This window comes from Pelmatolapia mariae, linkage group LG15, assembly GCF_036321145.2.
Source record: "Pelmatolapia mariae isolate MD_Pm_ZW linkage group LG15, Pm_UMD_F_2, whole genome shotgun sequence".
Taxonomy (NCBI): domain Eukaryota; kingdom Metazoa; phylum Chordata; class Actinopteri; order Cichliformes; family Cichlidae; genus Pelmatolapia; species Pelmatolapia mariae.
The window spans coordinates 41,579,507-41,651,595 of record NC_086240.1 but is presented as its reverse complement, the minus strand read 5'-3'; the positions used below and the strand labels follow the sequence as shown (position 1 = coordinate 41,651,595).

General features: G+C 41.7%; 1 protein-coding gene and 1 long non-coding RNA gene across 2 annotated transcripts; both read left to right on the top strand.

The window, feature by feature from the left end:
- The first annotated feature begins 19,245 nt into the window (after positions 1–19,245).
- LOC134642794 (uncharacterized) lies at positions 19,246–32,157 on the top strand. Its single transcript, XM_065471979.1, has 10 exons — positions 19,246–19,258; positions 19,391–21,182; positions 21,260–21,433; positions 21,758–21,925; positions 25,599–26,628; positions 28,350–28,479; positions 29,683–29,846; positions 30,250–30,326; positions 30,845–30,891; positions 31,613–32,157. The coding sequence occupies exons 1-10, from the start codon at positions 19,246–19,248 to the stop codon at positions 32,155–32,157; spliced, it is 4,140 nt and encodes a 1,379-aa protein (XP_065328051.1).
- Positions 32,158–57,236: 25,079 nt separating this feature from the next.
- LOC134642812 (uncharacterized) lies at positions 57,237–57,731 on the top strand. Its single transcript, XR_010096325.2, has 3 exons — positions 57,237–57,407; positions 57,494–57,572; positions 57,689–57,731. It is a non-coding gene; the product is annotated as an uncharacterized LOC134642812 (long non-coding RNA).
- Positions 57,732–72,089: the final 14,358 nt, after the last annotated feature.

Sequence of the window (72,089 nt, the reverse complement as noted above, 5' to 3'; positions counted from 1 at the left end):
CTGAGATCTTCCTCCACCTCTCCTATATCTCCCCCTCCTGCAGAGTGAGTTCCTGATGTTAAGTCATTCGCTGTTCCACGAAATTGCTAATCTTAACCCATAGAACTGCTAAAAGCAACTTTGTGAGCTCACTGTTTCAGGTATTTTTTTGAGTTTTAAATGAGAAAAAATAATTTTTAAAAAAATCTACAGATTCAGATTCTTACTTACCTGTGGTACGATCGAGTACGGTGACGTCACTGCCGCTCATCTAATATGAAAAAACACTTTCTCAAAAAAAATAAATAAATAAAAGTGAGTCGCCGTGTATTCTTTAACAGCACCGAAAATGTTTTGGCTAATAATAAAAGCTGTTCTTTTTTATTTGTTTTATTTTATTTTATTTAATACGTAAGAGCGTGATTATCCAAAGCAGACGGTAAAATGACTGCATGTATTCAGCGGAGTTGGAGAAGATATGTTACAGCTGTAGCAGAATGAAGGACAGGTTAAAAATGTAAATGGATTTCCAAATATGAAAAGGAACAGTTTATAAAACCGGTGCAATAAAGTCACCCAATCGCTAGCTGTGCCATTACCCAGCATACATCACTCACTCCATCAATGCAATAACCGATACAAAAGTAATAGCCTGTAATTAGTTTTATCTGCTGTAATTTTCTCTGAAGTAGTTGTCTGCATTATATAATTTATTGTGTTCAGTATAGGTCGTTAAATTCAGACACGTAAGATTGAGCTGAAAAAAATGATACCAAACAAGGCAAAAAACATTTAAAGGTAAAATACAAATGTAAAATCAAAAGGAGTCAAAAATGGTCAATGTTATTTTAGACCCCAGAGTGTTAACCCAACAAATCCTAAAAAAATTAGGTTTAAATTTTTGTTCATGACAGTGCAGACATCTGACATTTTATGTAAATTTAAGCAACAATTAGATTTTTTTCGAACAAACAAAGTGTGCAACTTCAGTTAGGCTTGTGTTTGTAAATGAATTGCCCAATGTGTAGCTTTCTTGATTTTATACTTATTGGGCTACATATTTATTTATTATACTAATCCTTCAAGCTCGGGTCCTCTACCAGAGGCCTGGGAGCTTGAGGGTCCTGCGCAGTATCTTAGCTGTTCCCAGGACTGCGCTCTTCTGGACAGAGATCTCCGATGTTGTTCCCGGGATCTGCTGGAGCCACTCGCCTAGCTTGGGAGTCACCGCACCTAGTGCTCCGATTACCACGGGGACCACCGTTACCTTCACCCTCCACATCCTCTCGAGCTCTTCTCTGAGCCCTTGGTATTTCTCCAGCTTCTCGTGTTCCTTCTTCCTGGTGTTGCTGTCATTCGGAACCGCAACATCGATCACTACGGCCGTATTCTTCTGTTTGTCTACCACCACTATGTCCGGTTGGTTAGCCACCACCATTTTTTCCGTCTGTATCTGGAAGTCCCACAGGATCTTAGCTCGGTCATTCTCCACCACCCTTGGGGGCGTCTCCCATTTTGACCTCGGAACTTCCAGGCCATATTCGGCACAGATGTTTCTGTATACTATGCCGGCCACTTGGTTATGGCGTTCCATGTATGCCTTGCCTGCTAGCATCTTGCACCCTGCTGTTATGTGCTGGATTGTCTCAGGGGCATCTTTACACAGCCTGCACCTGGGGTCTTGCCTGGTGTGATAGACCCCAGCCTCTATGGATCTTGTACTCAGAGCTTGTTCTTGTGCTGCCATGATTAGTGCCTCTGTGCTGTCTTTCAGTCCAGCTTTGTCCAGCCACTGGTAGGATTTCTGGATATCAGCCACCTCCTCTATCTGCCGGTGGTACATACCGTGCAGGGGCCTGTCCTTCCATGATGGTTCCTCGTCTCCCTCCTCTTTCTTGGGTTTCTGCTGCCTGAGGTATTCACTGAGCACTCGGTCAGTTGGGGCCATCTTCCCAATGTATTCTTGGATGTTCGTTGTCTCATCCTGGACTGTGGTGCTGACACTCACCAGTCCCCGGCCCCCTTCCCTCCGCTTAGCGTACAGCCTCAGGGTGCTGGACTTGGGGTGAAACCCTCCATGCATGGTAAGGAGCTTTCTTGTCTTGATGTCAGTGGCTTCTATCTCCTCCTTTGGCCAACTTATTATACCAGCTGGGTACCTGATCACGGGCAGGGCGTAGGTGTTGATGGCCCGGATCTTGTTCTTACCGTTCAGCTGACTCCTCAGGACTTGCAGGTACTTGGTGGTTGCAGCTTTCCTAGCTGCCTCTTCATGGTTCCCATTCGCCTGCGGGATCCCCAGGTACTTGTAACTGTCCTCTATGTCTGCAATGTTGCCTTCTGGTAGCTCGATCCCCTCAGTTCTGACTACCTTCCCTCTCTTTGTTATCATCCGACTACACTTCTCCAGCCCGAATGACATCCCGATGTCATTGCTGTATATCCTGGTAGTGTGGATCAGTGAATCGATGTCTCGTTCACTCTTGGCATACAGCTTGATGTCATCCATGTACAGGAGGTGACTGACAACTGCTCCGTTCCGTAGTCGGTATCCGTAGCCAGTCTTGTTAATGATCTCACTGAGGGGGTTCAGGCCTATGCAGAACAGCAGTGGGGACAGAGCATCTGTTTGGTAGATCCCGCACTTGATGGTGACTTGTGCTATGGGCTTGGAGTTGGCCTCTAGTGTTGTATGCCACATCCCCATTGAGTTCCTGATGAAGGCTCTTAGGGTCCTGTTGATCTTGTACAATTCTAGGCATTCCAGTATCCAGCTGTGGGGCATTGAGTCATAGGCCTTCTTGTAATCAATCCAGGCAGTGCACAGGTTGGTCAGCCTGGTCCTGTCTACCAGTAGCTGGTGTTTTGCGCCTCTGGTATTCTTGCCAATCCCTTAAGACTAGAGGTGATAGATCTTTTAGAGCGGTGGCCCCCAGGTTGTGGAATGCTCTCCCTCCATCTTTACGTTGCCTTGATTGTATTTATTCTTTTAAAAAGCAGCTTAAGACTCATTTATTTAGATTGGCTTTTAATTAGATTTGTGCTGTATGTTTGATTATTAATGTATTTTATGTATTTCTGTTTTATATTACTGTGAAGCACTTTGTGGTTTTTATCCTGTGAAAAGTGCTATATAAATAAATTGATTTGATTTGATTTGATTTCTGTGCCCCGCTCATGTATTGACCCATGTGCCTGTTCATCTTAGCCGATATGATGCCTGACAGGAGCTTCCATGTAGTACTGAGGCAGGTTATTGGTCGGTAGTTGGATGGAACCGGTCCCTTCTTGGGGTCCTTGGGGATCAGGACCGTCCGACCTTCGGTTAGCCATTCCGGGTGTCTCTCGTCAACTAGCAGCTGGTTCATTTGTGCTGCCAGACGCTCGTGGAGTGCAGTCAGCTTCTTCAGCCAGTAGGCGTGAACCATGTCGGGCCCTGGTGCTGTCCAACTCTTCATACTGGAGACCCTTTCTTGGATGTCTGCCACTGTGATGGTTACTGGACCCTGTTCAGGGAGGTCGCTATGGTCTGCCCTCAGATCCACTAGCCACTGAGCATTGCCGTTATGGGTTGCGTCCTTCTCCCATATGCTCTTCCAGTATTGCTCCGTCTCCAGCCTTGGTGGTGCTGTTCTGTTATTGTTCCCTTGCCACTGAGAGTACACCTTTGCTGGTTCTGTGGAGAACAGCTGGTTTATTCTCCTGCCTTCTATCTCTCTGGTGTACCTCCTCAAGCGGCTGGCCTAGGCTGTGAGTCTTTGCTTAGCAGTTTCCAAGGCCTCAGGTATGGACAGCTTGCTGTATTTTCTATGCACCTTCTTTGTCGCACCTTTCTGCAACTCTGTTAGTTGGCTAACCTCCCTCCGTGCTACTTTGATCTTGCCCTCTAGCCTCCTTCTCCATGGAGGGTACTGCTCCTTGAGGCTCTTCAACTTATAGCCAAGCATCTCACTGATCACTGCTGCCGTATTGTAGATCAGCTTGTTAGTTTCGGTAAGCGTGGCTGTAGGTATCATCCGTAGTGCTGCATTAACATCATCTAGCAGACCTTCTGAGGGTACTTCACGTAATCTTGGTAACCGGCTACGGGGGACCCAGGTTTCAAGCTTGGCCATGATCCTATCTTTCAGGTCAGTTCCTCTCGCACTCAACGATCCTTCTTCTATCGCACTTGGGGCTATGTACCCAATCTCGGGTGGGGGTGATGATATCTCCCCCCTGACCTGGCGTCCTGACTCCTCCTTGCCGTAGCATTTATGTTGTACCTCGTCAATCTCTAGCTGTGAGAGCAGTCCCTTCTTTCGAATGTTGGAACACTGAGCTACTAGTTGTTTCACCGTCATTGTGGATGTTGGGTATCGAAGAATCCATAGGTCCCTCATCCTATTCATGTAACCCCTTTCGCCAGGGTTACTTGCGTAGTAGCATTCCAACAACGTCCTGTTTTCGTCTCTTGCCCACCGATGCCTTCTTGTATATATATATATATATATATGTATATATATATATATATATATATATATATATATATATATATATATATATATATATATACATATACACAAAGGGTTAAAATACTAAAGGAATCAATATCTGTGGTGCCTACTGATACAGAAAAATAAAACAAGAAACAAACAATCGACAGCCGCAGCAGTCAGTCTGTCGAATTACACCAAGTTAAAACAGATTAAAATACACTGATGTGTCGGGTCTTTTGCCCGCAGCCAGCAATCCACTTGGTAAAGCAGCAGCTCGGTACTCTGTAAATAAAAGGCAGGAGATGACTTACGCTGGACAGTAAAACACAGGAATATCCCTCAACTGTATTGTTTTCGTTACCTGTCCACAAGTTCGCGTCACACCCTAATAAATGTGGGTCAGTGGCGGTGAAGTCCACTACAATGTTCTCACAGGAACGCAATGTTTCCCACCTACAAGGGTGCAAATAACTGTAAATCTCTGCCAACAGCCAGAATTCAAGTGGTACATTTTTGTGTAACCTACCGTTCGAACAGAAGTTTAGGGGGACCCGCATCAGGCTTTCATAGAAAGAAATTAAAAGAAACACCAACTTGCCCAGCTTGGACCAAGCACTCGCAGCTTCAGGTTTGCTAGAGGAATACCTAATTGCCCACACCTGAGCTTATGAAAGGGGCAAAGACCAACTCCGCCTACCAGGGGCGGTTCCCAGACTCAGGTCTCACCTGTCACAAGCTGATAAGTAGTGTGTGAAAGTCATTGCCTTAACCTTTACATACTGTTCATATTCTATGCCTTCACAAAACTCATACAAAAGTCTCTAAATCTGTTCAAAATGTGTTGTAAAACGTATAAATAGACTGGGGTCCTCTACCAGAGGCCTGGGAGCTTGAGGGTCCTGCGCAGTATCTTAGCTGTTCCTAGGACTGCACTCTTCTGGACAGAGCTCTCTGATGTTGTTCCTGGATCTGCTGGAGCCACTCGCCTAGCTTGGGAGTCACTGCAGCTAGTGCTCTGATTACCACTGGGACCAATCTCCCCTCCATCCTCCACATCGTCTCCAGCTCTTCTCTGAGCCCTTGGTACTTCTCCAGTTTCTCGTGTTCCTTCTTCCTGATGTTGCTGTCATTCAGTATCACTACATCTATCAGTACCGTATCAGTGTCGTCCATAGTGCTGCATTCACATCATCCATGTGAAATTCCAAGGGTAGTTCATGTAGTCTTGGTAACCGGTTGTGGAGGATCCAGGTTTTATGCTCTGTTTTAACAACAGAGCCTTGATGACAACGTTCAGAATGATTTAATTATATTTTACTGAAAGTGAAGAGCAAGAACATTCTGGAGACACCTGGTGTTTAGTATACAATCATGAAACACTGTCCTTGCTTCTGTATCATAACAAATAAAAAATAAATAAATACTCATAACAGTCATCATTGCAGAAGTTGGGAAAATGAAAATCATGTTTTTAAATGAGATATGTATATTTTTCTAATATATATATTGGGCCATAGTACAGATAGTTGATACTGAATTATTTTTAAGAGAAGGTGAGGAAACATTTCTGTATTGTTGGTCTTCTCTTTATGACTGTCTGTATTTCTGTATCTCTGTGACATTTAGTATGCTGCCAAACTTTTCACTTATTTAAAATGTTTTTTATTTGAACTCATTTATTACTATCAGTGTTAACCATGAGACCAAACTGTCCAACAGAAAGCTGACAGACTGGACAAGATTACACCATGATTCTGTCAGGATTAATGTTCTAGAGACAGAAAGTCAGCTTTAGCTCTCCCCTTTGTCCTGTCGTGAGAAACGCAGGTGTGTTGTAAGGTGTGTGACAGGTATGTTGTTGATGTGACAGTGTTTCATATTTTCCAAGGAAGTTTTTAACACCAAACTAGAAAAACTAGTAGCCACGCAGAGCATACTTTCTGTTGGCAGCAGACTTGTAATATTTATCAGGACTATTTAAAAATAAACAGAAAACCCCAAATATTCCTCTTATCTAGTGATGGCCTGCTTGAAGCTGACACTCTGGCGTGTGCCAGAAAAACCCAACACCCTGCTTCAGAAACACTGTGTCGAGGAACGTAACTGCTTCGGTACCTGTTTCAATGGTTTATAAGGAAGTGAATCATTCGCAGGATTGATTGCGGCAGCACCCAAAAGGCAGAGGAAGATGTTAACCATCGCACAAAAAGTTGGACTTCTGGACATGCTAAAGGAAGGTAGAAGTTACTGTATTTTTTGGACCATAAGGCACACTGGATTATAAGACGCATTGAGTGGAGTCTATGATGCTGCTGCTCCTTGGATTACCATGACCTCGATGACTGAGAACTTTCACAGACACTGAGGAAAAAAAACACACTGAGACTGACATATCATTAAGTAACTGACAAGACACCAGGAGGTTCTTCCTAGTCCGCTCTGGGAACTACTTTATCTGATCTGAATCTTTGTGTTGAAGACATCACTGTTGGTAAAATGACATCATGCAGTTCATCTTCTCACCAGCAGAGGGCCACAAATCATCATCAATGAAGAGTTTAAGGATATGTTAGTGACATCAGAGCTGTTTGTATTGAATTGATCAATATGGAAGTTCATGTTTCTTTGATTGGATCAGTTTTTTAAAGCAGCTGTTTTTATAGAATGACAGAAACATGAGAGATGCTGAATGTCTTTAATATTTGATACACTGAGTACTATTGGATGTCCAGTTAATCAGCCGAGGAGCACCCACACACTGTTGTCAGGATTTTCACGTAAACCTCCTCTCTTTGTGAAGATCTGTTCTTGCTGAGAGCTTCCTTCCTGTCCTGCTTCCAAACTGGAAAAATGACATTAAGAAATAGAAATCAAACATCTGTAAAGTGCAACAAATGACAGAAGAGGCTAAAAAGGTTCTGGAGCTTCTTTCTTGTATTATGAGTTTCTTTTAAAAAAATATATGTTACAGTCACTGTCGGCTTTGGCTGCCATGTTTTTGATAATTTCATTGGTCTGCTATGCAGTACGACATAACCCTGTATATTAATTCTCACTCCTGCCCAGCAGAAGGAGCACTATGACAGTACAGACTCATCTCTGACAGTAACTCTGTACCATGTGAAGGAACTCAGATTAACTTGATGGCTTCTTTGTCAACCGTAACAGCAACAAGCTTCACTTTAAAGTATGAAGGTCATTTTACTTTGTGGCCACACAGCTGACTTTGATCTCAGCAGCAGGACCGCTTCATTACACTTCAGTATTATTTATAAATCACCAAATCACACCTAACACCTTGATGTGTGGCCACTGACACACCCGTCTCTGTCAGTATGATGTTTAACTACACATTTTATCGAAGAGACATTTTCATATGAAGTGCGATTTCAACCGTATGTCTCAGTTGTTCTACGTGATAGAGAAATGCTGCTGCAGTTGATGAAAGAAAAACCTAAGACAGCTCTAGGCTGTCTTGCAATTATATATCAAAGGTTTTTGTTAATCCAAAGCAAATTTTTAACTGTCCTACTGGAAAAAAACACCCTGAAAGGTAGATCATGAAAAAACCCACAAACCTTTCTGTCATTTTATTGTTTTTCTATTACTTTGACTCGTACCCTCCAGATTTTTGTCCCTCTGTCAGTGTTTTAAAGCCAGTGGGAGTTTCTCTTTACCTGGAAATGGCCAAAAGTAGCAGATCAAATTAAGAAGTGAACATTCAGGTTTTAGAGGCTGAGGTGGAGTCTGCTGTGCTAGACAGGAAGTCCTGACACTCAGTGTGTCAGTGTTTGCAGGTGAGGGGATCCAGCTTAGGTGAAGTCTTCAGCTCCACTCTGTGAACTCCTGGATTTGCGAGGAGAACCAGGACTCAGCGTCACTGCTGTAAGTCTCTCTGATCCATGATTCAGCTTTCATTTGTCTTGGAAAGTGTTTGTGTTCAGCAGGCAGCAAACATTTTCTCCTGGTTACTGCTCACCGAGATCTCAGACTGCTCACTCTTTATCAGAACCACTGCAGCTCTCAGACATCAAACAGCTTCAGTTTTCCTTTAAAAACAAACGGCACATTCTCCAAAGTTGTAGAAAGCCCCACCATTTACCTGCAGTCTGTGTGCAGTAATGTGGCATCATGTGATCACGTGCATGTGAAATATACAGGGATGTCATCACCGTAAGCTGGGCAGAATTTGGAACCTTACAACCTGAAAATGTTAGCGGACATAGTTTTGCATTTGGCCCCTAAAAGACATTCGTTTTCTTCTGAATGTGGCTGAAATGTTACCAGTGTGTTAACGTCATTGTTCAGGCTGTTACAAATACTTCATGAGAGGCATTTTTCATGTTCCCCTCTGAGAACAGACGTCTCATTGGTTCATGACTAAAATCTCTTCTGTTTGATTAAAGTGAAAGTTTTATATCTACATCATACCTCACTGTTCAGCTCAACAATAGGGTGTTTACATTTGTTTGGTTGTAATCAGGCAGCTACACAGCATGCACCCCAGGCACAGGAGCTGTTCAGCAGCTGTTCTGTGGTGATCTGCTTAGCCATGTGAGCTGTGTCTCAATTCAGGGGCTGCATCTTTTGGAGGACCTGGCCTTCGCGCTCTACGTGGGCCGGGTCCTTCGAAGACCAAGAAGGTCGGAAGTGCGAGGCTGTGAAATGGGACGGTTTAGCCTTCAGATTTGCATCACCAGCTGTCTCAGTGAAGTTTAATAAACTAAGCTGTCTCATCCTCTCTCCCTAATATATAACAGGACACTGGTGTAAATTCTCGACCATCTCAAATTTCTGTTTAATCAATTTTCTGTTTGACGTTTATTCAGCTGTGTGAAAACCAGAGGTGGAGCCAGACATCTTATACATCCGGGGCTTAGCCCTAAAGGGTAGTATGCATGTGGGATTGGGGGGGGGGGAATGCATATGTGATATATATATATCACATATGCAGGACACCTTAAACTAGTTTTTTAATTAAGCAGCAAGGCAGAACAAAATCAGGGCTGTATCAAGACACAGGGACTAAACCCCAGTTCAACCAGACCCAGAACTCCTCCGGAATTAAAACAGGACTACAACAGTTCAAAATCAGGACTACTTAGGACTTAACCAAGACAGAACCAGAATCAGAACTAGATGATAGTAGCACTAAAAATCATCACAGACCTGCACTACACTTATTTTTTGATTCTACCAAAGTCCACTATTTAGATTCAGAAAAGTTTATATAATTATTTAGCCTTGTTGTGCAAACAAGCCTGCAGAACTTAATAAATATAGAATTTGAAAAGTAACAAATGGTATCTAAAAAGATACACTAGGCACTAGATACATGTTTTGATGAGTTTTGGCAAACAACCATTTGACTAACGTGTGTCTCACCTGCTCTGTTCTGTCCTCATTCTCCTCTCCATCTCCCTCTCTCTCTCCCTCTCTGTTCCTCTCTCTCCCTCTCTGTTCCTCTCTCTCCCTCTCTCTGTCCCTCTCTCTCTCTCTCTCTCTCCCTCTCTGTTCCTCTCTCTCCCTCTCTCTGTCCCTCTCTCTCTCTCTCTCTCTCCCTCTCTGTTCCTCTCTCTCCCTCTCTCTGTCCCTCTCTCTCTCTCTCTCTCTCTCCCTCTCTGTTCCTCTCTCTCCCTCTCTCTGTCCCTCTCTCTCTCTCCCTCTCTGTTCCTCTCTCTCTCCCTCTCTGTTCCTCTCTCTCCCTCTCTCTGTCCCTCTCTGTTCCTCTCTCTCCCTCTCTCTCCCTCTCTGTTCCTCTCTCTCCCTCTCTTTGTTCCTCTCTCTCCCTCTCTGCTCCTCTCTGCTCCTCTCTCTCCCTCTCTGCTCCTCTCTCTCCCTCTCTGTCCCTCTCTCTCCCTCTCTGCTCCTCTCTCTCCCTCTCTGTCCCTCTCTTTCTCCCTCTCTGCTCCTCTCTCTCCCTCTCTGTTCCTCTCTCTCCCTCTTTGTGCTGACAATCAAGCCAAACACCAACATCATCAAATATACAGTTGAAACCAGATATTTATAAACTCTTCAGATAAAAACACCTTTTTAATTGTAACATCAAATCAGACTAAATGTTTATTTTTTTAGATTGATAAATATAAAAACATATTTGTTAACTTTAAGAGTAAAGAGAGAAATTGTCTGTATTTCTTAATTGTAAATGGCACCAAATTGTATTCAGAATTGAGCCACACTTATGGAGCTCCACAATTCTTTTCCTGGTGTTTTGGTTGATATCTCTTGACTTTTCCATGTCAAAGAAACAGGCTCTGTGTTTTGCCTTATAAGCATCCACAAGTGTGCCACCAATTTACTCACATGGACTCTACTAACCAATCAGAAGCTTCTTCAGCTCAGAATGGAATCGTCTGGAGTTTTCTTATTAATTAACAATAAACTTAGTGTATCTGTACTCCTAAATTTGATGAAAGTGATTGAAATAGACAGCTCCCTCTTTTTATTCTGTCATTTAACTAATTCAAAAGATATTTCAATATTTATTTATCTAAAACAAAACAAGTTTACTCTAAATTGATGTTTAACAGTAAAAAAAAAGTTTTTATGTTTTTTCCCTAAAGTGTATGTAAATATCTGGTTTCAACTGTGAATATACTGCTGTGTATTGAAATTCCTCTTGTTTTGCATAGAAATATACTGAACAACATACAAAGCATAATATATAAAATAACATCTACCTGAGTTTTTTCTTTGAAAGAAGCCCCTTATGTCCATTGTTGTGTACATCAGTACATAACTGAAAACGATTTAGAGATTTGTTTAGCCGTGGAGGGTAACAACTGAAAATATGAAATGAACACACATGTAAGCTAAGACTCTCGAAAAAACAGCATTGTTGTTCGGCTTTTCATTTCACCATTTGTTGATTTACTCGAAGATCAAGTAACGTAATATAGGTCAAGTGATCAGTTTGATATCAATCTTTTGTGATACACCGTCATATTTACATTATTTGTACAGTACGAATAATTTGCTTTGGTACCTGGTCAGACTTAAGCTCTCCTCTGTCTGCCTGTCTGCGCTTCTCCTACAGCAAACTCGCAGGCAGCAGCTTCTCCCCCCTCGCTCACATGCGTAAGTGCTGTGCTCAGTTGTCTGGTGCCTGAGCTCGGATCATACCAAAATTAGGGGGGATTTATGACTGTGCACTATCTGCTTCAAATATTGTGTGTAGTTTTTGTTTTATACAGTTGTCAGTCAGGCCTCTAACTATGAAACAAATTAGACTTCAAAAGACCCCGGGCTTCTGAAAAAATGACCCGGGCTTAAGCCCAGTAAGCCACCCCCCCGCTCCGCCGATGGTGAAAACTATAACTTTAATCTCAGCCAAGCCAATTTACTCAGGAACAAATAAAACACTGAAAAAAGCCAAACAATAACATTTTAAGTTATCTACGTGACTTACATATCACGTTTAACCTGAGTAGCGAAAGACTGCGGGAGGGGGGGTCTGAAAACGATGTGCTGGGAGTTCGCTGTTCTCGCTGGCTCTAGTGAGCCTTGAACCCCCAGCTAGCTATTTAGCTGGTGGGTATCAGACATCTCCGAAAACGTCAGAGTACTTTTGCAAATATGCAATGTCTTGATAAACAGAGCAGAAAGAGTAATATTTCAAACTCCGCCACTCTGCATTCCTCCGCCACTGCCTCGTTTGAGTTTTGAACGAAATGTATTCTGGGATATTGCTTTTCATCATTTTGAGCTGATTGGAGGCCAAAAAAGCCAATCATAATTTTTTGCATCCAAGTCTGTGATTGGTTCGTTTTGTGGCACAAATATAACAGTGTACAGAACCAAATTTCTCCTCAAAATGCAACACTTTTTTTTTATGTGCGCTCAAACTTTTTTTTACACGCGCTCAGAATAGTGGCACAAAAATAACGCCATACCGCTATTGTTGGAAACTGGAATTGGCTGGGCCGCACTATGAATTCTGGGATAGGTTGGGCCACGAAGGATACACCCAACCCATCCTTCAAATCTGGGTAAATGAAGGACGTATCTGTCGGCCGCATTTGGAGGAGTCCTTGAATTGGGACAGCCTTCGTTGGCTGGCTGTAACGTAATCGACCTTCAAATGCGGCCTCAGGAGGATGCAGCCTATGAATTGGGACATAGCAGTGGTCTCCCTGTAAGAAGTGTTGGGGAGGGAAATGGACAGATTAAACTCAGAGGGTTAACTGTTCATTTGACAGGAACTAAACTGAGAAGATGGATGTACAGAGTAAAGTTACGTCTGAAAAATGCCATCCCGCGGCCTTTACGACAAACTTTTATCAAAAGGTTCTTTTCTGAGGACTTCCTGTGTTAACTCCCTGTGGAGGACACTATTGGCAGCATCCAGGTCTCTGATTGCAAATATGCAAGCTACCAGGTGAAGGAGATCATCGATTTTCTTTCTTCGCTTTTCTAAGCATGTCTGTTTGTTTATTAATTTCTGTCAGTGGTATTTTTGTTATTATAGTAATATGACACTATCAAAGCTGACTGGAAGAGGGGACAATGACAGAAAGACAAAACGTGTGTGTGTGTGTGGTGGTGGTGGTGGTGGTGGGGGGTATAATAAGAGGATAGAGCAGAAAGAGAAAAACAACAGATTGCAAGTGCTGCACCTTTAAAGACAAACAACGAACAAAGAAATACGAGACTGCACCTTTAGGAGAAAGATATGAAAAACACACACAAAATCAGCTGCTTGTTGAGTGTGTGTTTGTCACAACACGTACTTGATAAAGTACTTGATAAAGCTGTAATAATGCCCCCCAGGAGCCAGAGGCAGAAAGGGAAAGATCCATGAGGTTCTGGAAATGAGATAATAATAATAATAATAATAATAATAAATTTTATTTAAGGGTGCCTTTCAAAAACCCAAGGTTACCTTACAAAAGAACAAAATTATTGAAAGGAGGAATAGTCATAAAATACATAAAACAAGTATGTATCTTTTCATTTGATCTTTTCATTTGATCGTGTGGCTTTATATAAATGGTAACGTTTTTATTCTTTGTTATTGGGCAGCAAATGTTAAGTGACTCTTGAACCATGTGGTCGTGGTCCTGGGGCTTTTGTGCTTGGTTTGTTATTAACTTTATGGATTTCTTGACTATTTGGAAGTTTCCTGTTAGTTGTAGTCATGCTTTAGGCTTTTTCTAGCCTTCCCCAGTGTTTCCTTCAGTGTAAAGCTGCTGTGAGTCACTGTGTGTCTAATCTTTGTGTTAGTTACAACCTGTTTTATTTTAGTACAGTGTAAGTTCACATACACTGTTAAAAAAGGTGCACCATATATCAGGGTTATTCAACTCCAATTAGAGAAAATTTATTGAAACAAAGTTCTGATGATAATGTCTCATTATTTAGTGTCACACAGTTAGAAAAAAGAAACTGACAAATAATTCAAAAACTATTTTTGGTCACATGACATAGAAATGAACATACATGAATTACCATTAAACTTAAAAATTGAGCAGGTTCAAGTGATGTGTATGAATGAATTTCCCCTTTTCTGTTTCACATCCTGACTGAACAGTCTCAACCAACTTTACAGATTGTAAGTCTCAACACAGCTGAAGATTTGTGAACACTTTTAGAGGCTTCCTTTCCACAAGCGCAAACTAAGCTTTACACATGTGTGCAGTGATTTGTGTGTAACTTTGAAGGACTCACAAGCACTTGCTTTAATCCACACATAAAGAAGAAATAAGAGTCAACCTGACCACATGTAAAACTATTTTACAAATGTGTATTCCCAACACTTGAATAAATGCTGATCATTTATTCACAAATTTATTAAGTTCAGCTTCACGAGTCGGATTATTTTCTCTTTCATCTTGCATCTGGAGAGGCCAAGCATTTTTATTTCCTTTCTCCATGCCACTGCTTTCTTTTCTCAGCTTTCTCCGGTGCAGTCATCTGTAATTCTCCTTTTCTTTTTTGGACATTGCCATCTTTCTTCTTTCTTCTTTTCATGCGTAGTTTACTCACTCTCAGCTGTCTGCACTGTGTTTACCGCCTGGAATGCACAGTAGTAGAAGTAATGTTATTAATTAAATTTATCTTTGTTTTGAGCTCATTTAAATAAAAATCATAATAACAATCCATTTAACATTAGGAATTCATTTACACCTAAAACATAAGCCTTTCATTTTTATTAAGAACTAATAAAATGTATTTAATGCTGCATGTCATTAACACATAGTTGAATAATGATCATTTACATTACTTAGTCCATTGCTTAGAATTTATTCACATCTGAAAATAAAGTCTAAATATTCCTCTTCTCCTTTGAATGACAAACTCCAGTATTAACTTAATTTTATTTTAAATACTGCCAAAATGATCTAAAAGGTTTAACAACAGGGAGCCAAAATACGGTAAAAGCAAACCTCTTCAGGTCTGCCAGCTAGCTTAAAATGACACCTTTCAGGACGAAGAGCAGCTTCTGTAGTAAAAGTAGTAACAGATTGTCTGCTAGCCTTCTTTGTGTGAGTGTTCCTGCCTGTTTGTTGCATTTTTTTTTTTTTTTTTTTGCATTACCTTGTTTTGGACTTTCTGTTAATAAAGGCATGTTTTTCTTTATTGGGGTCCTTGTCCTGTAATTCCCAGGCCCAAGTGGAAGATACTTTAAGATTTTCAGTTACACTTATTATGAATACTAATGGGAATTACTGATAATACTGGTATACGCCAACTGTACCCTTATAACTATAATAGACCTGTATTTTGTAATATATATGTACATTATTGATAATATATATTTTGTAATATATCTATATTATTGCTAAAGCACTTTCTGGATGGATGCAAACTGTATTTCGTTGCCTTGTACTTGTATCATGTGCAAAGATGATAAAGTTGAATTCTATTCTATATCGGTATAGTAATGAGGTTATAGGAATACAGTTTTTTTTTTAATCTATAGGAGAGACAGCAATGGACATGGTGGTGGAGAAGCTTTATATATTCAGTATTAAATACCTGCTAAAGTGAGATATGATTTGGCGTGCTTGGTATACAGATTAGTTTACCACATTTAAACCCTTTATCAGATGTGATTATTGCAGAACCTCATTACTATGATCAATGTTGTGAAAGGTAAGATCATGTGTATGATTATGATAGTGAGATTTATTTGTTAGGAACTGAGGTAACTTACTCTTGGCCACCAGTAACATTGTAAGCAATCATGGAATCACTTATGACCAGCACATCCTTCAGTGTCCATATTAAACAAACTTAAAGGACTGTTTTTTTGCATTTGGTAAGACCCCATCTTGTATTAAAGACCTCACCGTGCCGTATCAGCCCAGAGGATAAGGAATTACTTTAAATTTTTTAAAGTACCAGTAGAAGAAGAGACATTTTTGCCTAATAACTTTAAAGATGGACCACCGCTTGTAGACGATTTGCAAACAGTATTTTTGAATATGGTAGTTGTCAACTTAATTATTGTCAACTTAACAAAGAATAGGCTAATCTCCAACTGTTAGCCAGTCCACATTACCTGCTATCTCATTTCATTCTGTAAGAGCATTGCAATGGACATCATATAGTTTTATTTTTAGCAACAGCTTCTGTTAAAGGAGTGGACCAGACTACGTTACAAACAAGTGGTGACAGGATTTATACATTTATGACCTGTTTTTTAACCTGTACATGTATTCAGATTTCTAATATGACAGACAGGAATTGAAATCCTTAGAAACAACATTGTCAAATGTATCATACTGAATGCTGTTTTCACACTTTTCTCAACATTCTTATCAAACATGAATTAACGAGGTTCACAAATTTCTTCAGATTTGTACTCTTGTGTTGTTACAGAGCAAAGATGAAGAAATCTCTGCAGACACAGCTTCTGGAAACACTGGGGAATTTGGGAGAGAAGGAACTGAAATATTTTAAGTGGTATCTACAGAAACCCGAGTCACTGAACGGTTTACCAGCCATCCCAAAGAGTGATCTTCAGACAGCTGATAAACTGCAAACAGTGAATTTGATGACAAATATATACAGTGAAGATGCTTTGGAAGTCACACGAAAGATTTTGGACAAAGTCAAGACTCGTACAAGTCAGTCAGTCAAAGAAATAACATGAAATATTTGGTGTAATATCCAGATAATATGAGAAATATCATAAAGCATATTAATAAACTCAATCTGTATTAGTTAACTTTTTAAACCTGACTTTTCTGTCTCTACACACTTAACATATCTTGTATCACACACAGACAAACACAAATCATGCATAAATCATAAAAGATGAAAACATTTACAAAGACCTGTTCATGATGTCAGATTTCGTCCACTAGGTAAACCTTCTCAAGTTGTGGAGAGACAAAAACAGCCAGACCAGACATTTTTATCAGAAGGTAAGAGTTGAATAATCTGAGGTGATGTCACTAAGGTGTCAACACATGAAGGTGACCAATCAGAGCTCTTGTTTCAATTTGGTATTTCTCTGCCTGCTGTAGTCTTACTGTAGGCAGTTACATAGTCAACATAAATATGACGCAAACTCTTGGAATTTAAATCCAGCCTGTAACAGAAGCAGCTGGTGATTCATATGATGTGAACGTGTCACACATGTATCAGCTTACAGAAAATCTGGTAAAGATTCAAACATTTTCTGTCAATGGAGGACCAGAAGAGTCTCGTAAATTAAAATAAGCATTTTGTGTTTTAGTAATGAATTGTCCAAGAACACATGCATGAATAAATTCATCTAGTAATTCTTTTTTTAATGCTTATATTTATTTAGACATTAATAAAGCAATTCATTATTTGATCACTTAATCCAAAATAAATAATAATTATAAATCAGTATTTCTGAGTGAATTATAAATTCATCAATAATAGCTTTGGAAATTGATTTCACAATAAAAATCCAATTTCAAAAAACATTTTCAAATCCTTAATTTTAACAATGATTTTCTAAATCTTTGTTAAAATGCAATTTAAAAATCTAAATCTAATAATTTAAATCTAAATCTAAATAACATTTAAAAAAGAGAACTTAGTAAATGTTTCAAGTGTATATTTTTTCTGACATTTACATATGTTTTAAAGTACATTTGTGGCACTATAAGGCCTTATCATTTAGAGATGCTAAAATTCAGATATGAAAAAAAAAATCTTTGGCTAGGTGTCATTTGAGGCTGTGTCAGGCAGGAAGTGGACCCAAATGCAGGACTCAAACACGAAAAAGCAACTAAGGACTGCAGCTTTATTGCTGGGGAAAATTCTTCATACAAATAAACTCACACAAAAATAAACTGGAAAACTAGGAACAGAACACTGAGAAACTAGAACTAACACACTAGGAAACTAGAAACGTGGAACAAAAACTGAAACCAGAAACACAGGGAAATGTAGGCACATGACCGTGTGGGAGTTGGCAGTCACAGAGCAGTTCAGGAGGCCAGCTGCCTGGAAAGCGGCTGCGGAGTTTACAGCAACTCCAGGGACCTATGAGAGCTAAACGGGTCTCGTGAAAAATGTGCTTATAGTCTGGGGTGTGCCATGGCTTCCCCCGGACCTTCCTCCAGCTCGATGAAGGCTGCCTGCTGCTGCTCATAGAGGTAGAAGTCTACAGGGTCCATAGTGGGGTCAGATCACAAGGTGGAGGAAAAGATGTGCCATAGCGGGGGCGTAGGCATTCTTCTCAGCTGCTGCTGCTGTGGTGTCACAGAAGGCTCCGTCGGCTGCCACTGTTGCAGTGTTGTGCAGGGCTCAGTCTGTTGCTGCTGCTGTGGTGTGAAAGACAGCATCTTGAGGTGATCTACGAGCTCCGTGCTTGTAGTGCCTCTCTTGCCATGGCCAGATTGTCCGCAAACTCCAAAGCCATAGGAAGCTGGTGTAGATGAAGGCTGTCCCGAAGAATTGCCTCCATGGTGTTTAGTCCAGTGGACAATGCCAGAGTGTCCAGAGTGTGGGAAATGCTCCTCCACAGGCTCAGAAGGTGAGTGAGATCTCACGAGCAGAGTCTGCTGGGTCCATGTCATGGTCGCATCACGTGAGTCTGTGCAGTATACAGCCATGTTGGCCATGTTGGACGAAAACAGTGGTGCTGCCACAGCCTTCTGTCCCTGCTTAGAGCTCTGGCATGCTCACTCCGCCAGCCATGGATTTAATTTTGTTATCATCGCCTGAACAGGCTGTCTGCATTGCACAGCTCCAGCCACAGCATCCTGAGCTGGCCCTGCTTCGCCTCAGCCAGAGGTCTCTGGAGAGCCGTTCCAGATGTCTGTTTCCGCTGGGAGCTTGGGAGAACCGCTTCAGCCGTCTGCAGCTTCGACACCACTGTCTGTCGCTCTTGGGGGCTCAGGAGAGCCACTTCAGCCGTCCACAGCTTCCATACCACCATCTGTCTCTGCTAGGGGCTCAGGAGAGCCACTCCAGCAATCCGCACCTTCCACACTGCCGTCTGTTCCTGCAGCAGAACCTGTTGCTTCCAGGCCATTGATCAAGGAGCTTCGCCCTCGCAGGTCGACCTCCGGACCTGCTTCTCAAACGCTGCCCTTTCACATGCAGCTGTCCTCCTGACCTGCTTCGCCTGTGCCGCCACCACTTTCCACGTGGTCGGCCCCTGGAATTGTTTCTATGCTGCTGCTTTCCATGCGGCCGGCCCTCTGAAGAGTCTCTGTACTGTCGCTTTCCACGTGGCAGTACGTAAATCCCTCTATGTATGAAAACTAGAGGAAGAATTTTAAGGTTGACTGAGTCTGCTTTTGAGAAACTGTGGAGACTGATTATACCATATTTTTCACTCAGAAAGCACGCTAACATGCTAGACCATGGTAAGAATTTTACTAACTGAGCAATGACATTGCCATTACTGTAGTTGCTGACCTGACTTTACCATACTGAGTTGTTTCTTTTTTTTAAACCTCTCTTAAACACTTTTATTGCTTTTATATTGCCCCAATAAGAGTCTCTTCGACAGTGTCAGTGGTGTCTCAAGTCTAAGCTGAGGGAGAAGTTCCAAACTGTCTTCGAGGGAATTGCTAGAGCTGAAAAAGTCCCACTTAATCAGATCTACACAGAGCTCTACATCACAGAAGGAGGGCCTGCAGAGGTCAATGATGAACATGAGGTCAGACAGATTAAAACAGCATCCAGCAAACCAGACAGACCAGAAATGACAATCAGACAAGAAGACATCTTTAAAGGCTCACCCCAAAGAATCAAACAAATCAGAACAGTGTTAACAAAGGGAGTGGCTGGCATTGGGAAAACAGTCTTAACTCAGAAGTTCATTTTGGACTGGGCTGAAGACAAAGCCAACCAGGACATTAAGTTTATATTTCCATTCACTTTCAGAGAGCTGAATGTGGTGAAGGAGGAAAGGTTCAGCTTAGTGGAACTTGTTCATCACTTCTTTACTGAAACCAAAGAAGCCAGAATGTCAAAATTTGATGAGTTCCAGGTTGTGTTCATATTTGATGGTCTGGATGAGTCTCTACTTTCTCTGGACTTCCACAACACTGATACCCTAACTGATGTTCAACAGTCCACCTCAGTGGATGTGTTGCTGACAAACCTCATAAGGGCGAAACTGCTTCCCTCTGCTCGCCTCTGGATAACCACACGACCTGCAGCAGCCAATCAGATTCCTCCTGACTATGTTGACATGGTGACAGAGGTCAGAGGATTCACTGACCCGCAGAAAGAGGAGTATTTCATGAAGAGATTCAGAGATGAGGAGCAGGCCAGCAGGATCATCCCCCACATCAAGACATCACGAAGCCTCCACATCATGTGCCACATCCCAGTCTTCTGCTGGATCACTGCTACAGTTCTGGAGGATGTGCTGAAAACCAGAGAGGGAGGACAGCTGCCCAAGACCCTGACTGAGATGTACACCCACTTCCTGGTGGTTCAGACCAAAGTGAAGAAGGTCAAGTATGATGGAGGAGCTGAGACAAATCCACACTGGAGTCCAGAGAGCAGGAAGATGATTGAGTCTCTGGGAAAACTGGCTTTTGATCAGCTGCAAAAAGGAAACATGATCTTCTATGAATCAGACCTGACAGAGTGTGGCATCGATATCAGAGCAGCCTCAGTGTACTCAGGAGTGTTCACACAGATCCTTAAAAAAGAGAGGGGACTGTACCAGGACAAGGTGTTCTGCTTCATCCATTTGAGTGTTCAGGAGTTTCTGGCTGCTCTTCATGTTCATCTAAGGTTAATAAAATCTAAAGTCAACCTGCTGGAAGAACAACCAACCCCCCAACAGTCTGAAAGAATAGAAGAATCTGTACAGACACATGTCTATCAGAATGCTGTGGACAAGGCTTTACAGAGTCCAGATGGTCACCTGGACTTGTTCCTTCGTTTCCTCCTGGGTCTTTCACTGCAGACCAACCAGGCTCTCCTACAAGGTCTGCTCAAACAGACAGAAAGTAGTTCACAGATCAATCAGGAAACAGTCCAGTACATAAAGGAAAAGCTCACTGATAATCTGTCTGCAGAGAAAAGCATTAATCTGTTCCACTGTCTGAATGAACTGAACGACCATTCTCTAGTGGAGGAGATCCAGCAGCCCCTGAGATCAGGAAGTCTCTCCACAGATAAACTGTCTCCTGCTCAGTGGTCAGCTCTGGCCTTCATTTTACTGTCATCAGAAAAAGATCTGAATGCGTTTGACCTGAAGAAATACTCTGCTTCAGACGAGGCTCTTCTGAGGCTGCTGCCAGTGGTCAAAGCCTCCAACAAAGCTCTGTAAGTACAGTGATAGCTGGGCTTATGCATTGTTCGAATTGGTGCTAGATTTTATAAATGTATTATTGTCTCCTCAGACTGAGTGACTGTAACCTCTCAGAGAAAAGCTATGGAGCTCTGTCCTCAGTTCTCAGCTGCCACTCCTGTAGCTTGCGAGAGTTGGACCTGAACAACAATGACCTGCAGGACTCAGGACTGAATCTTCTATCTGTTGGACTGGAGAGTCCACATTGCAAACTGGAAACTCTCAGGTATGGGTAATATATATATTTTTTCACATTGAAGCTGAGTAACATTTCTGACTAAGGAGGAAAATATCAAACATGGTTTAACGCTTTATTACATTTTCAGTGCGTTAAGACATTAGAATTATTGAAATATGACAGCATTTCAGCTAATCTACCATCTAATGTACTATACAGGTTATATTTTGCTATTTTGGTAACTATTTGTATTTTATCAGATTCAAAAGGCAAGTCTATGTTCTTTCATTCAGACCTGTGTTTATTGTGTGTATTTTCATTGTGGATGTTTAACTCTTACATTTATTTCTCTTGTTCAATAACTTTACTAAGGCTGAATGGCTGTAACCTCTCGGAGAGAAGCTGTGGAGCTCTGATCAGAGTTATTCAATCCTCTAATCTCAGGGAGCTGGATCTGGGTAACAACAACTTGCAGGATTCAGGAGAAAAACTACTCTCAGCTGGATCGGAGAGTCCACATTGTAAACTGGAGTCTCTTAGGTCTGTGAAGGTTCCCAGTCATCCAGGTCATTGTAGTCTAAGGAGCTTGGAAATAAAAGCAAAAAGTCCAGAGGCTTTTCTTTCCAAGCTCCTTAGACTGGCATCTCTTAAGTTAAGATTTGTCAGACTATATCAAATTAACATGTTTATTTTAAACACAGAGAAAAAAAATCAAAGCTGTTTCTGTGTTTATACTTTGGGCAAAACATTTTTGGACAGACATTTCTTGTATTTTTGCCTCAGCACACTAACACAGTTGATTTTGAATCAAACATGCTTGAAGTGTCAAGGCTCAAGAGTTAAACAAAATTCTACCATTAATGTCTGAGAATGAGAATTTTTTATAACACAAAGCTCTCCATTTTCAGAGCCTCAAAATGAAGTAAATTGTCATTAGACTGAAAAAAATAGGTAACTTTGGTAACTTCTTTGGACAGAAGAAGTTGTTGCAGAATGATGGAAAGAAAAAAGTAGAGAGAGCAAAAAAGCTCATGGTCAGTGGAGGTAATAGAATGGCATGGACATGTAAGGCTGCCAGTGGAACCAGGTCGCCAGTGTTTATTGATTTTGTTTAGTGATGAAAGTTCGTAGAAGCAGGATGATTTTCAAGTCTACGGGGCTATAATGTGGTGCAAAACTGATCACACATAACTTCACAGTGGAAATGAATGACCCAAAGAAGAGTTTCTCAAAGCAAAGAAATATTCTTCAAAGTTCCCTAATCTCAACTGAACAGAACAGCTTTTCATAAAAACGAATGCAGAGAAAGCAGCAGATGAAGGTGACTTTAGTAATGGCCATGAAGAGCATCTCAGGGAGGATATATGGCATTTGATGATGACCTTGGGTTCTGGACATCAGGCACTTAGTGGCCGTTAGTGAGTACCTGAAGCCATTGCTTCCCTGCTTCCCTGTATTAAAATCTATCTTTATATTTCTGTTTATCTTAGTTTGTCTAAGAATGAGTTTACTTTTGGTTCAATGTGTGATAGGCTTTCCAGAACGGAAACCAGGGTCCTGGTTTGAATCCAGGTAAGTGTTACCGTTGAAGGGTGGCAGGCAGGTGGAGAAGTTGTGGAGAGTGATCCCGGTTGGTTTGATGAATGAACTGGCTTTCTTGAGGATTAAGGACAGAAGGCTTTAGGCTCTGAGGAAGAGTAGGAACAGGGAGAGACAAATAAGAGCAAAAACACAAAGTAATCACTGGAGTGTTTGGCCTCTTGGCCACTCATTGGAAGCAGATCTGGTGAAGAATGGCAAAGCTGGTCCATTTATACTAAAGCTCCAACCAAAAGGGAGGATAGTGCCTGCAAGATGATCAGCTTGAAGGAGAGAGAATTCAAATTCAACCACCGTACTATGACACACTGTATAAAAATGTGCGTAATTCCTAAGCGGACGATGCAAAACTTTTTTAAAACCCCTTAAATTAAAATTGAATGTCTGTACTTAAGTCTCAAATCCACCACATCTACAAAACACAGTGATGTTAGACAGAAATGTGCAGTTTTGTTCTTGTTTGGTACAATATTGCACTTGCTCAGATCAGAACTCATCAGAACTGATCACAGTTACAGAAAAAAAGAAGACTGTTAAATAAAAGGGAGTTGGAGGTTCTCAACAGGAGGTTATTTCTGCACTGCTGGAAGGGAGCCTGAAAAACAGCAAAGACTAGTCTGAGTTTAAATTCTGGCATTTATAATCAATGCTTCATCTAAGTCTACAGATAATGGTTTACTTTACAATGACTCAAGTTTTGGATTAGAAACCCCTACTGGCCACTTTAATGGCAATGTTAATGCCTATGACAAGCATGATGTGGGGGGGGGGGCTGGGTCTGTGACCCAGCATTTTTGTGTTATTTTTGTATTTTCTTTGCTGATTTTATATTGACATGATCATTTTGTCAAGCTTGTGTTGTCATGTCTATGGTCCATTATGTTTGTGTTTTATTGTGAAGTCTTGTGCTCTATTTTCAGTGTGTTTAGTTCTGCTTTCCCTGTAGCATTCAGGTTTTGTGTTACTTGTGTTTCCCCAAGTGTTTCCACTTTCCTCATTACCATTCTGTGTCTTTAAGCCCTCCATCTCCCTCTTTTCAGTGTCAGGTCGTCTGTTCTCCTCACCTCATGTTCCATGGATGTCATGGCTATCTAGTCTCGGTTTTAGCAACTTCTGGTCCTGTTTAGGTTTATGGTTGTCAATAGAGCTTTTCCATGTCCTGAGTTAGATTTTTCCCAGTTTAGTTGTGATTTTTTTAACCTTTGTTCGCTTGTGCTTTTGTTTTTGTGGTAGTTATCAGCCAAAATGAATAGCTCACTTTTTGTTAAAATCTAGGCCTGTCCTTCGTGTGTCTGCTTTTGGATCCATGATCCTCAAACACACTGTGTTATGAAACGGCTGTGTGCAGGCAGGAAAAGGACCCAAAGTGCAGACTCCGGAGACAGACGTGAACTCAAAAAACAGCTTTAATGCTGAACTCAAAAGGGTAACAAAACTGAGAATACAAAATAACCTTACACAAACAGAACACACAGCAAGATGAGGGTGGATAAGGGTAGATCGCGACACGGACACAGAGAAACACAGGGCTTAAATACATAGAGGGAGCAATCAGGGAATGGATAACAGGAGGAAAACACAGCTGGGGCAAATCAGGCCTAACGAAACAGGGGAAGCAAAACCAGATACATTAACATAAGACATGGACCTTCAAAGTAAAACAGGAAACATAACACAGACTGAACTACAGACACAGACTCTGACTGGACACGGGGAGACAGCGACTATGGAACAGAACAGAAACCAAAAGACACAACTCTGACAAAGAAACCAAAAAACTAGAAATGATAAATAATATAATAAACTCAAAACTCTGGGTCAACGACCCAGGCATCCTAACAGTACCCCCCCCCCCAAAGGGCTGGCTCCCAGACAGCCCAAACCTAAACACCAAAACAAACAAAAAAAACAACCCAACCAGGGCGGGCGGTGGGGGTCCAGGACGGAGGGACCGAAACAAATGAAACACAAGAAGCCAGAAACCAAAACACAGGGAACAAATGTCCAAAACAGAACAAAACAACAGCAAGGAGGCCCAGGAACAGTTCAAAAGGAAACAAACAAAAGGGTCCATGAAAGGCGCAGAGGCCCAGGTAACAGTCTCGGGCCGGCCCGGAGGTCGACAGCCCAAGAGGCCAGAAAACAGTTCAGGAGGTCGACCGTGAAGCCAGTGACTGCGACGGAGCAGGTCCGGAGGCTGGCCGCGTGGAAGGCAGCGGCGGTGACTGAGCAGGTCCGGAGGCCGGCCGCGACAGCGATGATGTTCAGCCAACGGTCTGGAAGGTGGCCGGACAGGACGAGGTGAGGCAGGGCCAGACGGTGCGGAGACATCCGGTGTAGACAAAGCGGAACCAGCCCGTGCGAAGGCCTCAGGCAGAGACGAAGCAGGACCAGATGGCAACCGCAGGCGACATAACAGGTGGTGGCACTGCAGGCGGCAGTGTGGAAACTGCAGGAGGTGGCGCTGCAGGCAACGGCATGGGAGCCGCATATGGTGGCGCTGCAGGCGCCAGCCTTGGAGCCGCAGATGGTGGCACTGCAGGCGACGGCGTGGGAGCCGCAGATGGTGGCGCTGCAGGTGACGGCATGGGAGCTGCAGATGGTGGTGCTGCAGGCGACGAAGACTGGACAGGCCCCTCGGACCCTCCAGCGGAGACAGAAGGCTGAGCGGGCCCCTCGGACCCTCCAGCGGAGACAGAAGGCTGAACGGGCCCCTCGGACCCTCCAGTGGAGACAGAAGGCTGAACGGGCCCCTCGGACCCTCCAGCGGAGACAGGTTGCTGAACGGGCCCCTCGGACCCTCCAGCGGAGGCAGAAGGGTGAAAGGGCCCCTCGGACCCTCCAGCGGAGACAGAAGACGGCTCGAGCGGTTCTCCAGAACCCCCAGCAGGAACAGACGACTGGACAGGCCCCTGGGTCCCTCCAGCAGAGACACAGAAAGGCTGGTGTGGTTCTCCAGAATCCCCAGCGGGAACAACAGAAGAAGGCCGGACGGGCCCCTCGGACCCTCCAGCAGGAACAGGTGGCTGGACAGGCTCCTCGGGCCCTCCAGCAGTGACAGGAGGCTGAACGGGCCCCTCAGACCCTTCAGCGGAGACGGAAGACGGCTGGAGCGGTTCTCCAGAACCCCCAGCAGGAACAGGTGCGGTATGATGGCGCCTGTGTTTGGCTTTGCCGCTGCCGGGTGCAGTTTGTCCCACTCTTTCATCGTGCTGTTTTTCTCTGCTCTGCTGTTTTCTATTTGTATCAATGATGTACTGGCTGCCTTGGTTTATGATCGTTTGACGCTGTTATCCATCCGATCTTCAATGATGGCTCAAGATGTCTCATCCTCCTCCTCCTTTGGCACTTTCCATCCTCCGCCAGTGGCTGGATCCTCAACCGGCGTCCTCAGCGGTCCCCACAGACCATGGAGAAGGAGAGGAAGAGCAGGTATCCAGGTGAAGCTTAGGCGTTTCTGGCAGCGGGGTCTGACTGGAAAGCGATGTCGAGCGTGCTTTGTTACCTATGCTCAGAAAAGCTCCATGGAGGGGAATTTGTTTTCCACGTCCCTGCTTGGATACGCTGGGTCCGGCTCTCCAAGACCGTGCTGCCTCAGGAGGGTTCATCCAGACTCTCCTGCTGACTGGCTTTTCATCCCATCGGTGAGTGGAATCTACGAGCGTGAAGGCTCAGACCCTGAGTATTTATGTCCTTTAACTCGAGCCTCTGCTAAAAATGATGCTTCCACCCCGCTGAACATGGCGCTTTTTAATGCCCGATCATTGACTAATAAATCGTTCGTTCTTAACAATTTTATATCTTCTAAAAAAACTGGACTTCTCATTTCTGACTGAGACCTGGCAGCGGGACATGGACTATTCATCTCTCACTGAACTGTGCCCGAACGGCTATTCCGTCATCAGCCAGCCTCGGGGATCTGGTCGTGGAGGAGGTCTCGCTGTGGCATTTCAGGGCCGTTTCTCCTGCCGCTCAGTGAAAGTTGGACACTTTCTTTCGTTTGAACTACAGCTGATTAAAATCGGAAGTAAAGATCCTTTTTATTGTGCTGTGGTGTATCGTCCACCTGGCCCAAATAGCTTGTTTTTATCGGAGTTTAGCGACTTCCTGTCCTCTACTACGAGGTTGTCCAGACTCCTTTTAGCATCATAAATTCCTCCACAACGGAGAATTTCTCGGATACTTTTAATTTAACTCTATCCCCGCAAAACGGCGTTGATTTCTTAACAGATCTATTTAATAACCATTGTTTTTCGATCTTAGATGAAATCTGTCCGGTTAAAATGAGACCAGTTTCTGTTTCCAAGTCCTTACCCTGGCTAAATGACAACATCCGCTCCATAAAATGTGATTGTCGTAAAGCTGAGCGCTTATGGAGGAAAACTCATTTAAATGTTCATCTCCTTTACCTAAAGGATCTTTTAGCCTCCTTTAACAATGCGATTAGAGATGCGAGGCCTGCTTATTTTTCTCATCTGGTTGCAAAGAGCAGAGGAAATCCTAAGGTGTTATTTGACACTATTACTGATATTATTACTCCTGCTCCACCTGCGGCCATTATTTCTTCTAATGAAGACTGTGAAACATTTCTTTCTAGAAAAAATTAGTAATGTAAGGAAAAAATTGTCCCGATCGGCATCTGCATTGTCAGTTCTTACACCAGCTCGGCCTTTCATTTTAGAAAGCTTTTTACCCGTCTCACTATCAGAGCTGGAGAAAAATAGTTAATGCAACAAAAGCATCCTCCTGTTCACTTGACATTTTACCCGCATCGTTATTCAAAAATGTCTTCCACTCTATTGGTCCCTGTGTGCTCACCATAGTTAACACCTCACTGGGATCTGGTAAAGTCCCTGCTCATTTTAAAACTGCTGTTATACACCCCCTGTTAAAAAAAAACCTACGCTGGACCCATCTCTCACTACCAATCTCAAAAATACTGTTAATTGCTAAGATATTAGAGAAGGTTGTGGCTAAGCAGCTTACAGCAGTTTTAGACAAACATAATCTCTTTGACAAATTTCAGTCTGGCTTTCGTAGAGCTCATTCTACTGAGACAGCCCTTCTTAGAGTTTCCAGTGACATTCTGATGCAAAACGATGCAGGAAAATGTTCTGTACTCCTAATGTTGGACCTCACGTCAGCCTTTGACACTGTTGACCATTACATTTTGCTTGAAAGGCTGAAATACTGGGTTGGTGTATCTGGGTCTGCCTTAGAGTGGTTCTCCTCATATCTCTATGAATGATACTTTTCTGTGGCGGTCTCTAAGTACAGGTCATCTTCCACGTCCCTGTCCTATGGTGTGCCACAAGGTTTTGTGCTGGGGCCCTTATTGTTTTTAATATATCTACTTCCTCTCCAGCATATTTTGAGCCCCTTTGAGGACATTCGCTACCACTGCTACGCAGACGACATCCAGATATTTATGTCTTTTAAACCTGAAGATGTTTCTAAGCTGCAGATTCTAAATGTGTGCTTAGAATCCATCAAAGGTTGGATGGCTGACAACTTCCTCCAACTTAATGAAGAAAAGACTGAAGTCCTTGTATGTGCTCCAGACAGACATGTACCTAACATAATGAATGCTCTTGGTCCTCTTTCAACATTTGTGAAATCGTCTATCAGGAACGTAGGGGTAACCTTTGATTCTGCTCTTACCCTGGATCTCCACGTTAAATCTCTGGTTCGGTCCTGCTTCTATCATTTAAGAAACATTTCTAAATTGAGCCCTATAGCATCTCATACTGAACCGGAGATTGTTATTCATGCATTCATTTCATCGCGATTGGACTACTGTAATTCACTGTTTACATGTCTAAACAAAAACTCCCTGGAGCGTCTGCAGATTGTCCAAAATGCTGCAGTAAGGCTTCTGACAAAAACATCTAAGTACTCTCATGTAACACCATTGCTTATACAGCTGCACTGGCTCCCCGTTGAATTCAGAGTCCATTTTAAGATACTGGTTCTGACATTTAAAGCTCTTCAAGGACAAGCACCAGCCTACATCGTTGAACTTTTACAGCCCTATGTCCCTAGTAGGTCCCTGAGGTCTTGTGATCAGGGCCTACTTGTTATTCAGCATACAAGGCTGAAAACCAAGGGAGATGGAGCTTTTGCCACTGTGGCCACCAGACTGTGGAACTCTCTTCCTCAGAACTTAAGATCTGCGGACTCAGTGATCACTTTTAAAAAACAACTAAAAACACATCTTTTTAGAATTGCATTTTGTTAACTTTTGACTGTTTTTGTTTTATACATTGTGAAGCACTTTGTGATCTTTTATCTAGAAATGTGCTATATAAATAAAACTTTACTTACTTACTTACGGGTGCAGAGGTAGGCTGTGTCCTGGCTAGCCTCAACCTGGGAACCGGAACAGGCACAGGCGACGGCTGGACGGCTGCTGTCCCCACCCGAGGAACAGGTATGGGTGCAGGGACTAGCAGAGCCTCAGCTGGCCTGGAAACTGGAGCAGGGATCAACCGGGCCCTAGCCCCCCTCACCCGAGGAACTGATACAGGTTCAGGGGATGGCTGGACCGCAGCTGCCCTGGGAGCAGGAGCACAGGAAGGCAGAGGAGCAGGCTCAGCAAAAAATGACTCATCTAAAATAGGTGTCGACCCTTTCCCACCACGTTTAACAGTCTTTACAGTCTTGGTTTTAGCAGTGTTCATATGATTGTCTTTTCCCAGCTCAGAGGGAGCAGAACAAAAGCAGTCATTACAACTCACCACTGGGAGTTGCTCCACAGAGACAGAGTGGTGACGGCATGAGCGCCGCTTTCTCCGGGAAGTGGGAGGTGGCAAACTGGGCTGCAAATCCTCCAACGGACCGGGCTGCGATGAGGAAGCAGAGAGTTTGTGAAGCTCAGAACGCTGCAGTCCCATAAAGAGAGCAAAAGACTGTAGCGGAGTAAGTCCAATGTATGCCGTTGCATAATCCTTCTTCCTCCGCTGCTTCAGCCTCTTGCTGGACTGGTAATCCGGGGGTGGAGGCGGAGGTGTAGTGACCAGAGAGAATGAACACGTGCTCAATCTGATCGCCCGAGGCATAGGCGCCGGCTCGGCCATAGCCATGGCAGTCTGGAGGCTGCGGGGCCATCCCCAAGCCAAACGTGACCCATAGAAGGGTGACTCGAGCTCCTGGGCATGCTTAGCCTCCTGTTTCACCCTCTGCTTGGGGAAGGCAGGAACGGCGAACCTCTGATACCAAGCGGAGTCTGCTGGGTCTATGTTCTGGTCGCGATCTTCTGTATGCAGGTAGGAGAAGTACCCAAAGTGCAGACCCCGGAGACAGACGTGAACTCAAAAGCAGCTTTAATGCTGAACTCAAAAGGGTAACAAAACTGAGAATACAAAATAACAAAAATACACAGACAGAACACACAGCAAGATGAGGGTGGATAAGGGTAGATCGCGACACGGACACAGAGAAACACAGGGCTTAAATACATACAGGGAGCAATCAGGGAATGGATAACAGGAGGAAAACACAGCTGGGGACGAGACAGGGGAAGCAAAACCAGATACATTAACATAAGACATGGACCTTCAAAGTAAAACAGGAAACATAACACAGACTGAACTACAGACACAGACTCTGACTGGACACGGGGAGACAGCAACTATGGAACAGAACAGAAACCAAAAGACACAACTCTGACAAAGAAACCAAAAAACTAGAAATGATAAATAATATAATAAACTCAAAACTCTGGGTCAACGACCCAGGCATCCTAACACACTGGCCATTCCAGCCACCATGCATCCATGGATGAAGAAGTTTAATAATAAAATGTATTAGATAATAACTCACCACTCTCTGACTGACATTTATTTAATTTTCATTTTTTAGATTTGATCCTGGTGGAGTCCGATGGCTGAGGCATGGTCTGAAAAAATGTAAGTATGTTTAAATGAAGAACACATTAGCTATAATGGTCAACCTACGCTAACTACTCAAAGCATATATAAAACAGAAACTTAATTCAAATATCCAAAAGATTTTATATCTTATAGTTAGTGAAATAGTTATCTCAGACTTCTTTAGTATCTTTCTAGTGCAAAACCTTTAAAGACTCTCTGGAGGCATTCTGACTCGATACATAAACCCCCCTAAACTGTCGCTCATCCACAAATCTCTGTGGCTGATTCCAGCCATGGTTCAACAAAAGCTTAATTTGATCATCTGTAATTAATTTTTTTCCTTAGTAAAAATGGATCTTTAACATGGATGGCTGCCACTTCTTTCAGTGTAATGTCAAACGCTTTGAAAGATACTTTATTGTGTCTTGGCAAAGAGTCAGAATGAATGGTCCTCTCATGAAGGACGGAATTATTTATTTCCCATTCATGACAGGAAGAACAAAAAAAAAATCATTTTTCAGAATAATAGCAACCTTTGAATAGTAGTGTATCAGTAGTTTCCTGAAATCCAGAAAAACTTCATGGTACACAAAAATTACGCAACATTAAGAACCACGTTTACTGAGGCACAGATTACTCCTGTTGATACACCCTGTATTTGGACTCACAATGTTGTATTAGAAGTATAGTGCATGATCTTATGAATAAGTATTTGTTCAATAAAGCAATTTCTTTTTGTCATTTTTGCTTCCATCAGATTCCTGCGAACTCACAATTGACCCAAACTCAGTACACAGTAGGATCAAGTTGTCTGACAACAACAAGGTGGCTGTGTATGTAATGGAGGCTCAGTCATATCCTGATCATCCAGACAGATTTGATCAATATCCTCAACTGCTGTGTGGAAATGGTCTGACTGGTCGCTGTTACTGGGAAGTCGAGTGGAGAGGAAGGATTCATATATCAATGAGTTACAGAAGAATCAGAAGGAAAGGAGACAGTAACAACTGTGTGTTTGGAGGAAATGAACAGTCCTGGAGTCTTTTCTACTATGATGGTGGTTACTCTGTCTGTCACAAAAACAAAGAAATATCCATCACCACCATCTCCTCCTCCTCCTCTGTCCCTAACAGAGTAGCGGTGTATGTGGACTGTCCTGCTGGCACTCTGTCCTTCAACAAAGTCTCCTCTGACACTCTTATCCACCTCCACACCTTCAACACCACATTCACTGAACCTCTTTATGCTGCATTTGGACTCTGGTCTCCTGGTTCCTCAGTGTCTCTGTGTTCCCTGGAATAAAGAGGTCTCCTCTGGTCACCCTTGACCAAAAACATCAGTCTTCAGTGAATCACAGTTATTTCCTGTCCAATGAATGTATACTCAGCATGGGTTTTTAATGACTGAAAAATTTCAACCCAGTCATTTCAATCAATCCTGTCTGCAAGACACATTTGGATAAGAAACTTTTCCTTTGACAATGGTCAGCTATTCAGAGAAGACAGAATAATGTACCATATCTCTTCATAGCCTCCATACTTCATTTCAAGGCAGGGCTGGACTGGGACAAAAAATCGGCCTGGGCATTTTGACTAGAGTCCGGCACACCAGGTATTATAGGAAAAGCCATAAAGCCTTTGAATGAAAACAAACGCTGTTGTGACAGTGATGTACAACTGTCTGGTTGGTATATATATATGATTTCTATACATTTTACATCAGATGAAAGCTTTGGTTGTAAGAAGTATTTACTAAAAGGAGAGAAATTTTAAATGAGACTAAGAAAGAAAAGTATTTCTTTGTGCCCCCCTTTCCCTGTTAATGCCCTACCTGGCCCCCTGGCAAAACTTTGCTAGAGCCGCCCCTGCACAGTTACCAGCTGTCAGCTACTTAGAAAAGGATCCTGGTGTTATTTGTCTCTCAGAAACAGTTCATAACTTCCCTTCAGCTCATTCATGACACCTAAAAGGTAAACCTGTTTCTCCATCACCTGTTCAGCTCTGATGATTCAGTAAGGACATCTCCTGGTTTCATCTTCATGTTTCCCTCTCACCACATATCCAAACCGATATCATGACCAGCAGCTTTTACAGCTGTGGCTCCAGCAAATATCAGCTGATACTAGAAATTAATATCAAATAAATTCTAACAACAGCTGATCAAGCTTAAACGTGCTGCTGTTGTTTAACGCGACATCCGCTGGTTTCCTCTTTCTGGCGCAAAGTGGGCAATAAACAAACAAGAGAGAAAAGCCGATCAGCTGATCATTGATCAGTTTCATGATTGAAGTAGAAACAGGAGAGGGAGGGGGAGAGAATGAGAGAACAAGAGGCAGCTGTGCAGCGTAAAGACACAGAATAACTCCAGCTTTGTGTCTTTTTATCATTCTAGCTGAAGTACGGGACAAATCGCGTTCCTTTTAACCTCAGTACCATTTTCTTCTGTTTCTCTGTGATAAGATTGCTTTCAGAGTCGTTGCCCAAGCAAGGGTGAGGGTGGATCCAACCTCCTTGACTGTCATTGGTCCAGCCCTGAGTCGATCTTGTCCAAATGGTCAATCCAACACCTTTCATTGTTTATACTGTTACAGAAAACCCCCCTATCGGCCTATAACAACGAAAACTCACCATCTGCTCACCGGGCAATGGTATGCCCGATGGCCAGTCCAGCTGTGTTTCAAGGTGAAGGCAAAAAATATTGCAACCGATTACAAAGAGTCAGAGATAAAAGACAATTACAACATGTATTCCTTGCTCACTGATGTTATGCTCCTCAGAATGTTATAAAACTAAAGAATACATTTGATTTACTGATTGATGACAGAGCTAAATGATTACACCAATCAGGCATAACATTCTGACCACTGACAGGTGTAGAGAATAACACTGATTATCTCTGCACCATAGCATCTATTAGTGAGTGATGTATATTACAGAGCTAGTGAACATTTTGTACTCAAAGTTGATTTCAAGGGATTTGAGGAAGTTTGACAAGGGGCCAAATTAAGATGGCTAGATGACTGAGTCAGAGTATTGTTAGGATTCAAAAATTGGAGAAAAGGAGTACGGAGGGCTCTCAAGCAAAAACAACTCTGGTACACGAGGTATGATCAAAGCAAAGATTTATTGATTACATGCACGGAGTTCAACACTGACCAAATTTCAGCATTGAACTGTCTGACAAAGAAAAAGACAAAGGCTTTATAGGAATGAAACAGTACATCTCCTCCCCTGTTGTTAGGCAGATACAACAGAATCATACGTCACCCCAAAACCACAAACGTTCAGTTAACTTTTGACACAATTTAGAAAAAACAGTATGTCTCGTCTCCATCCAGGTGTTGTCCCCACAAGCTCGCTTCTTATCTCTGAGACATCTGATGTCTTCCTGGAACAAACTGACATTCTCAGCACAATTTTGCAAATACAGCAACAACTCATCTCAACTTCTTACTTACAAAACTAAGTCTACTCATGTGTGTGTGTGTGAGGGTGTGTGTGAGTGTGTGTGTGTGTGTGTGCGAGTGTGGTATGCGTGTCATTGACCTCTTCTGCACCTCGGCTCACCTCGCACCTGCAGTCATCCCGAGACAGGAGGCCCTCGCCTACGCGGCTAAACTGTATGTGTAAGTTCTAGGCTAAATGTCACACTCGAAAGAAGCTACGGAGAGTATAAATGAGACTGCTTAACTCTTAGAACTTAAAACTTCACTCCAAAAGAATATAAGTAATAAAGAATAATAAAACTTAAAACTTAAAACTATGACATGTAAGCCGGTGTGTTGCAATTTCCTTTCACAGGCTCCGTCATCCTCACCATGTATTGGCCGATCATAACGCCGGCCAAGCGTTTCTGACCTTCACTTGACCCAGAGCCACAGCTCTTTTAATAAGCACAAATGCAATCATGTATAAAAGATTAAAATCATTTTCCTTATGGAGGGGTACTCCCCAAGCTGCCAATATGTTTGCTCATATCACTTACAGGCCTACTGCTGCGAATTACAATGATCAACCTGCTCTTCTGAAAATCGCCAATTACCTCACGCAGGGGCAGTTTACCTAATCCGACAGTATCTCCAAAATTACATCTCTTGCATGGTGTTCCTGGTTTATAGTGGTTCAAAAAGTGGGCCAAGGAAGGAACAGTCACGAACCAGCATAAGTGTCATGGATGGCCAAGGTTCACTGACGCATGTGAGAAGTTAAAGCTGACCCAAGTGGGCCAATCTAACAGACGAGGTGCTGTAGCTCACATGTTGTCACAAAGTTGGTTCTGATAGAAAGGTGTCAGAATACAGAGGTCATCACTACTTGCATGGGGCTGCATATCTGCAGACCAGTCAGGGTGCTCATCTTGACCCCTGTCCATCCCCAAAAGGAGCATGTGAGCATCCGAACTGAACCATGGGGGAATGGAAGGACACATGGATGGCCAGATCTGTGTGCCTACCTCAAACTTCCTCAACAAGAGTGACTTGGCCTCCAAATTCCCCAGATCTCAGTCCAATTGAGCATCTGCGGGATGTGTTGGACAAACAAGTCTCATCCATTGAGGGCCCACCTTGCAACTGACAGGGCTTAAAGGATCTGTTGCTAACATCTTGGTGCAGATACCATAGGACACCTTCAAGTGTCTACTGGATCCATGGCTCAACAGGTCAGGGATGTTTTTGCAGCAAAAGGGGCATCAACACAATATAAAGCACATAGTGATAATGTTATCTCTGATTAGTGTATATCTAATCTTGCTCTGAGGAGACATGGAGGGACTGATGAAGGAAATTATTGGTTGTCAGGAGATGTTATTTTCTTTTTATTCCAATTTAGATCAGCAGCCTTAAGTAAACATTTCATTCACCCTCACCTCTTAAACGTTTGGAGTTGTTTATATGATATGGGCTCTTCACTAAAAGGTAATGGCTGCTACACTACCATTGTGTGATCTAAAGTGTCAGATTTACCATCTTCTATGGCTTGTATTCTCTTTTTCCTCATTTTTCCCTATTTTTCATGCTAAATGGACTGTTTTTCTATATAGTACTTTTCTACTCTACCTAAGCACTCAAAGAGTTTTTTACAACTTGTCTCATTCACCCATTCACACAAGTATTTTCTTCAGTGATTTTTCTGTGCAAGTTCTTTCTATCTGACATTCACACACATTCATACTCTGATGGATTAATTGGAGAGAAACGTGGAGTTAGTTTCTTGCCCAAGGATATTTGTCATGCATACTGGAGCAGCCAGGGATTGACCCACCACCTGAGCTACAGCCACCCATATAGACAGAGTTCAGAGTGCAAACTAGAATTAAGCACAAATGTGTATGTTTGAGGGTAAAAGGGAAGGGGTCTCTGAAAATGTGAAATCAAGAAAGTTCATTGCTGAGAAACTCAAAGCAAACATAACAAGGCAGGGATATAAAAAAAAAAAAAATCCAATCAAAGAAACGTTACTGGAGCCACATGAAGAAACATCAGGTTTGAGGGAGAATGCAACAAAGAACAGGTTGAGAAAGACAATAAACACACACCAGGAAATTAGGGAGATGGGGAAACACCAGGGAACACAGCTGATTAACAAGACAATAGAAAGCAAAACTGAGGTGATCAAACCAAAACAGTAAATAATCCACACTGAGATCAAGACTGATTCCATAGGAGATGGTAATTCAATTCAATATCTTTCATATAATGCCAATTCAACAGGCTCTCCTGTGACGTAAGGTAAGGTAAGGTATATTGGTCCCACCAGGGGCGTATTTTCCAGTGGGGTTAGGGGAGTTATGACCCCCCCAATAATCAGACCCAGCGAATATACCCCCCCCACCCCCACCCCCGCAATAAAATTATGAATTATCTTGCATAAATAGGCTGTTGATTTTCTTTACTCATTTCAGTTATTACCAGCAAAATAGTTGCATGTTTAGTCAACTGGGAATTTACCGAGATTTACTTATTTATTTAGACAGAGATCTTGACCCCCCCAAATGTTCAACACAAAGTTACACCCATGGGTCCCTCACATGGGAAATTTTTTGGTCACGGCAGAAAGTACAACTTAACAGCAGTGAAAATTAAGAAAAACACTATAGAATAGGATAAGATAAAATAGAATAGAATAACATAGTATACAAAATAGAATAAAATACTGCATACAGCAGGATAATAGGGTAGGGACATAGGGTAGCATGTAAGAGTTGTCTAATGTCTTTTGTCTGTGTGTGTATAAAAAAGATCAGGGAACGGCCCATCTTTAGAGACCACTTTGCCGTTTGACTAGAGTGTTTCTCTTCATGTTGCAATGTGTTATTAAACTTCAAAAAGACGCTCACCAGCTGTTTGGAGTTCATTTAAAATTTCCATGAAAACCTATTGCAGAGGAACTAAGGAAGGATTCCCATGATGCACTGGGTGTTTCTTCTTCACTCACTATGTGTTAAAAGACCTCTCTGCACTGAATCATACTTGTTATTAATCTCTGGCTCTCTTCCACAGCATGTCTTTTATCCTGTCTTCCTTCTCACCCCAACCGGTCGCAGCAGATGGCCCCGCCCCTCCCTGAGCCTGGTTCTGCCGGAGGTTTCTTCCTGTTAAAAGGGCGTTTTTCCTTCCCACTGTCTGCAAAGTGCTTGCTCATAGGTGGTTATATGATTGTTGGTTTTTCTCTGTGTGTAATATTGTAGGGTCTACCTTACAATATAAAATGCCTTTAGGTGACTGTTGTTGTGATTTGGCGCTGTATAAATAAAATGGAACAGGATTGAATTAAATTCAGAGTCACCTGATACAGCCCTAACTGTATGCTTTAGCAAAAAAGGAAAGTTTTAAGCCTAATCTGAAAAGTAGACATAGTGTCTGTCTCCTAATTCCAAACTGAAGGCTGGTTCCACAGAAGAGGGGCCTGAAAACTGAAGGCTCTGCCTCCCAGTCTACTTTTAAATACTCTAAGAACAACAAGTAAGCCTGCAGTCTGGGAACGATGGGTGATATTCACTTCTGTTTTTATTTACACAGCACCCAATCACAACAACAGTTGTCATCTGCCATGACTGGTTGGGATGAGAGAAGGAAGAAAGCGGTACTATAATGTTAATGTCAAGATAAGATGGGGCCTGATTATTAAAGACTTTGTGGGGAGTAAGATTTTCAATTTGAGAGCCAATGAAGGGAGGTCAATAAAGGAGAAATATGCTCTCTCTTTCTAGTCCTTGTCTGGACTCCTGCTGCAGCAATTTGAATTAAATGAAGGGTTTCAGGGAGTTTTAGGACATCCTGATAATAATGAATCTCAGAATCAGAATCAGAGAGACTTCATTAATCCCAGAGGGAAATTTAGTTGTCATAGCAGCAAATATACAACAAACATCTATCACTCGTATAAAATTAAGTGTAGAAACAGAGATGTTGATAGATGAATATTAAGATAATGTTGAGGCACAGGCTCAGGTTGTATAGGTGATGGATTACTCAACACAGCTGGCTAATACAGGCCTTTAGCAGTCTGGGACTGATGCTGTTGGGTCCTGCTGCTTTCCCCTGTCCGAGCCTCTCCAGCTCTCTTCTCACCTGAGTAGGTGAGATGGCCTCCGTGGCAGTAATCCGTGGCCACCGGGGGACAGTGGTAATGGGCTTGGCTGGTCTGGAATGCAGGGGTTGGTGGGGGGTAGAGGTGAGTGTGGAGGTGTCACAGGAGCATAGATCAGTGAGGCAGCTGCAGGTGGGCAGCAGGGGATGCAGATGTTTGAGGAGGGGAAGATGGAGTTAAACCTGTTGAAAAACAGGTTTGACTCGTTTGCCCTCTGCACATCCTCCACAGATTCACCACCATCTTTCTTCCGGAAGCCAGTGATATCTCTCCACAACCCTCTCCACACATCCCCAACCCTGTGTGCCTGTAATCTTTCCTCCAACTTCTTTCTGTAGGCGTCCTTGCTCTCCACAAGTCTGGGTTTTAGCTCCCTTTGCACCTGCTTGAGTCCTGCACAGTCCCCAAACCGTAATGCCCTTTTCTTTTCATTGAGTAGGGCCTTCAAGTTGCTTGTAACCAGTGATGGGAATAACGGCGTTACAAGTAACGGCGTTACTAACGGCGTTACTTTTTTCAGTAACGAGTAATCTAACTAATTACTATTCCTATCGTTACAACGCCGTTACAGTTACTAACAAGAAAATGCGGTCCGTTACTATTTTTCAACAAACAGACGGTTGAAGCTGTGTTCAGCTTACCGCATCTTATATCAGTTGCACGGAAGTAGCTGACTACGTAAGTTATCTGGACGCTACAGCTTTAAGCAGCTGCGCTCCCACGGACTGTAATCACGATCACTGTCTAGCACAACATCTGGAGCTAAGGGGACAAAACAATCGCAGGAGTGCTGCTGTTTGACTGAGGAAGAATAAAGTAGCCGTGGTAAGCTAATCACATGACCACTTAAAGGCAAAGCAACAAGGTGATATATACCAGTTTATAAATTGTGTTGATAGGCCACGTAAAACCAGAGTCATGATAAACAATATATACGCGGCGTTTTTTCCTCAATAGTTTTGTCACGTTAGCGCTAGCAAGCACTCTCTGCTTATGAGCAAAAAACCAAAACAAAACGTTTTAGGAGTGACGGCGAGAGAGAGAGAGGGAGAGAGAGAGCAGAAAAAGAGAGAGAGCGAGTTTTGAGATGTGAGATTTGTGACGTTTAGCGTGTTTGGAGTGTGTAGTTAATGTGTTGTCTTGTGTAGTTAGTGTGTAGTGTTGTGGATAGTTTTGTGCTGTGTGTCAGAACAATGAGGCGACTACTGTCTCCAGGTAGAAAAAGGAGTGATACACCTGCTGCTGTCAGACCTGCAGGTATCAGGCTGTGATGTTCTCCTTTATAGTGGACAGAAATTATTTTTTTGGAGTGGCACAAATAATTTGTGTGGCATCTTATTGAATGCAGAACAGCTGATTCTTCTGTAAATAGTTTGAAATGGTTATTTAAAAAAAGGGTAAAAGTAAACTTGTGCATATGATTTTAAAATTGACAATTTATAGTTGCATTTAAAGTTATGAAATGTGATTCATTAAAGATGTTTGTGGTTGTTACAGTAAAAAATATAACTTTTTCTACTCTGATTTTATGTTTTTTGTCTGATTTTAGATCAATTGTGTTAATACAGTATATCAAAATGAAAACATGACTGTAAATTCAGACACGTGAGGTTGTTCTGAAAAGGATGATACCAAACAAGGCAAAATAAATAGTTTTTAAAGGTGAAATGTGGAGGGAAAATCAAAAGTAGTTAAAATGGCCAGTTATACCCTGGACCCCAGAGGGTTAAAGTTTTTTTTTAAAGTAACGCAATAGTTACTTTTCAAGTAATTAATTACTTTTAGGATATTGTAACTCAGTTACTAACTCAGTTACTTTTTTGAAGAAGTAACTAGTAACTATAATTGAATTACTTTTTCAAAGTAACTTGCCCAACACTGCTTGTAACCCAAGGTTTGTTATTTGGGTAGCAGCGCACCTCTTTGGTGGAGACAGAGTTGTCAGTGCAGCACTTTATACACTCCGATACACAGAGTAGTCAGCGGCTGAGCCCCTGTGCGCCCACCCGCCCACAACCTCGGTGACACACCGACGAGGACCGAAGCCCCCAAGGCCCAGCCAGAGCCCCATCACGGAGACGAAGCACCCCCGAACCCCAAGCCCCCCCGCCTGCCCCTTGATGTTGCAGTTGCAGAAATTCTCTTTAGCATAGATATGTGTCAGACAAAGCTGAAATGCTCAATTGTTTAAACAAACACGTTGTTCCTTCTTGTTCTTTGTTTCGCACAGTATCTGATGATAAACTTCTTGCATAATTCAATTCAATTCAATTTCATATATATAGCGCCAAATCACAACAAAAGTCGCCTCAAGGCGCTTTATATTATACAGTAGATACAGAGAAAAGCCCAACAATCATATGACCCCCTATGAGCAAGCACTTTGGCGACAGTGGGAAGGAAAAACTCCCTTTTAACAGGAAGAAACCTCCGGCAGAACCAGGCTCAGGGAGGGGCGGGGCCATCTGCTGCGACCGGTTGGGGTGGGAGAAGGAAAACAGGATAAAGACATGCTGTGGAAGAGAGACAGAGATTAATAACAGATATGATTCAATGCAGAGAGGTCTATTAACACATAGTGAGTGAGAAAGGTGACTGAAAAGGAAAAACTCAATGCATCATGGGAATCCCCGGCAGCCTACGTCTATTGCAGCATAACTAAGGGAGGATTCAGGGTCACCTGGTCCAGCCCTAACTATATGCTTTGCCAAAAAGGAAAGTTTTAAGCCTAATCTTAAAAGTAGAGATAGTGTCTGTCTCCCAAATCCAAACTGGAAGCTGGTTCCACAGAAGAGGGGCCTGAAAACTGAAGGCTCTCCCTCCCATTCTACTTTTAAATACACTAGGAACAACAAGTAGGCCTGCAGTGCGAGAGTGAAGTGCTCTAATAGGGTGATATGGTACTACAAGGTCATTAAGATAAGATGGGGCCTGATTATTTAAAACCTTGTATGTGAGGAGCAGGATACCACCCTGCTAGTAGTTCCAGCCCAGTTACTAATAATTTGTCCTTTACACCTGTTACGACCTGGCCTAGTGATAACCAGGACCCAACATGCAGGTGCAACTCCCCATTCCAATCACTCCCAAGAAAGGCCAGCAGCAAAGCAATTAAAGGTGCTAAGCAGCAGTTTATTCTCTTTGGATGTGAGCAGTGCCCAACATAACAAATAAAACGGTTTCTAGTTTTTCCTTTTCTTCTGTATCAGATATTAAATGGCCTGTATTTATATAGCGCTTTACTAGTCCCTAAGGACCCCAAAGCGCTTTACATATCCAGTCATCCACCCATTCACGCACACATTCACACACTGGTGATGGCAAGCTACATTGTAGCCACAGCCACCCTGGGGCGCACTGACAGAGGCGAGGCTGCCGGACACTGGCGCCACCGGGCCCTCTGACCACCACCAGTAGGCAACGGGTGAAGTGTCTTGCCCAAGGACACAACGACCGAGACTGTCCAAGCCGGGGCTCGAACCGGCAACCTTCCGATTACAAGGCGAACTCCCAACTCTTGAGCCACGATCGCCCAGATATTAAAAGCAAAGAAAAGAAAAATCTCTAACCTAAGCTCTGACCAACAAATAAAAAGGGCTTCTCACTCCTACTGGGCTGCTGCCGTGCTCAATATAAACAGTGAGTAGAAGTTACAGAGAAGAGAAGAAGAGAATAGGTGATTGTCAGCTGGAGGTTAAGATGCTGCTGTCCATTCAGTTATCCAATCCGGACTTCAGGAGCTTGTTGATTCAGCCAAATAGCAGTCCAGCCTGTTTCACCCTGGAGCAAGAAGATAAAAATACACACACCAATGGGAGGAGCCACACATCAAAACAGGCGGCATGTGATCACAAACCACAACATTTCATCGAATCATTCATGGTAGAAGAGGTATGTAAGTCTTTGCTAGGACCGGTGTCGAGGCTCATCAATCTTTCTCCTTTCTTTTTTTGGCCTGGCTGTAAATATCATAGGTGAGCCAGTGTCTTATATTTTTAATCTTTCTATACAACAGAACACTTTACCAGAGATGTTGAAGTGTGCCTTTGTACTCCTCCTACTGAAAGTGGTGATTCTTCAATGCTTAATAATTAAACTAAATAAAACCTCCAAACTCTGTGTCTTAGCTAAAGGTCTTGAAACGCTGGTAAATAATCAAATTAAAAGTTATCTGGATAAAAACACTGTTTTGTCTTTTGCAGTTTGGTTTTTAGAAAACTGCACAGCAAGTGTAACTATTTCCCTAAAAGATCTCAATGATGTATGGGAAGCCCTGGACGCAAAGAACTACGATGCAGCTCTTTTCATTGATCTATCAAAAGCCCTTGACACTTTTGACCATGGCATTTTATGTTAGAGATGACTGGAAATAGACATTTCAGACCAAGCAGCTGACTCGTTCTCTAATTATTTTTCGGACCGTAACCAGCTCAATGGTCTCTTTTCCAGCTTTTTAAATGTCACTAATGGAGTGCCGCAGGGTTCTGTCCTGGGGCCTACACTATTTACTCAACGGTGTGGGACAAAATCTAGATGAATCACTTCATTTTTATGCAGACGATATAATTATTTATTGTTGTGGTCATACCATCGACATGGTTTTCATACAATATCAGCTAGCTTTTGATAGTATTCAGTCTCAGCTGGGTCAGCTCAGACTGGTTTAAAATGTAGAAAAAAACAAAGTCATTTCGTCTCAAACATAAAGAGGGTGCTGGCAGTCCTTCCTTCTCTTGTTTCTGCTCAAGACATATCTATTCAAACTGTGGCCTCATACAAATACCTAGGTAATGTGATTGAAGAAAATATTTCCTTTAAGCACACATTGACCACCTATTAAAGAAACTGAGGCTGAAGTTGGACTTCTTTTCAGGAACAGATCATGTTTTTCTTTCACAGCAAGGAAAAGGCTTGCTGCTGCCACTTTTTTACCCATCCCGGATTACGGTGACATAATTTATACGAATGCCTCTGCTCATTCTCTTTATCTGTTGGATTCTGTCTATCATGGGGCATTAAGATTTATAACTGGCTCTAAACCTTTAACACACCACTGTACTCTATATTCTCCAGTTGACTGGTCGTCATTGGTTTTACACAGGATCGTTTATTGGAATCATTTTGTCTATACATCTATATCTGGTTTATTGCCCTCTTATTTATCCGAGTACATGTGTAGAGTACATGTACAGAGTACATTTTGCACAAACAATTTAGGCTGCTGTCTCAAGAGCTTGGGAAGAAGGCATTCTCCTTTCCTGCTCCATCTTCATGGAATACATTGCAGAAAGATTTAAGTATTTCTCTCAATTGATTTCACTTGCAGACTTCAAAAGACATACAAATGTATTTGTGAAATTGTCACCATCCTGGGTCATTTGACACCAGGCTTTTTGAGTTTCTTGTGTTTTGATGTCATTTTGTATTGTGATTTATATTTAAGTCCACTTTGTTATGTTAAGGATTTATTATTACCTAGGTCATTCTGTTTAGCTTTTTGATTACTGGATCTCCCTCGTGTCTCCCCCATCTGTGTGGCTGTGATTATCTTTGTGAGTTTGTGTGTCTTGCTTCCCTCATGTTTCATTCTGTTCCTCCCTGCCTGTCATGTTATTCATGTTTCCCATGTTCTTTGGCTGTCTGCATCACTGTGCGTGTTCCCTTTACTTCCTGTTTTACTTTTGTAGTCACGGGACTCTGAGGGTATCTCATCTCATGTGTTATGTTTAGTTTTGTTTCCCCTGTCTTGTTATGGTTATTTGTGTCAGCTGTGTTCCTCATGTGTTCTCATTCCCTTGTAATTTCCTGTGTATTTAAGCCTTTTGTTTTCTTCTGTCCACCGCCGCAATCTCCCTCATAACCGTCTGTGTGGTCTGCCTACCAAGCCTATTTTGTATCTTTAAGTTTAGCTACGTTTTTACTAGTGCCCAGCAATAAAGCTGCTTTTTGAGTTTAGGTTTTGCCTCTGCGTAAGAGTCTGCATTTGGGTCCTGTCCTGCATCCCTGCACATAGATCATGACAGAAATCATCACTGGGAACTTGTTCTTGTTTTCAATATGATGGTGTACATTAGCACTAGGTTTACTATCCTGCGCAAATTTGCGTAACTTCCCTAAACCCAAAACACCCTAGAATTACTGGCTTTTTTATTTTCTGGTGCAAGTCCCGAGGTGTTAAGCACCCCTGCTGAGATTTTCACAGGTCGTCAGCTTGTTTCTCCTACAGCTTTTGTTGTGCAAACCACCCATTATCCTTGAGGCCTGGCACATTTGCATTTGGTCACTCAGAGTTGCTCAGATCCAAGGCAGGCCAAACCTCTGTGTTACAACTTTCAGAAATGCCTGGTAGAAATGCTTCAACTTACTCATGAGATTTTGACCACATTTCTTGCGGTAGTCACAGCTATACTGAATGCACGACCGTTGTTGCCAGCTACCAACGAACCTTGGTAGGGAACAGCTGTTCCCTACCAAGGTTCGTTGTCCATTCACACAGTATATTGCAACCAAGCCAGACAAATTTGGGATCAAGTTCTGGATGGCCACGGATTTGGACACCAAATATGTCTGCAGTGCATCTCCTTACTTGGGAAAGGACCCCAGTCGTCAGAAGGGAGAGAGGCTGGCAGAGAACGTTGTCATGAAACTGATGGGGCCATTTTTGGATGATGGGAGAAATGTCACAACGGACAATTTCTTTACTTCACTGTCACTGTTGCACAGACTGCTGCAGCGCAAAACAACGTTACTGGGCACGGTGAATAAAGTCCGGCGTGAACTTCCTCAACTTGCAAAAGATACTGCAAAGCGAGAGGTATTCTCCACTTCAGTGCTTAGAAGTGGCAGTGTCTCCTTGACAATTTATGCACCTAAAAAAAAAATTAGCAATATAAATTACAGGTCTGTGATAGTGTATAAATTTGTAGTGAAAAAGAAATGTCGACCAAGGTGGGATTGAACCCGCGATGTTTGGGCTGCTGACCGGCGTCATTACCAACTGCGCCACTGGGAAAGAAGATGGCAGCCGCTTGGAAAACAGGCAAATGACCTGTCAGATTTAGATCGCGGTGAGAGGCGAAAGACGCCGTTTTTTGGAGTTACAAAACATCGTGTAACTCAAACACTAGGTGGAATAGAAGCATCATTCTTCAACTGGGTGAATCAGCGGACTTTGGTGTACTTTGACTGCGATTTTCATTGCTCTTTGTACCTCCGTCGCGGAGATATGACGAGAGAAGAAACGGCTTCATTTTCAGAGTTTGAAAAGTGAGAGGAGGACAGATTTCCACCCCCAAACAAACGTAATTTATGGCTCAACAGTAAGATGACTGTAAAAACTTCTCCACTTTGATTCAACAGAAATACTATTATGGAGGAGTAATACTTTAACATGGGAGAAATATTGATACAGACACACAAACATACATATACACAGAGCCTAAAGGGAGCAGTGGCTGTTAAGACTCTGGGCTTGGTATATCTAGGTCAGCTAAATTGGCTGCACCTGCTGTAATCAGCCCTTACACACACAGACACACAGAGAGGTATAAGTTTTCTGCAGTGTATTTCTCACATTCAGGATTCCCCTCGAACAAATGGCCATAATTTCCTAACCGTAGGGGCTACAACGCTCATTCTGACATCGTTCTGTTGTCAGAACAACAGAACTTGAAGAATAAAGAAAGGATAAAGAATAAAGAGAAACAGGAACTCAATAGTGTGGAAGCCCTTTGAGGGCATCCACACAATAATAAAGAATAAAGAGAAACAGGAACTCAATAGTGTGGATGCCTAAAGCATCCACACAACTAGAAAAATTTGCATTTCCTGCGAAAATGCTGTGTGGATGCCTTAACGCTGAAGCTGTCTGCTGAAAAGCTGAAAAAGATGAAAAGTTGCAAAAAGTTGTATGGTGGTGAAAAAAAAACATTGCCCTGAGCAGGATTCCAACTTGGCCCTCCTGGGCTCAAGGCAGCTACTCATCTCACTGACCCAAACTCAATCTCACAAAGAAAAGGTGGAGCGACGGACAATTCTGCTGGAATGAGAAGAAGCTGCTGAGAATTGTGCTGATAAGAGGAGAAAAGGCTGAAAGTTTTGCAGAAAAGAGGTGAATCAGCAGAATTTCTGCTGAAAAGAGATAAAGAAGCAGAAAGTTGCGGTGAAAAGAGATGAATCAGCAGAATTTCTGCTCAAAAGTGTATTTTCTGAAAACAGCTGAGATTTGTGCTGATAAGAGGTGAAAAGGCTGAAAATTTTGCAGAAGAGGTGAATAAGCAGAATTTGGGCTGAAAAGAGGTGCAAATTGTGCTGAAAAGAGTTCAATCAGCAGAATTTCTGCTGAAAAGAGTTGTGCAGAATTCTTTTCAGAATTCTGCTGAAAAGATGTTTTTGCTGAAAATAGTTGAAAAAGCTGGGATTTGTGCTGAAAAGGGGTGAAAAAGCTGAAATTGAGTTAAAAAGAGTTAAAAAAGTTTAATTGTTAACTGAAAGAAATGTTGCCATAAGCGGGATTTGAACCCAGGCCTCCCAGTCTGAGAACGGCTGCTCATCTCACTGAGCTAAAACACAGCTCAGCCCAGTGAGCAGAAACAAGTGACCGCATTGATAATGTGTTCCATTCATTTCAATGGGCAAAAATATTGCAAAAAATATTCAATATCTCAAAAAGTATAGAAGTTATGAGCACCAAAAGTCATAGCACACATTAGCAGAAAGAGCAGAATTTTTTAAAGTTTGAACTGAGAAAATCGGCTGAAAACTGAGGGAGTAGTTAATCGGCAAAGAACGGAGCAACTAGAGGAATAATAAAGATAAAGAATAAAGAGAAACAGGAAAACAATAGTGTGGATGCCATGAGGCATCCACACAACTAGAAAAAATTTGCATTTCCTGCGAAAATGCTGTGTGGATGCCGGAACGCTGAAGCTGTCTGCTGAAAATGACTGAAAAAGTTGAAAAGCTGCAAAGATTGTATGGCAGTAAAGAAACTGAAAAATTATGCTGAAAACAAGTGAAGAAGCAGAATCTTTTGCTGAAAAGAGGTGAAAAGGCCAAATTCTGCTTTAAAGGGGTACAGAAGTTCAAATTTGTACTGAAAAGAGGTGAAAAGGTTCCTTCTGAAATGAGTAGAAGATACTGAGATTTGTATTGATAAGAGGTGAAAGGCTGAAAATTCTGCTTAAAATAGGTGAATCAGCAGAATTTCTACTGAAAAGAGGTAAAGAAGTAGAACGTTGCACTGAAACAGGTGAATCAGCAGAATGTCTGCTAAAAAAGAGATTTCTGTTGAAAACACCTGAAAAAGCTGGGATTTGTGCTGAAAAGGGGTGAAAAAACTCACAATTCTGCTGAAACGGGGTGAAGAAGAGGTGTTGGGCTGTTGAGAAGAGTTAAATAAGTTGAACTGATATGTTTGGGTACAAATACGATGATTTGGCATTAATACTGGGTTTTAGCACAACTACTGTGATTTGGGTGAAATACTATGATTTAGAAAAAATATTATGACTTTGTACAAATACAATGTTTTGGCACAAATACTATGATTCTATAATTTGGTTCGAATGCTATGATTTGAAACAAATACTATGATTCGGCAGAAATACTATTATTTAGTAGAAATACTATGATTTACCAGTAGTACAATGTTTCTGCAAAAATACTATGATTTGGTAGAAATACTATGCCTTAGTAGTAATACTATAACATAACAGATATAATGTGATTTTGCAGACATGGTATGTTTTTGCACGAATACTACGATTTCGCTCAAATACTATGAAATTGCAGTAATACTATGATTTTGAAGGAATACTATGATTTGGTAGAAATACTATGCCTTAGTAGTAATACTATAACATAACAGATATACTGTGATTTTGCAGACATGGTATGTTTTAACACAAATACTACGATTTCGTTCAAATACTATGAAATTGCAGTAATACTATGTTTTTGAAGGAATACTATGATGTGGTAGACATACTATGCCTTAATAGTAATACTATAACATAACAGAAATTTTAATTTGGCACAAATACCACAACTTTGCACAAATATCATGACTTGGCAGAAATACTTTGATTGAGCAGGAGTACTAAGATGTAGTAGAAGTACTTTGATTTAACAGAAATACTATTATGGAGGAGTAATACTTTCTGCAGAAAAGACGGAGAGAAGCAATCACAGTAGCTGCTCATCTCACTGAGCCAAAGCAGTTCTTTTTCCAACAAGAGATATGATGAGAGAAAAAATATGCAGGGGGGGCCGAAGAAGCTGAATTGTTGTGAAAAGAGGGGAAGAAGCAGAACTGTATGCTCGAAACAGGTGAAAATGCTGAAATAACGTTGAAAAGAGGTGGAAAAGCTGAAATTCTTCTGAAAGAGCAGAACAGGCTGAAAATTTTCAGATACTCATTGAGCGAAACTGGAAAAGAGGTGAATCAGCAGAATTTCTGCAGAAAAGAGGCAAAGAAGTAGAAACTTGCGCTGAAAAGAGATGAATCAGCAGAGTTTCTGCTGAAAAGAGTTTTTTTTTTCTGAAAACAGCCAAAAAAGCTGGAATTTGTGCTGAAAAGGGGTGAAAAAAAATGAAAATTTTGCTGAAAAGGGGTGAAGAAGCTAAAGTATACCAAATCAAAGTATTTGTGCCAAAACATAGTGTTTCTGCCATATTGTGGTACTATTACATTACAACATGAATACGGATTAAAGATGAAAGAAACTGGCAACAAATTCCTCCACTACAAACCAGTCTGATACCACTTCTTTGCAGTGTTCACGTTTACTAAGGCACTACCCAAAAGGCGCCACAAGAGGGCACTCCAACACAAGAGTTGACCTATGTACACTGATGCACTTAGTAACAGTCAGCCTCCTTGAATTGGCAGAAATACTGTGATTTAGTAGTAATACTATAACATAACAGATATACTGTGATGTTGCAGACATAGTATGTTTTTGTACTACTCGTTTGTGGTGAAAAAAATTAGCAATATAAATTACAGGTCTGTGATAGTGTATAAATTTGTAGTGAAAAAAAAATGTTGACCAAGGTGGGATTGAACCCACGCCCTTTGAGCTGCAGAGCCGTGTCATTACTGATTGCGCCACCTGGAAAGGGGGCGTACAGCTGAAAAACAAAGACATCAGCAATCAGAAATAAAAGAGATTTCTGTTGAAAATACCTGAAAAAGCTGGGATTTGTGCTGAAAAGGGGTGAAAAAACTCAATTCTGCTGAAACGGGGTGAAGAAGAGGTGTTGGACTGTTGAGAAGAGTTAAATAAGTTGAACAGATATGTTTGGGTACAAATACTATGATTTGGTAATAATACTGTGTTTTAGCACAACTCCTGAGATTTGATTGAAATAATATGATTTAGAAGAAATATTATGACTTTGTACGAATACAATGTTTTGGCACAAATACCATGATATGGCAAAAATACTATGATTTAGCAGAAATACTATGATTGAGCAGAAGTACTAAGATGTAGTAAAAGTACTTTGATTTAACAGAAATGCAATTATGGAGGAGTAATACTTTAAAATGGGAAAAATATTGATACACACACAGATACACAGAGCCTAAAGGGAAGAGTATTTGTGCCATGGAGTGTTAAGAAGAATCTGAGGTCCATATTAGAAAAGCTGCTAAAATAATAAAACTTTGCAGAATTGTAATAAATGATGAATATGAATTACTTGTCTGTGATAGTGTATTAATTTCTAGGGAAAAAAAAAATGTTGACGAAGGTGGAATTGAACCCGTGATCTTTGGACTGCCGACCGGCGTCATTACCAACTGCGCCACTGGGAAACAGAGCAGCAGCTTGGAAAACGGGGAGATGAACTGTCAGATTTAGATCGCGGTGAGAGGCGTAAAACGCAGATTTTTGGAGTTACAAAACGTCGTGTAACTCCAAAACTAGGTGGGATAGAAGCACGATTCTTGTACTGGGTGAATCAGCAGACTTTGCTGAACTTGGACTGCGATTTTCATAGCTCTTTGTACCTCCGTCGCGGAGATATGATGAGAGAAGAAACGGCTTCATTTTCAGAGTTTGAAAAGTAAGAGGAGGACAGATTTCCACCCTTAAACAAACGTAATTTATGGTTTAACAGTAAGATGACTGTAAAAACCGCTCTATGATTTACATGAAATACTTTGATTTAGAAGAAATTCTATAATCTAGCAAAAAGCACTACAGCATAGCAGAAATTATATCACTGAGCAGAATTACTAGGATTTAGCACAAACACTATGATTTGGCTTAAAAATCTTTATTTTGCAGTTATATTATGATTTGGCAGAAATACTATAAGCAGTAATAATATAACAGTACATAATACTGTTATTTTGTGGAAATACAATGCTTTATCACAAATACCATGATATGGCAAAAATACTATGATTCAGCAGAAATACTATGATTGACCAGAAGTACTAAGATGTAGTAAAAGTACTTTGATTTAGCACAAATACTATTATGGAGGACTAATACTTTAACATGGGAGAAATATTGATACACACACACATACACAGAGAGCAAAGTGTACAGGGGCTGTTGAGAGTCTGGGCTTGGCATATCTAGGTCAGCTAAATTGGCTGCACCTGCTGTAATCAGCACTTACACACAGAGACACAGAGAGAGCTATGGGTTTTCTTCAGTGTATTTCTCACATTCAGGATTCCCCTCGAACAAATGGCCATAATTTCTTAACCGTAGGGGCTGGAACGCTCATTCTGACACCGTTTTGTTCAGAAGAGATGGGGGAATCTGCAGGTCTTCATAATTCAGAGATAAAATATAAATTATTGAAGATATATGACTTGTAATACACTGTAACTGAGTAGAGGCAAAGTAAAACTGCCTTGACTTGCCCTCAAACAACATTTTGTAACTCTAAATCTATATGGACCATCAAAATCATTCTTTCACCGTAAGAAACAGCAGGCTTTGGTGAACAGTCATGGAAATTTTCAGTTCTCTGTTGAAATCCATCAAAAAGATATGACGAGAGAAAAAAGTGCCTCATTTCCAGAGTTTGAAATCTGAAGAAATCTGAGCGAGGGACAAATTTCCTATCCTCAAACAAGTGTAATTCATGGCCAAACGGTAATAGGTGAGGAACAAATTCTTGAATTGTGAGCATCAGGGATGTCTGAAGATATATTGGCACAAGCGTCATGTCTCAACTTTATTTTGTTAAGGAGATATGACGATTTGAAAATGCCTCTCATTAGAGAAATCCAGCGCTGATTTTGAACAAACTCTGCATTGACTTTCTATGGAGAGCTTTAAGACTTTGTGTTGCTCTGAGGAGATTTGCAAAACCTCTTTAAATCCCACAACAATGATAGGGACATTTTCTGAAAGCCAGCAAAAATACGTACATTTTGATGTATAATTTGTGGGGGTTGAGTGGAAATTGAGCGAGTAGCAAGAAGTTGTTCAGACATGAAGAGAAAATTCAGAAAGGACAAGTGCACACTCTGAGTTAATTGCATAGCAACCATAACAACGCATGTATTTTCTGAAAAATCACAATTTTGCAACTGAAAACTTAAAGAGGTATAAGATTAAAACGGTAGAAGATCTGAAAAAGCTGAATCATACAGGAATAGCCCAATAATCTGAGAACATTTTAAAGTTTGAATGGAGTTTCTGGGTGAAAGTATGAGGAAGTAGTTACGTTTCAAAAACAAGCGAGTTTTAGCAGAATTTCTGAAGATTTCCATTCATTTCAATGGGACAAAAAAAAGGAAAAAAGTGTAATATTTTAAAAAGTATAATAGTAATAAACACCAAAAGTCATAGCAACCATTAGCAGAAAGAGCAGAACAGTTTAGAGTTTGAACTGAGAAAATCGGCTGAAAACTGAGGAAGTAGTTAAACGGCAAAAAACGTACGGAAGCAACCAGAACTAGAAAAAATTGCATTTCCTGCGAAAATGCTGTGTGGATGCCTTAATGCTGAAGCTGTCTGCTGAAAAGCTGAAAAAGATGAAAAGTAGCAAAAGTTGCATGGTGGTGGAAAGAAAAATGTTGTCCTAAGCAGGATTTGAACATGGCCCTCGTGGGCTAAAGGCAGCAACTCATCTCACTGTGCCAAACTCACTCAGGCAAAGAAAGAGATGGAGAGACTGACAATTATGGTGGAATGAGCAGAAGCTGCTGAAAATTGTGCTGATAAGAGGTGAAAAGGCTGAAAATTTTGCAGAAAAGAGGTGAATCAGCAGAATTTCTGCAGAAAAGAGGCAAAGAAGCAGAAACTTGCACTGAAAAGAGATGAATGAGCAGAGTTTCTGCTGAAAAGAGTTTTTTTTTCTGAAAACAGCCTGAAAAAGCTGGAATTTGTGTTGAAAAGGGGTGAAAAAATGAAAATTTTCCTGAAAAGGGGTGAAGAAGCTAAAGTATACCAAATCAAAGTATTTGTGCCAAAACTTCCATATTGTGGTACTACTACATTACAACATGAATACGGATTAAAGATGAAAGAAACTGGCAACAAATTCCTCCACTACAAACCAGTCTGATACCACTTGTTTGCAGTGTTCACGTTTACTAAGGCACTACCCAAAAGGCGCCACAAGAGGGCACTCCAACACAAGAGATGACCTATGTACACTGATGCACTTAGTAACAGTCAGCCTCCTTGAATGGGCAGAAATACTGTGATTTAGTAGTAATACTATAACATAACAGATATACTGTGATGTTGCAGACATAATATGTTTTTGCACTAGTCATTTGTAGTGAAAAAAAGTTAGCAATATAAATTATTATTATTATTTTCACAAATACTACGATTTTGCTCATATACTACGAAATTGCAGTAATACTATGATTTTGAAGGAATACTATGATTAGGTAGAAATAACAGACAATATGTTTTTGCCCGAATAATACGATTTCGCTCAAATACTATGAAATTGCAGTAATACTATGATTTAGAAGGAATACAATGATTTGGTAGAAACACTATGCCTTAGTAGTAATACTATAACATAACAGATATACTGGGATTTTGCAGACATAGTATGTTTTTGCACATATACTACGATTTTGCTCAAATACTATGAAATTGCAGTAATACTATGATTTTGAATGATTTCTATGATTTGTTAGAAATACTATGCCTTAGTAGTAATACTATAATGTAACAGAAATTTTAATTGGGCACAAATAACATGATTTGGCACAAATACCATGATTTGGCAAAAAAATACCATGATTTGGCACAAATACAATGATATGGCAGAAATACTGTGATTGGGTACAAATACTGTGATTTGGCACAAGTACTATGACTTAGTACAAATACTGTGATTTGGCACAAATACTATGATTTAGCAGAAATACTATGTTTTAACATAAATAATATCTTTTGACAGAAATTTCTGCTAAAACGTACTATTTCTGCTTTTTAGCAGAAATACTGCAATTTTGCATAAATACTATGATTTGGGATAAATACTATGATTTGGCAGATATACTATATTCAGCACATATACTATAACATAACAGAAATACCTCCACCTACTAGTAATACTATACCATATCAGAAATGTCATGATTTGACACAAAAACCATGATTTGGCACAAATACCATGATTTGGCCAAGATACTATGATTACCCAGAATTACTATGATTGAGCAGAAGTACTAAGATGTCGTAGAAGTACTTTGATTTAGCAGAAATACTATTATGGAGGAGTAATACTTTAACATGGGAGAAATATTGATACACACACACATACACAGAGCCTAAAGGGAGCAGTGGCTGTTAAGAGTCTGGGCTTGGTATATCTAGGTCAGCTAAATTGGCTGCATTTGCTCATCTCACTGAGCCAAAGCAGTTCTTGTTCCAACAAGAGATATGATGAGAGAAAAAATATGCAGGGGGGCCGAAGAAGCTGAATTGTTGTGAAAAGAGGGGAAGAAGCAGAACTGTATACTCGAAACAGGTGAAAATGCTGAAATAGTGTTGAAAAGAGGTGGAAAAGCTGAAATTCTTCTGAAAGAGCAGAACAGGCTGAAATTTTTCAGATACTCATTGAGCCAAACTGGAAAAGAGGTGAATCAGCAGAATTTCTGCAAAAAAGAGGCAAAGAAGCAGAAACTTGCGCTGAAAAGAGATGAATCAGCAGAGTTTCTGCTGAAAAGAGGTTTTTTTTTTCTGAAAACAGCCAAAAAACCTGGAATTTGTGCTGAAAAGGGGTGAAAAAAATGAAACCTTTGCTGAAAAAGGGTGAAGAAGCTAAAGTATACCAAATCAAAGTATTTGTGCCAAAACATAGTATTTCTGCCATATTGTGGTATATGTGCAACAAAAGTTACTACATTACAACATGAATACGGATTAAAGATGAAAGAAACTGGCAACAAATTCCTCCACTACAAACCAGTCTGATACCACTGTGCAGTGTTCACGTTTACTAAGGCACTACCCAAAAGGCGCCACAAGAGGGCACTCCAACACGAGAGATGACCTATGTACACTGATGCACTTAGTAACAGTCAGCCTCCTTGAATTGGCAGAAATACTGTGATTTAGTAGTAATACTATAACATAACAGATTTACTGTGATGTTGCAGACATAGTATGTTTTTGCACTACTCATTTATAGTGAAAAAAATTAGCAATATAAATTACAGGTCTGTGATAGTGTATAAATTTGTAGTGAAAAAAAAATGTTGACCAAGGTGGGATTGAACCCACGACCTTTGAGCTGCAAAGCCGTGTCATTACTGATTGCGCCACCTGGGAAGGGGGCGGGCGGCTGAAGAACAAAGAGATCAGCAATCAGAAATAGATTGCGGCGAGAGGCGAAAAGCGCCGTTTTTTGGAGTTACAAAACGTCGTGTAACTCAAAAACTAGGAGGGCTAGCAGCATAATTCTTGTACTGGGTGAATCAGCGGACTTTGGTGTATTTTGACTGCGATTTTCATAGCTCTTTACATCGAGGTGGATAGACTGACAATTCTGCTGAAATTATCAGAAGCTGCTGAGAATTGTGCTGATAAGAGGCGAAAAGGATGAAAATTTTGCAGAAAAGAAGTGAATCAGCAGAATTTCTGCAGAAAAGAGGCAAAGAAGCAAAACGTTGCGCTGAAAAGAGGTGAATCAGCAGAGTTTCTGCTGAAAAGAGGCAAAGAAGCAGAACGTTGCGCTGAAAAGAGGTGAATCAGCAGAGTTTCTGCTGGAAATAGTTTTTTTTCTGAAAACTGCCAAAAAAGCTGGAATTTGTGCTGAAAAGGGATGAAAAAAATGAAAATTTTGCTGAAAAGGGGTGAAGAAGCTAAAGTATACCAAATCAAAGTATTTGTGCCAAAACATAGTATTTCTGCCATATTGTGGTATTTGTGCCACAAAAGTTACTACATTACAACATGAATACGGATTAAAGATGAAAGAAACTGTCAAAAAAATTCCTCCACTACAAACCAGTCTGATACCACTTCTTTGCAGTGTTCACGTTTACTAAGGCACTACCCAAAAGGCGCCACAAGAGGGCACTCCAACACAACAGATGACCTATGTACACTGATGCACTTAGTAACAGTCAGCCTCCTACTTAGCCACTACGTAATACAACGATATTACAGTGTACAAATTCACATAAATTTGCAGGGGGAACAAACAAAGCAGGAACAAGCCCAAAACAATAAAATAACTGGGCTGCCATAGCTATCACTAACTAGCACATACGCTAAAGGTAACTAAAACCAGTACACACAAGGAGCAGGGTAAACATCTTAAGCATGGAACATTAACTCACGTTTATGTGACACACACCATCCCCAACAAATACAGGATGGGCTATTTGCTCCCCTTCCCAGCAGCTCTCTCCTCAATCGTTAGCCCAGGAACGAAGGAAGACCATCTATGAATCCCATGAATTCCCTCACTGCTCAGAGGCTGCTGGGTAATGTAGCTCACAATAACACAGGTTTTTCTACAAGCACAAATACTATAACATAGCAGAAATACTGTGATTTTGTTGAAATACTATGCTTTAGGACAAATACTATGATTTGGCAGTAATACTATGTTTTAGGACATATACTATGATTTGGCTCAAATACTATGATATAGCAGCAATACTATGTTTTGGTACAAATGCTGCGCTTAGGCACAAATATTATGATTTGGCAGACACTATGATTTAGCAGACATAATATGATTTGGCAGAAATACTAAACTTTGGCACAAATACTATAATTGAGTACTTTAACACTAGGTTTACTATCCTGCGCAAATTTGCGTAACTTCCCTAAAGCCAACACCCCCTAGAATTACTGGCTTTTTTATTTTCTGGTGCAAGTCCCGAGGTGTTAAGCACCCCTGCTGAGATTTTCACAGGTCGTCAGCTTGTTCCTCCTACAGCTTTTGTTGTGCAAACCACCCATTATCCTTGAGGCCTGGCACATTTGCATTTGCTCACTCAGAGTTGCTCAGATCCAAGGCAGGCAAAACCTCTGTGTTACAACTTTCAGAAATGCCTGGTAGAAATGCTTCAACTTACTCATGAGATTTTGACCACATTTCTTGTGGAAGTCACAGCTATACTGAATGCACGGCCGTTGTTGCCAGCTGCAAGATTTGCTTGCCAAGGTTCGTTGTCCATTCACACAGTATATTGCAACCAAGCCAGACAAATTTGGGATCAAGTTCTGGATGGCCACGGATTTGGACACCAAATATGTCTGCAGTGCATCTCCTTACTTGGGAAAGGACCTCAGTCGTCAGAAGGGAGAGAGGCTGGCAGAGAACATGGTCATGAAACTGATGGAGCCGTTTTTGGATGATGGGAGAAATGTCACAACGGACAATTTCTTTACTTCACTGTCACTGTCGCACAGACTGCTGCAGCGCAAAACAACGTTACTGGGCACGGTGAATAAAGTCCGGCGTGAACTTCCTCAACTTGCAAAAGATACTGCAAAGCGAGAGGTATTCTCCACTTCAGTGCTTAGAAGTGGCAGTGTCTCCTTGACAATTTATGCACCTAAAAAAAACAAGACTCTGTGTGTTCCAAGTTCCATGCACCAAGACGTGACGATCGGTGACGGCAGAAAGAGGAAACCCAACACGATAACAGACTATAACCACATGAAGGTATGTGAATGTGTGTACAATTTTACACCAGTGCAACAATGTTTTCTGATGTGTGCTATACAGGCCTATAGGAAAAAAAAACATATACTCATGACTCTCTCTCTCTGCTTTTACAGTGTGGTGTAGACGTGTTGGACCAAATGGCATGGATGTATTCCGTAAGATCAGCAACACGCAGGTGGCCAGTAGCGGTTTTCTACAATATGCTGGACCTGGTGGCAGTGAATGCCTGCATTTTGTACAAGGCATGTACAGGGTGGACAGGCAAAAGAAGATTGTTTCTGAGTCTTCTAGCTCAGCAACTTCGTTGCCGATTCATGCAGCACAAGAAATATTAGCACAGAGGCAGGCTGCTGCAGCTGCTGTGCCGGGGACTGTAAAGACAACGCAGTGCCAGGTGCAAGAGAGCTGCAACAGGAATTGCAGCAGGTTTACCTGTGTAACATGTCAGAAATTAACCTGTGCCAAATGCAGGGATGATGAACACTGGGTCTGCAAACGCTGTAAAGTTTGAAACACTTTGAAATAAAACAGACTTGTGTACCCATATATTGTGAATGTGTTTCTTTTGTATGTAGGTTGTAACACAGAGGTTTGGCCTACCTTGGATCTGAGTAAACAAATGCCAATGTTACACACACACACACACACACACACACAGCAAATCTGCATTTATTTGTCCCACAAGTGGAAAATGTGCATTGTCATTGCAAAAAAGTGGACAGAGCACGGTATAGAAAGTGCACTATACAAACAATCTGGAAACATATATTTGGACACGAGTATTCAAAAATATTGGAGTATGTATACACACACATCTATCTATCTATCTGTCTGTGTGTGTGTACATATATATATATATATATACATATGGACTGGTTCTTATAAATGGACTGGTTCTTATATAGCGCTTTTCTACTCATCTGAGCACTCAAAGCGCTTTACACAACTTGTGCATTCACCCATTCACACCACATTCGCACAAGCACATTGTTCTAAGTGCTTTCTAAGTAACATTCACACACATTCATACTCCGATGGATGCATCGGAGAGCAATTTGGGGTTAGTATCTTGCCCAAGGATATTTGGCATGCAGACTAGGGGAAGCCAGGAATCGAACCACCAACCTTCCGATCAGTAGATGACCTGCTCTACCGCCTGAGCTACAGCCACCCATATATGATATAGATGTGTCTGTGTGTATAACTAGACTTTATGCATATTATATAAGGTGTGCTATATAAATATATGAATATATGTACAACTCTGTGTATATATGTTTATGGCCAGGCATCCAATGTAGTGACAAGGATTGACAAGAACTAATATTGCATATGAGAAATATTGCATATAGAAACTACCATGGGGTATAGTACGCTGCAGGTAAGGAAGGAAAGTAGCCTTGCAGGGAAGGAAAGACCTGAATCTCTCATGGTTAGGGGTTGGGGGAGGGTGTGTTTGCACAACAAAAGCAGGAGAACAATGGAGCTGAAGACCTGTGAAAATCTCAGCGGGGTGCCAAGAGGTGTTAAGGTCGGGGGGAATTTACGCAAATTTGCACAGGCTAGTAAATCTAGTAGTAGGGACTTGCACCAGGGAAAAAAGGCTCAGTAATTCTAGTGTTAGACAAATTAGACAAGCTTTTTAAAAATGATTGCAATGTTAATATCTTTGTATGGAACAGGTCTCTCTTGCAAATGAGACATTGGGTCTCAATGGGACTACCCGTATAAATAAAGGTTACACCACCTGAAGTTCACAAAGACACCCACCCCACTTCCTTTCTTCCTGCTCCTAGCGGCAGTATCTCTGTCTGCCTGAACCATGAAGAAGCCAGGGACTGAAACACAATCTAATATCTGATCACTCAGCCACGTCTCATTAAAGCACATTATACTGGACTCTCTGGGTGCGGCGGAGGGCTTCCAGATCGTCCATTTTATTCACTACAGACCCTACAGTCCACATGATGACTGCTGGCATGCAGAGGTTAAAACTTTCTCTCTTTGATCTCTGTTTAATCCCTGCTCTACAGCCCCAAAATCTCCTTAGTTCCTTCGGTATTGTAGGATTTTCAGCAGAAGGGATAATAGGTGTCCTCAGTGCAAGGAACCAATCATGTGTGTACACAAAGCCAGCCATGAGGCCAACTTGGCTTGTAGTCATCATGAACAGCTCGAGTGCGGAAAAAGTGTGAAAAACAAATGAATTAAAAAAAATAAATAGTAAGATTAAAAGATTAAAAAGAAAAGAAAAAACAACATAAACACTAAAAACAATAAAGAACGTGATGAACATGGGGAGCTGCTACAACAGGCTGCCACCAGAACGGTGCCACATACATTTACATTTACAGCCTAGAAGTGATAAACACATGAACATGTTTTCCAGCTTCACTCTGACACAGGATGTTTATCATTTTATTGCACAAATGGAAGAAAACAGTACTTGGGCCAGAGTCTAAACAGTCTACAGTCAGCGTAGACACCGGGCCTATGAAAAGATGTAACTGTCTACAGTGACCGTAAGCTTTGAGCTATTGTAGACACGACGTCCGCAAATTTGTTTAATGTGTGCATTGAAGGACATATCCTGGTCAAAAATGACTCCAAGGTTCCTCACAGTGTTACTGGAGGCCAAGGTAATGTTTCTTCCCCATTATGATAACTACTTCACACAGTTCCAGAGAGCAGATGTTGCTGCACTGCGACAGATGGGAATAATAGAAGAGTCACACAGCGCGTGGTATACCCCCATAGTTCTGGTGGGGATGAAAGATGGGTATATACAGTTCTGTGTTGTCTACAGTAAGACGAATGATGTATGACAGTTTGATGTTTATGCCACGACCTGGGTCGATGAACTCTTGGACGAGTTAGGCACTCCTAATTTTTTTGCGCTGCTGGATTTAACCTAGGGCTACTGGCAGATTTTCTTGTTTGCACAGCATAAGGGAAAACCGGCGTTCTCCACTCCGCACAGTTTTTACAAAATTTTCACAATCCTGTTTAGTTATCTAATCACACTTCCTCCTATTTGAGTAATATGCTGAGACCTGGAGGGAGAAGGAGTCTGACACAGTCACGGAGTCAACAGGGAGCTACTAGAAAGGTGCTCTGCACTGTTATTAAAATAAACACAACAAGTAAACATACGACTAAGTTGCCGTGGTGCTGGGTTTGAGGACTGGGAACGTTATAGTATGCTTTTACTGTCACAGCAGGGGGTTTGAGATCATTGTTGTTCTGAAGAATAAAGCTGCCAATTGCGTTTCAGATGGTATTACACATTACGTCAGACTTCTTCACCCTCACAGTCAGAAGGAAAGCCTAGAAAGAACAAACTGACAGTGTACCATTTCATTTCTGTTCAATTATCTGACTTCAGATAATATCAATCCATGTGGCTGTGTTCAATTTAACTGTACATTCATCTGCTGACAGCTACTGATTCAGGTGAGGCAGACAATGATAGAACCGATATCACAAAATGGGAATGAGATGCTTTTTTTCACTTTAGACAAAGCAAAGTAAAATAGTAATCAGTTTTAGAAGTTAAACTCCTGATGTGTATTAGTCTTTTCCCAGACCTGCTAAATAACACATTTTTTTGATTACCTTCGAGCACATTGCAATGGCCTGTCGATGGCAGAGACATGATTGGGTTTTTCACCTTGTATTGCTGCTTGCGGGCAAAGCAAGAGGTGCATATGTACATATGCATGTTGATGATTCTTTGGATTATGACAAGGTTAAGGCAGCTATTCTTTATAAATATGATATCAATCCTGAGACCTATAGGCAGAGATTTCGATCTCTTGATGTAAACCCTGCAGAAAGCCCTAAAGAGTTGTATCCACGGCTGAAGGAGCTTTATGTAAAATGGGTCCAACCTAAAGATAAAACCGTTCAGGACATTGGGGAAATCATAATCCTTGAGCAATATTTACGAATGCTATCTTCTGAGTTGCAGGTGTGGATAAAAAAGCATAATCCAACTTCTGCTGCAGAGGCTGCAAAGCTGGCTGATGTTTTTGTGGCGGCACGGAAAAAGGGACAGCCTTGGAGCTTCATGGCTTGGAAAACAAAGGACGGCCGGAAATCACTCCCGCAAAGACCAGCTGCCAATGTGAGTAGGGCTTCGTATAGCCACCCACCCAATGAGTCTTTGAAGTCCCCGGCCAAAACCTTGGTATGTTATCTTTGTGGAATGGAAGGTCATACAAAGCCCATGTTCCCTGAAAACTCAGCAAAATTAACCCAAATGTGCTTTGTGCCTCGAAACCATGATAACTCTGAGGTAAAATTAGACAGAGGGTTAAAGATGACATCAGTTGAGATTAATGGTAATACATTAAAGGCACTAATTGATACAGGTAGCACACAGACTCTTGTACACAGACAGTTTGTCCCCTTAAATAGTATTAATATGACTGAGACGATTCCTATTTGTTGTGTTCATGGAGATGAGAAGCCTTATCCAACAACGGACCTATACATCAAGGTGCAAGGACAGGTTTATCTCCTGAATATTGGGGTTGCTGATAATTTGCCATTCCCTGTTGTACTAGGCCGAGATCTACCTGTGCTGTTTGACCTTTTGGATTATAGCCACACATGCAATGTTGCAGTAACTAGGGCTCAAGCTATGAAGCCAGCAGATGCCACTCAGACCCTTAGTGCTCTGCCATTTTATGAGGCAGAATTAGAGACAGCACCCGGGAAGTTGCGCAAGTCCCGCATAGAGAGAAGGTGAGAGAAAGTTCATCATATTATTGTGAAAGCATCTCCCGTCTGTGAGCCTGAAATGTCTTTGGACTTTAAAGTCCCAGCTAATATCACTGAAATGCAACACAATGATCTGGTATTAGCACCCTTTATTCAGAAAGCCAAAAAGCAAGGACAGGAGATGGAACCAGATATTAACAGCAGTGAGGATTTTTTTCTGAAAGATGGCATTCTTTATCGCTGGCAAGGATCACAGGTACAGCTGATGGTTCCTACTGGAGTCAGGGAGGTGGTACTGAATTTGGGGCACTCTGTGCCGTGGGCAGGACATTTGGGGAAGCATAAAACCATGGCTCGCATTAGGAAGCATTTCCACTGGCCGGGCCTGCGTGCTGACGTGGCCCAATTTTGTAAAAACTGCCCTCAGTGCCAAAAGACTTCCATCAAACCCCCTCCAGAGCTCCACTTCAGCCTTTGCCAGTTATTAGCACTGCATTTGAACGGTTGGGGATGGACGTTGTCGGACCTGTTGAGAAAAGCAGAGCAGGAAACCTGTTAAAGTGAATTGTTAAATGTTGTCATTTTTATGCTTACCATCTCTACATTGTTTCAAACTGTATGATCAAAGACATTCCTTTGTCTCTGACCACCTCTCCAGCTACTCTGGTGCTGGGGGAGGTTTTATTGTAAGCACATCCTATCTGAAAGATCTGTTTCTTGTGTTGTAAGCTTCCTGCTTTTATGACCCTTTTGGTGAGCAGGAGATCACACAAACGCACCCCCAAACACACACACACACACACACACACACACACACACACACACACACACACACAGCCTTGTCTTTTAGAACCATAAGGGGGTTTTACGAAGGGAGGTGCTTGTGTTGTGTAAACTGTAACTGTCATGGGAATAAAAGGCTACGAGGAGGGCTGCTCTTTGAAGGAGTTGGTTGGAGACAGGTGAGGAGCGTTGAGCTCCTAGAGCCTGGTTCCGACCAAGTCTTCCCTCGCTAGTAAGTAAAAGACCGGTTGAAGATGTTCTGTCTTGCTTTCTTCATGAGGAATAAGTTTCTAAACTAGCGGGGCCTGTGGAAGCGCAGACCCAACAAAACCGTTACATGCTGGTAATAACTGATTATGCCACAAAGTACCCTGAAGTTTCCCCTCTGAAATCTATAAAAGCCAAGTCTGTGGCTTTTTGTCTGGTGCAATTTTTCTCAAGGGTGGGATTCCTTCATGAGATCCTGACAGACCATGGGACTAATTTTATGTCAACTTTATTAAAGCAGGTCTACCAGCTTCTTGGCATCAAAGGCCTAAGGACTACTCCATACCATCCTCAAACAGATGGCCTGACTGAGCGCTTCAACCAGACCCTGAAGCAGATGTTGCGCAAATTTGTGAATGACACTGGTACTGACTGGGATCAGTGGCTGCCTTACCTCCTCTTTGCGTATAGAGAAGTACCCCAAGCTTCTACTGGCTTCTCACCTTTTGAACTGTTATATGGTCATGAAATAAGGGGCCCCCTCTCTTTGCTAAAAGAAATGTCGGAGGGTGGCCGGAGAGGGGCAGGGGCTACTGATGTCATCTCATATGTTATACAGATGAGGGAGCGATTAGAGAAGATGACTGAGCTAGCTCAAGCTCATATGGCAGCTGCCCAGCAACATCAGAAGGTCTGGTATGATCGGTCAGCTCAGGAGAGGTCATTCGAACCTGGACAAAAGGTACTTGTACTCCTTCCAAGTAATGACAGTAAGCTGTTAGCTAAATGGCAAGGACCTTTTCAGATTCAGCAGAAACTGGGAGCTACCACCTATCGGGTGGCAACTCCAGGTCACTCTCGCTCCAGTAGAGTTTTGCATGTAAAGCTCCTGAAGGAGTGGGTGGAGAGGCTGAAGAGAGCAGAAGTTATTTTGATAAGGGAGATTCATGAGGAGGAAGAGGTAGAGGAGCAGTATCTTCCTTCAGGTGTGCTCCAGCATTTGGACCTTAATCACCTTTCAGAAGAAAAAACAGCTTCAGGTGAGAGAGTTATGCAGCTCTGGGGTGTTTCAGGAGAATCCTGGGAGGACGGATGTTATTGAACATGACATTGTAAGGATGGAGCGTCTGTGAGACGTAGGAGTTATAGGATTCCAGAGCAGCTGCTAACATCATTGAGGAAGGAGGTGGATTTAATGTTGTCTCTAGTAATCATTGAACCATCTAAGAGCGAGTGGTGCAACCCAGTGGTTTTGGTCCCAAAGAAGGATAGTAGCCTGCAGTTTTGTATTGATTTCAGGTACTTGAATGCCATCTCAAAGTTCGATTCATACCCTGCATCTAGAGTTGATGATCTGATTGAGCGACTTGGGAAAGCCCGGTACCTGACAACTCTAGATCTCTGCAGGGGCTATTGGCAGGTACGACTTACTCAACGCTCAAAGGAATTGACTGCCTTCCGGACACCATGGGGGCTATTCCAATTCACAGTCCTGCCTTTTGGTTTGCATGGAGCCCTTGCAACATTTCAGAGGCTGATGGATCGGGTACTGTGTGGTTTGTCAGAGTTCACGGCAGCATATCTGGACGATATTGTGATTTACAGCCAAACCTGGGAGGAGCACCTCAAACATCTAGAAAAGGTACTAGAGCGTCTCAGAGAAGCTGGGCTGACTGTTAATTTGTCAAAATGTGTTTTTGCCAAGGCTGAAACGGAATACCTGGGATTTGTCATAGGAAATGGGGTGATAAAACCACAAGTGAGCAAAATCAGTGCCATTGAATCCTGGAGTTTGCCACAGACAAGGAAACAACTTAGATCATTTCTTGGCATGGCAGGGTTCTACCACCGATTTATCCCTCATTTCTCTGCCTGGGCGTCTCCCTTCACTGATCTTACAGGTTCTAGGTGCCCTAACCAGATTCAGTGGACGGAGGAGGCTGAGGCAGCTTTCCGGGACATCAGGCAATCACTCAGTAAGACTCCAGTCTTGTATAGCCCAGATTTTGAGAAACCTTTTATTCTTCAAACTGATGCTTCTGACAGGGGTCTGGGGGCTGTTCTTCTACAGGGACCACCCAATGAGCGACCTAGTGGCTTTCATTAGCCGTAAAATGTTCCCAAGAGACATGAGATATTCAACGGTGGAAAAAGAGGCTTTAGCAATCAAGTGGGCACTTGATTCCCTCAAGTATTACCTCCTAGGCCGAGAATTTACACTGGAAACGGACCACAAGGCGCTCCAGTGGTTGGAGAAAATGAAGGATACGAATGGACGAATCACCAGATGGTACCTTGCGATGCAGCCATTCCGTTTTATCATCCAGCATATTGCAGGCAAGAACAACTGCACAGCGGACTATCTCTCTCGCTGTTCCAGCTCAATGCCAAAGGGGGGGATGATGGCTGCATGCAACCACACAATTGAAATACTTAGGTAATATTCATTTGAACTTTTTGTCTTATGTTTACATTATGCTCTAAAGCTTCTGTGATCATAAGTTAACTAATTTGATATTTTGAGTTTACCTGTAATGCATGACAGCACTAAGCTATAGTCCAAATGGTGGCATAGACTCTGTTTTGCATTGTTTGTTATTTTATATGGGTATATGTTATATTAATTATATTTCTGTTCTTTCTGAGTTACCTGGCCTCCGCTCCAGTCCTTCCTGGTTTGGCTGGAAAAAAAAAAAAAAAAAAAAAAAAAAGAGGCTGAGGGTGGAGCTGGTTTAAATGCAGAAGCCAATAAAATGGACTGGACATCTATTGTGATCATGTAGGGGTTCTTCTTGAATGATGGTTAGCTGTTATCTCTCTAGTTTTCACCTTTGGTGTGTATAATGGTTTATTCATTTGCTATATAACTGGAGCTGTTTCTCATTTGGGCAGGTCAGTTTGTTGAGTTATGTTTTGTTAAGTGACTTTTGAGTAGAGTTTTGTTAAGTTAACCTCTTTTATGGGCCCACTTGGTTCTTAAAAAAAGTTGATTTTTGTCATTTTGAATTTTTGTAATCATCTTGTCCTTTTTGGGGTATAATAAAACCCATTTTTTGAAGATTACATTTGTGCCTGTGTGTTCCTGGCTGCTTGGTTCATGACATATGGATTTAATTTGTTGATATTCCAAAAATCTTTTCTTGTTGATCCCATATTGTATAACTAGTCTGTCAAATGAAATAAAGTCTGTTCCTTCCAATATATGTTCCAAGAATTTAATTCCTTTATTAATCCAATCTGGCAAGGTGATCATATTATTGTTTATTATTGTTCCAGATAGGTGTACGTTTGCATGGGATTAATGAAGACTCTGTCATTTTTAGAAACTCCCACTATGTTGTCAGAGAAGAGCTAATGTTGATTGTAAAGCAAAGTTATTTAAGAGCTAGTTTTATTGCAACGGGTGAGTTTACTGACTGAAGAAATAGTTCTTTATGGAGCCTAGATGGCGTGAATGATGAGACCAAAGACTGCAATATCTTGTACCAAAAAAATATATTGAATAAATGGGGGAAAGGGGAAATGGAACAAAATGATTAATACAACACACACAACATAACTAAATGCCCACAATTAAATAATAAATCAATGTGATTTTTGTGTGCAAGAGTCCTTTTTGTTAAGAGTCCTTTTGGTCCTTTGTTAAAGTTTCTTTTTTTAAAGTTCACTTTTTAAGGAATTCCTCCTTAGGGTCCAGCTTCATACAGTGGGGAAATATGTCCGTAATCCAAAGACGGCAAAGTGGGGGAAAAGAGGGCAAAAAACAAAGAATGGTCCTACCGGCTCGCCACTTCAATATGAAGAAGATCAATTCAAAGGGGGGGAAAAAACCTGACCTGTAGGTCAGAAAAATGTTCATTAGCACATCAAGTTCGATTCAGTTTACCGGTAAACAAATACATTTTTCTGCAAGTCTATGTAACAATGCGAATCATTAATCATCATCATCATCATTATCATCAACAAATGTACGACCGTTAAATTATTAATCATCTTGGCTACGTAGCTTAATCCATACATTCCAGTAGTGTTCGCGACAAACACATACAAAAACAACAATAAAGAAAAACAACTGTCTAACAGACAGCATAGCCGAATTCAAGGCAACACATAACAATAATCATTAAATTGCACTTTGTTTCAAAGTAAGCCCATTAAAGTGCTTAAGTACATAAAAGTGTTCAAAAACAGCGGTTTTTGAACCGGAGTTCTTCCCGCGGTGGGAATGCCGCCGAACAAAGTCATTATTTTATCGCGAAAACGATCGACTGGTTACTGACAACTAAACGGTTGTTATTGGTAGATGTTAAGGACACTTACCGCTGAGGTGATACAATTTTATAGACGAATTGAGGGGAGAAAACGCTTTGTTTTCCAACGCCGTTCTACACGCAATAAGCCTACAGCCACAGCAGGAGTCGAACCCGGAAGTATCCCTCCACAGCCGGTTTTCAGAGTTACCGCGACGTGGAAGGAGCCAATCAGGAGAGGGACCTCAAATCAGCTGACGTGGGTCATGTGACAGGGTGTAGTTGATATGGGTTACATGATGCTTTTATCTTTCCAAAGGAATTTAGAAATATATGAGTCGAGAGATCAGAACCAATCTTGTGATGGCTTGCTTGGGATCATTGAAAATAAATAGTTTATTTTTGGCAAGACCATCATTTTTGTAGTGGCGACCCTTCCCATGAGTGATATGGGTACAGATTTCCATCTAGCCAGATCACCTTCTACTGTCTTTAAAACTGGGATGTGTTTTAATTAAGTTAATTCTGCAAGCTTAGGAGAGATATTGATACCTAAATATTTAATATTTCCAGATTGCAGTGGGGTAGATGAAGAATTATGGAAGGGGCAATTAATTGGAAGTACTATAGATTGACCAGTTAATTGAATAATCTGAGACTCTTGAGAAAGAGTTTATCAATGCAACTGCCCCAGAAAGACTGGTTTTTGAGTTTTGGAGAAAAAGTAACACATCATCCTCAGGAGACATAAGCTGGAGGATGTTTGGTCATTTGTTCTGACACAAGCTGTTGGGGAATTATATAATATTTTTAACCAGTTTATGAAAGAATTTCCAAAACCAAGTTTGTGTAAGGTTGCAAACAGAAATTTCCAGTTAACTCTGTCAAACACCTTTTCTGCATCAAGAAACAATATTATGGTTTCAATGTTTTTACTGCATGAGTAGTGTATTAAATTATATAATCTACGCGTATTTGTTGATGAGTGCCTGCCTTTTATGAAACCAGTTTGGTCAGGATGAATTAACCCTCTGGGGTCCACGGTATAATTGGCCAGTTTTTTTACTACTTTTGATTTTACCTCTATATTTCACCTTTAAAAACTGTTTATCTTGCCTTGTTTGGTATCATTATTTTCAGCACAACCTCAAATATCTGAAATTTGAGTTATTTTTTCATTTTGGCATACCATATTAGCACAATTGATCTAAATCCAGACAAATAATTCAAAATCCGAGTAGAAAAAAGTTACATTTTTTACTGCAATACCCACAAATATGTTTAACGAATCAGTTTCATAACTTGAAATGCAAATAGAAATTGTACACTTCTAAAAATTATGCACAAGTTTTGCAAACAAAAAAGTTATATGGTACTATTTACCTAAAAATGCAGCCAAGCCCTCAGGCGTTTTTTATATAACCATTCAAATCTATTTCCAGAACAATCAGGTGTTCTGCATCAAATAAGAAGGCACACAAATTATTTGTGCCAGTCCAAAAAAATTGTTTGTGTTCAGTATAAGACAGAGGAGAACACCACAGGCCTAAATCCTGCAGGTCTGACAGCAGGAGGTGTATCAGTCCTGTTTTCCATGTGGGAACAGCGTTTACACTGGAATCTGCCTTTGATGGCTTTTTTGGAGCAAATGTGACATTCACTAGTATAACTGACACACAATACAAAACAATAACCACACAACACACTAACTATAGCCTCCAAACACGCTAAACATCACTAATGTCTCACATATGAAAACTCGCTCTCTCTCTTTCTTTCGCTCGCCCGCTTTCCCTCGCGGGTGTCACTCCTAAATCTGCCCCTTCTTCCTAAACAACCAAGTGCCACATGTCGCCATATCATTTTTTTGATTGGCTGACATGGTAAACTTTAACACCAATAGGGAAGGGGTGTTTTTTCTTTTTCTTTTTTCACTCGCAAGCGGAGAGTGTTTGCTAGCGCTGTCCGTAGAAAACGCTGTTTTTACCGTTCTTCCCGCTGTAAACACCACTGTTTTGTTCAGAAAAAAACATCGCGTGTATTTTTTATCATAACTCTGGTTTTACGTGGCCCATCGACACAATTCAAAAACTGGTATATAGTTTGAAGTCCGCACTTTCGACCGAAGTTAAAATGGAGACTCTGAGTCGCTGCATCTTTTAGGTGTGTCGTCTTGAATTGGTCATGCGTTTTTGACGCGCCGGCGCGTCCGTCGACCCCAGAGGGTTAAAAGGGGGGTTATCTTCTCTAATCTCTTTGAGAGAGCTTTGCAGATTATTTTGAGATCCACATTCATAAGGGATATTGGACAATAGCTTGGTTTTAGTAAGAGACTAGTATTTGCAGAATTCATATTTGGTTGTAGTCTGCCATATTCCCTGATTTCCTGCAGCATTCTGTGAAAAACTGGTGCCAGAGTTGTCCAGAATTCTTTGTAAAATTCTGCTGGAAAGCCATCTGGACTTGGAGCCTTATTGTTGGGCATACTTGTCAGGGCTTCCTGGAGTTCACCTGGTGTCAGTGGCGAATCCAGTGCCATTGCTTGGGTGTCTAATAATTTTGGAAGAGTTACGTTGTCGAGAAATTGATCAATTTTGTTTTTAGATGGGTTTATTTGTGGTGTATATAAAGTTTCATAGAAATCCCTAACAATTTTGTTTATTTTTTTAGGGTCATATATTGTGTTCCAGATAAATCTTTGACAGCATATATGGTTGTTTTTTCTTTCTTTATTTCTAACTGGTTAGCTAGAAATTGACCAGATTTGTTACAGTGTTCAAAATTTTGCAAGCGAAGTCTTTGTACTAAGAATTGACTCTTTTTTTTTTTATCAATAATTTCATTTAATTCTAGTTTTGTTTTGCGTACTTTGTTCAATATTTCTTGATCTTCAAGGGACACATAGGCTTTTTCTAAGGATTTGATGTTTTTTTTTCTAGTTCCTGAACATTTTTGTTTTCTTCTTTCTTCTTATGTGATGAGAAATAAATTATTTTACCTCTCATCACAGCTTTCCCTGCTTCCCAGAGGACAGATGCTGGTGTTCCAGGAATGTCATTATAGCCTAAATATAGAGTCCATTCTTTTTTAAAGTATTTGATAAAGTCTTCATCTTTGAGTAGGGATGTGTTAAATCTCCAGTGTTTACCTGGTGTAGTATTCTTCTTATGTATTCATGTTAAAGATACAGGAGCATGATCACTGACAGCTATAGGGTGTATCTCAGTGTCTGAGATGTCACTCAGCAGGGAGCTGCTGACTAGGAGACTAGACTAGGGGTGATGGACATGTGTGAAGAAAGTACATTCCTTACGGTTGGGGTGAAGGGAGCGCCATGCATCTCAAAGCCCAAAGTCGCTCATATACTGTTTGATTATATTTGTGGACTGCAAATTGCACTGAGTTCCTGCTGCACTGAGCCCATCCATTTCCTCATTTAGCCCCAGGTTGAGGTCACCCCCAAGAACAAGTGTCCAATCTAGGTGTTCAGAGAGTGTACTAAAAAATCCGTGGAAGAATGAGGGGTCATCAACATTTGGACCATATATACTTACGATACATAGCTTTTGGTTAAGTATAGATAGTTTAACGATTAGGAATCTACATAGAGTGCACTATACTGGTCATAGGATGTTCAAGATGGTCTATACGTCTTCCAACAACTGCTCACACTGTCAAGCAAATACACCATTGCTCAGCCCCGGTGCGGGCGACCTCTGGTACATCGGCCCAACTGGAGGCCTCTCTAACTGGTGGGGAGGCTGTTACATCTTTGCAGGAGGTCTCCTCTCTACAGGAGCTCACTCTGCAGGTGGGGGAGAGATATTAGAGAGGTGGAGAATGACTCAACCTGGTTGTCTATTGTCTTGTGTAGTCTGGGAGAAGATTGGATGATGGGGTGGGTGCAGTTTTATCTGCGGTGGGGTCGGGTGGGCTGCCCCGGAGTCTGTGGGGCGGGATGGTGCTGCTGCTGTGAGCCCTGGTCCGGATGGGCCTGGGCCCCCTTGCCCTGGTGGGTTCCAGAGCGTGGGGGTGCCTACTGGGGTCAGCAGGGGAGCTGGCCCCAGGGAGGGGCCACTTGCCCCTCCCTTTCTTCCCTCCCCATCCTCAGCTGCCTCCCTCTTCCTGCTCCACCACACACATGCAGGGGTTGGGGTGCAGGTGTGTCACCAGGGTGCAGGGGAGGCACTCCCCCTCTGTCCCCTTCTGGCCGCCTGTGCCTCAATTTTATTCTGCAACCTAGACATCCACATTACTCATACACTCATAACACATACATATAGGGCCTTGGGGGTGGGCACGTTATACAGCGTCCAGAGGATGGTCTGTGTATTCAAACCCACCTCTGGCGCTGGTGCCCTACCCTCAATTTTAAATGCATATAGACACTGGGGGTTTTCGGGAGGAGCCGTGCTGCTCTCTGGCAGGAAGCACCATGCCCTCCTGTGTTTTAAATGCACTTTAGAACAGCACGCAGCAACACTACATATGAGCGGGAAGAGGGAGGTTTGGGGTCTTTACTCACCCCCGTTCTGGTAACCGTCGGGGC

Coding starts and splice junctions, on each gene's coding strand:
- LOC134642794 (XM_065471979.1), top strand. Junction 21,434..21,757: donor TGCAAACTGGAAACTCTCAG/GTATGGGTAATA, acceptor AACTTTACTAAG/GCTGAATGGCTGTAACCTCT. Junction 21,926..25,598: donor TGTAAACTGGAGTCTCTTAG/GTCTGTGAAGGT, acceptor GTGGTGCTGCAG/GCGACGAAGACTGGACAGGC.